The sequence below is a fragment of the Oreochromis niloticus genome, linkage group LG6, assembly GCF_001858045.2.
Source record: "Oreochromis niloticus isolate F11D_XX linkage group LG6, O_niloticus_UMD_NMBU, whole genome shotgun sequence".
NCBI lineage: Eukaryota > Metazoa > Chordata > Actinopteri > Cichliformes > Cichlidae > Oreochromis > Oreochromis niloticus.
Genome location: NC_031971.2, coordinates 30,002,675 through 30,069,630, shown reverse-complemented (window position 1 = coordinate 30,069,630; position 66,956 = coordinate 30,002,675). Strand labels below are relative to the sequence as shown.

General features: G+C 38.5%; 4 protein-coding genes and 1 long non-coding RNA gene across 7 annotated transcripts in view; 3 read left to right on the top strand and 2 right to left on the bottom strand.

Annotated features, from left to right (window-relative positions):
- pdcd4b (programmed cell death 4b) overlaps positions 1-3,584 on the top strand; it is a 9,213-nt gene extending 5,629 nt beyond the window's left edge. For both annotated transcript variants that reach the window (XM_005454786.4, XM_019359743.2), the window contains exons 8-12: positions 1,516-1,630; positions 2,124-2,231; positions 2,447-2,557; positions 2,650-2,789; positions 2,884-3,584. In XM_005454786.4, coding sequence (XP_005454843.1) covers positions 1,516-1,630; positions 2,124-2,231; positions 2,447-2,557; positions 2,650-2,789; positions 2,884-2,944 — 535 coding nt within the window. In that variant the 3' untranslated portion in view covers positions 2,945-3,584. The remainder of the gene's footprint in view (positions 1-1,515; positions 1,631-2,123; positions 2,232-2,446; positions 2,558-2,649; positions 2,790-2,883) is intronic.
- Positions 3,585-3,700: 116 nt separating this feature from the next.
- bbip1 (BBSome interacting protein 1) lies at positions 3,701-5,417 on the bottom strand. Its single transcript, XM_013274283.3, has 3 exons — positions 5,323-5,417; positions 4,692-4,756; positions 3,701-4,122 (listed from the first exon to the last, which is right to left on the bottom strand). The coding sequence occupies exons 2-3, from the start codon at positions 4,735-4,737 to the stop codon at positions 3,965-3,967; spliced, it is 204 nt and encodes a 67-aa protein (XP_013129737.1). The 5' UTR covers positions 4,738-4,756; positions 5,323-5,417; the 3' UTR covers positions 3,701-3,964.
- Positions 5,418-9,228: 3,811 nt separating this feature from the next.
- On the top strand, positions 9,229-27,468 carry shoc2 (SHOC2 leucine rich repeat scaffold protein). 2 transcript variants are annotated; one of them, XM_003449957.5, is made up of 9 exons: positions 9,229-9,339; positions 17,678-18,721; positions 19,238-19,375; positions 19,527-19,657; positions 19,810-19,998; positions 20,786-20,908; positions 21,188-21,325; positions 21,571-21,688; positions 22,756-27,468. In XM_003449957.5, exons 2-9 carry the CDS (start codon positions 18,055-18,057, stop codon positions 22,962-22,964), a joined length of 1,713 nt encoding a protein of 570 aa, XP_003450005.1. In that variant the 5' UTR covers positions 9,229-9,339; positions 17,678-18,054; the 3' UTR covers positions 22,965-27,468. The 2 variants fall into 2 exon arrangements, with proteins under 2 accessions (XP_003450005.1, XP_025763678.1); XM_025907893.1 differs by lacking the exon at positions 9,229-9,339 and adding an exon at positions 9,512-9,671.
- Positions 27,469-27,706: 238 nt separating this feature from the next.
- Positions 27,707-29,718, bottom strand: LOC112847203 (uncharacterized). The gene is made up of 2 exons (XR_003220618.1): positions 29,002-29,718; positions 27,707-28,898 (listed from the first exon to the last, which is right to left on the bottom strand). It is a non-coding gene; the product is annotated as an uncharacterized LOC112847203 (long non-coding RNA).
- A 4,312-nt stretch (positions 29,719-34,030) lies between these two features.
- Positions 34,031-37,294, top strand: adra2a (adrenoceptor alpha 2A). Its single transcript, XM_005454783.4, has 2 exons — positions 34,031-34,303; positions 34,480-37,294. Exon 2 carries the CDS (start codon positions 34,689-34,691, stop codon positions 35,973-35,975), a length of 1,287 nt encoding a protein of 428 aa, XP_005454840.1. The 5' UTR covers positions 34,031-34,303; positions 34,480-34,688; the 3' UTR covers positions 35,976-37,294.
- The last annotated feature ends 29,662 nt before the right edge of the window (positions 37,295-66,956 follow it).

Here is a 66,956-nt window from a genome sequence, read left to right as displayed (position 1 = left end):
CTCCCTTTAAATTATCTCTTCCAATTTGCTAGCGATAGCAAACAGGTTTGTGGCAGTAGGTGGGGAGCTGTTGGCCTGGTATTACCACATTAGGACCACATTCTCTGCCATCAGAAACAGAGTGATTAATCTGGCGAGCCTGAAGCTTTTGGCTCACAGGGATTACTTGTACATACACTGACCTCATTATTTTAAACGTTGAGCATGTTAAATATGAGCACCCAACTATAAATAATAATGAGAAGCATAATAATTTCTGTGGAAAGGATCAGGGTAGAAGTTAAGTTTGTATTTTAGCTATAGTCATATGTACTTAAATAATGAAAACTGTATACAAAATCTGTATTTCAGATTTTGGTTGTCTCAAAGTAAATATTTTACAAATAATTTCTTTGGGTTTTGCCCTTGAGCTCGAATAAAATGATAGCAAAAAGGATTCAATTTTTTCTGTCTCAGAAAATTTGTATAAATTTCTTGAAACTCATAATATTTGCATGTTGTAGCCTATGTAGGATAATAGTTAGGATGGCCCATTGGATTTTTTTTTTTTTTTTTTTTTTTTTTTTCCTTAAATAGAACAAAGATGTCCAAATCATTAACTTTGTTTTTAAAAAGTTCATGGAGTCAAAAAGGAATAAAATTTTCTTTTGTGTTTATCACAGAAATTAAAGATGTCCTCATATAGTCAAATCCTTTAGCAATAAAATGATTTCAATCCCAGAATACGCTGCTTTTATTATATTGCTTTAATGGTTAGTTACATGTTTCTCTGCACCATTTGCATTTTGAGAGATCAGGGTAATTATAGCTGTTGGAATAATGCAATAAGTCAATGTGATTCATGAGAAAAGAGGATTTAGTTCAGCCTTGTGATCAGCTGTTCTTGTTGTCCTCTAATTGGAGAGCAGCAGGTTAATACCAACAGTATTGTTTGAAATGTTTTTGCCAGTGATCTGAGGATGCTTTCAAAAACATTGCCATTTATATTGCTTATCTAGAAACTGAATAAAAATGTGCATTTATAAAAAAGGAAAACAAAAAAATATCTAATCAAAAATAAAATGTTGGGATCATAGTTTGCTTTTGAAAGTGCACCAGTTCTCACAGTGTACAAGGTGTTTGGGGCAGGTTGGTTGAATGAAGCCTGTCTCAGTGCCCGTGTTTGTATGTAATCCCAGACTGACTCCTGGTTTTTGTGATCAGGGCTCTGTTGGGATCAGAGCATCTGTTGCATGACTCCTTTCCCTTAAAAGTTTGTGCTGCATATTGCCTGTCCAAGTTATATCTAAGAATGCAAATGTCCAATTTTCCTTGCTAGCTTGCTGTTTGGATAAAAATAGATGGAGAGTAGAGCATTTAAAGTTCCCAGTGAGGAAGTGTGCATCATGTGCGTTGCCTCCAGCATGCTCTACTCAGGCACCACCTCTCTTAAACATTACAAGCAACTCTCCACAACAAGGAGAGAGAGTTTAGGTTAAAGTTTTATAAACCTTGTGTGTATCGCTTTCTTCTCAGGGCGGCTCTAGACCGAGCAGCCGTGCTGCTGAAGATGAGTATGGGTGGGCTTCGCATAGATAGCCAGTGGGGGACAGGTGGAGGCCAGCAACCAGTCATACAGCTCATCAAAGAGGTAGGTTATGTAAAGCAGAATCCAGTACACTCTGAAATGAAAGCAGTTTTTCTGAATTGTAATTGGTTCTTATTATAAAGCTTTAATGAAACTGAAGCAGCACTGTACAGTCTTCAGCATCTATTGGAAGGGGGAGTTTGCAGAACTTCTTCCTCAAACGCAAACCGTGCTATGTTGATGAACCGGTCCTGCCTGGTCTCATTGTTTTCAAAATAGCAGTCATGTGTTCGAGAAACGTTAAGAGGTCTAAAAGGAAAGAACTGTTGAAGTAAAAGTATCAAAAACAAAACCCTTTTTAGAACTTTTGAGCAGTTGTGTGTAAAATATTTCGGTTTTCATCACTTTCAAGTGAAATTGGATAATGCTTCAAAATAACAGATCATACTTTCATGATGGTAGTAGACCTGCTTTTTTTTTTTTCTTTGTGCAGCTCTTTTTTTGCAGTATGGATATTGCCATAACAAAAATTCTCATTTGTATTCTGTCATGCCAGATGAACCTTCTTCTGAAGGAGTACATCCTATCTGGTGACAGCAAGGAGGCTGAGCGATGCCTCAGGGATCTTGAGGTTCCCCATTTCCATCACGAGTTTGTCTATGAGGTAAATTCATGGCTACGCTTGATGTAGTAGCAGACACGTTAAATGCAGTCTAAATGTAAAATGTTATAAAACTACTAAAACATTTTATCTGTTTGGAGGGGATTTCTTCAGCTTTACACCCTTACTGTTGTATTGTGTGGTCTTCAGTCAAACTGCTCCTGGTACTCCGAGTATTAACACAAGATTGCAAATTTTTCTATCTCTGTGTATCACAGGCGATAGTGATGGTGTTGGAGTCTAATGGAGAGAAAACTTTCAAAATGGTTCTGCAGCTACTCAAGTCACTCTCTGTGTCCTCCATCATTACTGTGGACCAAATGAGAAGGGTATGGTGCCACCTGGTGTCTGAATTATGCACTACTCTTTGTTTTTTTGGGGGGGGTTTTTTTGTAGTCAAAGGGTTTTCTTTTTCTTGTAGGGCTATCAAAGAGTTTACATGGACATCGCTGAAATTAACATCGATGTCCCTCGTGCATACTTTATCCTGGAGCAGTTTGTTGACAAGAGCTTCGGCATGGGAATCATTGATGTAAAGTTGAGGGATCTCTGTCCCTGTCGGTAAGCTCGCTGGTTTTCACACACATCTGACACTTGCCTCCAGAGATTCGCTTCTGTTTTTCTTAATCATGTTGTTGCTCTGATCTTCTCTCAGGGGCCGTAAGAGGTATGTCAGCGAGGGAGACGGTGGTGTTGTCAAACTTGAAAGCTACTGAGAAGACTTTCTGTGTGCCAGATTACCCCAAAAAACATAAAGCTACTTTTTTACTTGCATATTTTTCAAAGTACCTGAAAATGGTTTTTCTCCTTTCTAATGGTCAAAAGAAGGTACATTTCCAAAACTGAGGTGAGGGTAATTTAAAAAAAAAAATGCACTTGTGATTGAAACTAAAGTAGATCACTCTCTCCAAGGTGTTTCAATATAAACATTTACATAAGCTAGCTCTTAAAGTGCCACACCTCTCCGTGTCAGTCATTCCATATTGTTTTGTACAGTATTTTCTTGGTTTCACTGCCACTCCTTTTGTGTTTTCTAGAAAGCAGTGTTTGTATCGACATGACTGGTTTGTGTCAAGAGCTTTATAAAAATGTATTAAAAATAAAATAAAATAAAAGGGAGTTTGTTGGTTCAATGCAATACTGGCTTCCTAACTAGCTGCTGTTTCTATGCTGTGCTAGGTTTTCAGTCTTTAATCACACACATCCGTGGCATGAGTTCTGTGCAAAAATGAATACCGATCAGGTAACTTCACAAAGTGGTGTGTTAAAAGTGTTTATTTTTATATTTGGGGAATAAGGAGTGTGAGAGACACACCCTGATGCTCCTTGATTGTTGATTAAATCACTATGAAATCATTTCATCTGTTTTTGTCTGTTTAACACACAGTACTAACTGCATACTGCAACTTAAATAAGCAGTTATCGGAAAGATATAATCATAATAATATAACACTTTATAGTACATAAGTAGCTCACTACCCCTACTGGCAAGTAACAGATGTAATCTTTGCTAATTACATGTCGTAGATCATTCAATAATAACTACAGAACAGCAAGACTTTCAAAAGGGAGAAAGAGGGATTAAACACACTGTTTTTAAAACTCTGTAAAGCCAGATTCCCTCCAAGTCCATACAAATACATTCCAGTGCTTGGAATCAGTGCGTTTGCTTGATCCATCTGAAGGATTTTTTCCAGTTTAGGCATTTCTGTTTTTTCCAATCCTCCACTGGGTATCTACTGTAGTTGCTCCTTCATTGCCAGTTCCTGTTGTTTAACAGCCTCTTGAGCCTCCATTTGCATTTTCTCCAGTTTCTCAAGGGTGACTGATTTGAGTGGGAGCAGCTTTGGCTTACACAAAACCATAGTAGGGACATCTTCCATGGAGAGCTGTCCTGTGAGGTGGGGGGGATTAAAACAATCCACAAATGATTAAATCTTAATTAATTTAAGCATAAATGAAAATATAATGTAAAAACCTAGCATGTGTGGTATTTCTCACAAAAGTCTGCAGCACATTAGCTGTGAGAAATGTTCTCTTTACACTTTAACCTTTATAGTACTGCAAACAGAGCTACTGTTCTATTTAAAGGCGTTTCAAATATACGATGCTACATCTATAAACTTCTTACATCTTTTCAACCACTCCGGATGAATTCAACAATATTTTTGATATCTGGTCAACTAGTTACCAATCTGGCATCTTACACATCTGATTGTGAGCCACTGAACAGCTTGTTCTTACTAACAAGCAGTACACCTTTAACTAAAGAAATGCAATATTGTCCCAAATGTTGACCCCAATTATATTTTTAAGCCAGAAAAGACTTTCAGGAGAGACCACAGAGCGTATCTTGATTAAATCTCCAAGGTATTGTGAAATTTCAGTTCAGTTCACGTGTTGTCTTGAGAGCCACAAACAAACTTTTGTAACTACTGCTGTCCACATAGCTTTGGTACAAACCTTGTTTAGGAAGAACTTCTCTGAATATTGATTTGACCTCTGGCATGGTGTCCTCTGAGTGCTCGCTGAAAGGTAAGCATATTTGGACATTTCACTTTCTCAACTCAACTTTTTGACACATATTCATAAATTCCGAGTAGTTTTAGCATCATTAAATGCTCTCCGCTCGAGAGGGAATGCAAAATTCAAGGAGCCTGTTAGTTTTATAGTGGGCATTACATAGTTTATAATAAACTGATCAGCGGTTAGCCACAGGTCAGTACACAGTCGCAATAGCAGCAGCTACTCTGTGATGCATTTATAAAATCTGGCTATTGCAATATGCTACATTTTCACCTTTATTCAGTGTTGTGCTTCAGGGTACTTTGCACCTAATGAACAACGTCGGCCACTTTTATATAGAAACTTTTGTTCCTTGGCTTCAAAGGCATAAAGGTCTGAAAATGTACAAAAACAACACAATGCGTATGCTAGCTACACAAGCTCAGCTCCAGCTAAACTAACGATACCTTTGCTTTTAGCGAACGCACTCTAATCCAAAGACACTATGTCTCAACAATGCACAACAGTAGAAACAAATCAATACTATTCACCCACACGGGCATATGTAAAATGGAAATCTTTTTCTCACCTTCAGCACCAGGTAAAGATTACAGTTGTCAAGCCAACGCGTCCGCAAGAATCACGTGATTTTCTTCTGTTGTCTATTTAATTTGAACAGTGTTTTACTGGCACCTACAGGCAGCTAGCAGAATAGCAAAACTCAATAACTTTAATAATGTTTGACCCTATGAAGCAGGCATTATAGGGTCATTGAGCGTCTCACGCTTCACTTTTTTTGTACTTTTATTTTTGGACAGAACATGTGTGACAGTGTAGCTGCAAGGAGCAGAGGTAGTTGAGTTTAAGCATATTGGAGACAAAGTTAGAGAGACAAGACTGCTGCCAGACAGGAGGAAAGAAAAGAAGACCAAAAGGGGAAGACCAGAAGATTTGTTGATGTAGTGAGGGAGGACTTAATTGGTGTGACAGAAGATGATGCTAGGCATGATGATCCACTAGTGAACCATAAAGAGACCAGCCAGAAGAAGGAAAATAATTATTTGCACTTATTGCACTGATATAGGTTGGTAATGTCTCTGTATATGTAGAGAGATGGCTTCTGGTTGGCTTGCAAATAACTGAAAGTGTGTGTTGCGTACTCACATTTTTAAACAAAAAATATTAGATCTGTCGGGGGAAATTACTGCAGATGAAAAGCATTATTTCACCTTCAGAGTAATTTATATATGTTTCAGTGGGATATAAAAAATGAGTACCTTAAAATACAATTTTGAATGAATACTTGACAGCATTATTAGTTTGTAGTATAACCACTCTCAAGTACGGATGTCATGGTTGCAACAAATATATAGTCTGTGTCCGTGCATAATCGCTTTCTTCTTATTTCCACTGATATAATCTAATATTGTTATAGGGGTTTTTTTTATTGCCACAATGATCATGAAGTGAAAATATGATCTAGAATGATCTACTCTCACTTAGGATCTATGCGAAACTAAAAATATTTCTAGAGCTTAACAAGTTGTTTGTTATATAAAACACAAAAACTCAACACAAAAAATGTTTGGGATCTTTTATACACTGCTCAAAAAATATGAGGGGAACACTAAAACAACACAATGTAACTCCAACTCAGTCACACTTCAATGAAATCAAACTGTCCACTTAGGAAGCAACACTGATTGACAATCAATTTCTCATGCTGCTGTGCAAATGGAATAGACAACAGGTTGAAATTATAGGCAATTAGCAAGACATCCCCAATAAAGGAGTGGTTCTGCAGGTGGTGACCACAGACCACTTCCCAGTAGCTATGCTTTCTGGCTGATGTTTTGGTCACTTTTGAATGCTGATGCTGATGGTGATTTCACTCTAGTGGTAGCATGAGATGGAGTCTACAACCCACACAAGTTGCTCAGGTAGTGCAGCTCATCCAGGATGGCACATCAATGTGAGCTGTGGCAAGAAGGTTTGCTGTGTCTGTCAGCGTAGTGTCCAGAGCATGGAGGCTCTACCAGGAGACAGGCTAGTACATCAGGAGACGAGGAGAAAGCCATAGGAGGGTAAAAACCCAGCAGCAGGACCTCTGCCTTTGTGCAAGGAGGAAAAGGAGGAGCACCCTGCAAAATAACCTCCAGCAGGCCACAAATGTGCATGTGTCTGCTCAAACGGTCAGAAACAGACTCTATGAGGGTGGTACGAGGGTCTGACATCCACAGGTGGGGGTTGTGCTTACAGCCCAACACTGTGCAGGACGTTTGGCATTTGCCAGAGAAAACCAAGATTGGCATCTTCACCACTGGCGCCCTGTGCTCTTCACAGATGAAAGCAGGTTCACACTGAGCACATGTGACAGACGTGACAGAGTTTGGAGATGCCGTGGAGAACGCTCTGCTGCCTGCAACATCCTCTAGGATGACCATTTTGGCAGTGAGTCAGTAATGGTGTGGGTTGGCATTTCTTTTGGGGGTGGCGCACAGCCCTTCATGTGCTCGCCAGAGGTAGCCTGACTGCCATTTGGTACCGAGATGAGATCCTCAGACCCCTTATGAGACTATATGCTGGGGCAGTTGGCCCTGGGTTCCTCCTAATGCAAGACCATGCTAGACCTCATGTGGCTGGAGTGTGTCAGCAGTTCCTGCAAGATGAAGGCATTTACGCTATCGACTGGCATGCCCATCCCCCAGACCTGAATCCAATTGAGCACATTTGGGACATGATGTCTCATTCCATCCACCAATACCACGTTGCACCACAGACTGTCCAGCAGTTGGCAAATGCTTTAGTCCAGGTCTGGGAGGAGATCCCTTAGGAGACCATCCCCCATCTAATCAGGCGCATGCCCAGGCATTGTAGGGAGGTCATACAGGCAGGTGGAGTCCACACACACTGAGGCTCATTTTGACTTGTCATAAGGACATTACATCAAAGTTGGATCAGCCTGTAGTGTGTTTTTCCTCTTTAATTTTTGGTGTGACTCCAAGTCCAGACCTCCATGGGTTGCTCAACTTGATTTCCATTGATAATTTTTGTGTGATAATGTTGTCAGCACATTCAACTTTGTAAAGAAAAAAAGTATTTAATAGAAATATTCATTCATTCAGATCTGGGATGTCTTATTTTTGTGTTCCCTTTATTGTTTTTATTTTTTATTTTTTGAGCAGTATATTTCCACTGTCATCTGTAAATTGTATTCACTGTAAATTGAATGTGTAAAAATAACACACTGTATATAAAACATAGACATGACCACTGGTTTTTGTACTCCCCATTATGAAAGCTAGCATAAGTATTTTGTCTGCTGCCATGTTATTTTGTGGAGCCAGAAGTTATCATATAGAATGAAAGGGTGGCATTAACAGTCCCATCCATAACTGTGTGGCCTCTGCCCCCTCGCATCACCAGTAAGTTATTGCAGTAACAATCACACTCATGTTAATTATTTGGTTAATAGTAGCTCCGTAGTGGATCTACAGCAATTGCATTAGAAATGGTTTTGTAGGGCATGGGCTTATGCAATTCACAGTGTTTGGAGTAACCCCCATATGTCTAAATGAGACTAAAAAAAGAGGCCATTTTTTTTTAGCTTGCGCAACAAGGTTTAAAAGCATGATCTCAGTCAAAGGTTGCAAAACAAACTGAAATGCGCTGATATATTCTGGACTCACAAGTATCCTACTGTTTGGTGAGTTCATTAATCCTTTTCTGCATCTAGAGAGAGTCTCTCCTATATTGTGCACTATGCCATAAATGCAGATATTTTTGCACCTTTATAGCTTTATGACTATATTTCTCTGTGATCGTACCATGCTTGTATTGTTGATTATGCAGATGGGTTCATGATGTGGTTTAAATTAGGTTGCTGATGCTTGAATCTGTCTTGTATTTGTAAAGGTGGCCCAGTGTATAGGTTACAATTATAGAACTGCCTCTTGTAGTACTGTTTTAAATGTACATTGAACTCTTTTATTTATTCGTTTGATTTTATTTTGCATCTGTTTTGCAAGTCTAAACATTTTGCTGTGTGTATTTTAACATGGGATTGAATAACTTTTGGACCCAGCCCCAAGTGGCCACAAACCCCAAGTGGCTGCAGGGTTTTTTTTTTTTACACTTATGAGGGGGCGTTTTCGGCTCCAGGAGAGGGCGTTTTCAGGAGCTGAAAACTCAGAAAACTTTCATAAGTGTAAAAAAAAAGAGACGTAACATAAATTTAAAACAAAAATCCGCTCAGTTTTTTTAAGAACAGTCATCTGTGTTTAGTTGTTTTGAGAATGTATTTGCACACTTTTACAATTAATAAAAGTCAGAGACTTGTATGAGTTGGTTTTCTTTTTTAATTTTCTTTTCAATACATTATTTTAATGCTCCGGTTTGTAATCAATCATTATTATTATCTCAGATTGATTTTCACAGATAAATGTTTGTAAAATAATGGACGTTTGATTGCATTTCAAAGTCTCGTGATAACATTGGTTAGGCGTGTGAATGACGCAGTTTGGTGACCGGGGGAGGGAGGGGAGCAGAGCAGCAGTGTAGGAAAAGAGGAGGAAGCAGCAAGGATGGCGGAGTCACACCTCTGAAGGTAAAGCAGTTATTTTATTACATTAACAGTGGACGTTTTTATCCCCACAGCACGGTAACGCATTGCTCTAGAGCTAACGTACTTATCAACCTCTCGTTAAGGCGTGTGTAACGCCGATGTGTCATTTTGCGGTGGCGAGTACGAACGCACTCTTTTGTTCAGCTTCGGAATGGCCGCTGTTTTTCACTGTTTTCTTTTTTCTCGGCTCATATTCACAACGGGAACGGCGCTTAGATTCAGCGTTACAGGTTGTCGGCTCTTCGGTGTCCTTGCGTGGCTGCTCGGGTCGGGATATCAGCTGCCTTCACGCCTTCACAGGATGTTCTCTTTGGGTATCTGCTACCCGTATGCACTCAGCTGGCTACAGCAGAGATTTCCCCCCCTTCGGTCGGGTCGGTCTGCGTCCGACAGCCGCTCGGCTCGGGCCTGCGTTACACACACACACACACACACACACACACACATACACATACACACACATCTCTGCTAATGATTAAGCTAAGCGCTGGGTGTGAGTATTAGGGCAAATCTCGACACTCTCTCTGCACGGTCTAGCAAACACACACCAATGGTCCTTTATTGCATTATGTGCTAATGACAGCTGTTTTGATTTTCCTTGTTTGGAAAAAAAAGTACCGTTAGCTTGTAAGCTAAGTTGCTCGCTAGCTGACGGTAGCAATTTAGCAGTCTGGCATAACTGACGTTTGCCGTGCCGTTGACGCTCAGCTTAGCTGTTTTTATTTCCTGCCTTGTTGTCAGTCGTCTTAGCAGGCTGATGTTTCTCACAGTTTAAGAAAAGACTTTGCGACCTGTATTGTGTATTTTAGTTTCATGAGTGGCTTAGCTAACATAAGACATTTTAGCCTACTCGAGTTGGTTTACGACAAATAGTTGTCTTGCTTGTGGTGTTAGGTTAACAGTCACAACGTAGCATTATTAACGTCAAGGTGTTACATTCACATTACTGATAATACCCTGTCATACCCATATTAGGTGTTCATATCATGGAAATTGGATTATATTGAAATGCGACTTGACTTCTCGACCTGGTAGCTACCGTTTGTGTCGGTAGTCTGTTTCCAGGGGTTTGCCATTTGCACACGTAGCCACCAACCTAGTGGGGTCATGTGGAGTTCTGTTTAGTGGCAACAGCGATAGCTGCCACCTCACTCCTGTTGTGCAATTTTGCGTCCATCTATCATACGGAGATTCTATATTGACAGGCCTCAACTTACTGTGAAGTACCAGCAAGCAAATGACTGAGTATTTCTTGAATCTGACTATGAAGCATTTCTTTGCTTCGGACGTGCTTTATTGCATTCTCTAATTAGCTGATATATCGGCACATGTATCATCTGATCCTAAAGGGATTATAATGGACAAACAAGGGAGAACAGTTCCACTCATGCCCAAATGTACTGACATTAGCAGATGGGCCCAAGATATCCTTAATGGATAACTTCATTAGTCCATGTGGGAAGTTCAAATAGCACTTTATGGTGGTGTTGTGGTTGTGTTGATGGACAAATGCATTAGCTTTTTCTGCAAAACCGTGCTTGAGTTCAGCCTCATATTTACATTGGCTAAACAAGTAGTTTCAGCTTACACACATTCACACATGAGCATATCAGTCAGTTGTGAAGGGTGATATAAAGGCTCATCCATAATTTACCATCCTGATCAGACAGGTTTGGCTGAGTAGTTGCATAATTTCACATAAAGTTATGACTGTCCTTTGTTGACTAATTAGGTTTTCCAGTCATATGTATCCAGTTAAAATTGTCTTTCTTTTGTGGATTTTGTAGGGTTTAGCTAAGTAGTTGAATGATTGCTTAGGTGGGGTTGTAGGCTTACTGCAATGTTAACACCCACTGGGCCATGTTTGCGTAGCAGGAGCAAGTTGGTTTGCGTTTATCCTTAGTACACTAGACTTTCTTGGTCTGACTAAGCACACCCAGTACCACAGCATTAACAGTATCCTAGTTCTGACAACTGACCAAACCTTTTCCGTATGTGTGTGCTGTCTTTAGGTTGAACAGTCCCCCAAAAATTATGTTGTCATTGTACATGTTTTATGGCTTTTTCTTAGACCTCAGTATGTGTAGCGCATGTTTAGACTGAGGTGTAAAATAATAACGATAATCTTGGTGTGTACTATAGCCTCGGGGTTTACAGATGAGCCAAGTAAGGTTTCACTATGAGGATTAAGCCTGGGATATAGAACCTTTTGGTTACACGTAACTCAGACCACATAACATATTAATTGCTGACCTGGTTATGATTTGTCTGTTTTCAGTGTCTGCTAACTGAATATGAATGCACTTTTTTCCTGTTTTTTAAGAACAAATGAACCCTCATCCAAGTCTTTTTAGAAAGAGATTGGCTGCTGTAATGTGTTTTATATTAACACAAAGGTACCATAGCGAGCCATGGGGTAGCAGATGCCAAAAAAGCTAGCTAGCTTATTGCTAACTGCTGACCGGGAAATTATGCCTCAGCAGGAAATCTACTCTGTAGCTACATCATAACCACAAACCCTTCTGAAACTCTACACCATAACCTGACGTGTAGCTTCCTAGAAATGTAACTACACTTTGTGTCGACGCAGCAATATCTCTTGTGCATTTCTGGCTACTTTTTCACTGCAGATTTTATATTTAGCATTGAGAGAATAACAATCATTGTTTCAGTAATAACAAATAATAACCATAACATCAATATAAGGAGTCACAGATGTCAGCAAATTGCTGGATGTAGACTACTGAAACTATAAGAACTGATGTGAGGGAATGTTCAAAGTGCAAAACTAGAGTGATGCACATAGAGAAGAAAAGGTACACTGATCATTCTACATGGTGTCTGAGTTTCTTTACTTTTAGGAGCACTTTGGGGAAACTGTTGTTGTGACTTGGGGAGAGGCACTATATAAATAAAATTGTGTTGACTTGGATTAGATAGGACATTAAATTACATGCTAAACCAGCTGAAAACCTACTCTAATATTAGTTTCCAGTGGTGTATTTTAATGTATGTAATATTTATTGTAATAAGCCTTAATAATATCTATATAAGTTCTTCTGAGAGATGAGTTTAAAATGTTATTTGTTGAGAAAGTTTATGTTGAGAAAAAGTTTTCAAGTAGTAGCAGTTTTCTGTAGATATCAATGCTCTTTTTTCATTCAATAAGATGACCTTATTTTATAAGTTATTTTTCTTTTTGGTGCGAAATGATTTTTTTCAGGCATATCAACGCTGCCATAAATGTTATCTTAAGGTGGAGTCAGTTTGCCATCAGTTTGATTCAAATGGTTCAAGTTGGCAATTGCATGCAATCTGTTTATGATAACACAATAATTATCTGTGATAAATGGTCAAAAATCAAATATCTATTGCTATCATATATTTGTATAATTTATCAGAAATTCATATTAAACTACATTTGCACCCAGCAACTTTCCTAATAAAAAGGAGTATAACCAGAATACATCCAGCTGGAAACCAGCTGAGTCAAGTCTCCTGGAATTGTGCTCATTCACAATAACACATTCAGACTGATGGCAACATATTGGCAATTTGTCTGCATTTATAGCTTAGATAAAAATTATTTGCAAACCTTTAGCAGTCTCGCTTGAGTGATTGCAGTGAGTTTAACTAAGACTGTGACTATTTGCAGGAAGGTTGCCTCCTATCTGGCCACCTGTACAGTCACCTTGCGATCAAAAGTGGTTGTGATTGTGAAACACTCAAAATCTGAGCAATCATTCAGACACCACAGCATGCGAAAAAATTTGATGCCATCACCAATTTTTGTAGATGCAACGAGGTTGCTGTCCTATTTTTATTTGTGTGAGTGAGCTGTTAGCTTGTTCTGAATTAGGAGGTATCTTTGTCAAGCTGAGTGTGTTCAGATTTTTTTTCCCTTGTAATTTCCTTGCAACAAAATGTTTGTTGGGCTAACATTATCTCAGGATTGGTGGTGCACAAGAGTATTTTAATTTCCGTAATACATTATTGATATTTGGTGTCCCTGTATCGATAGGGTACTGGCAGTCGAAGTATCAAAATCTCTAATATTTGTGTCAGTTTTTCTCTCACCCGTATTGGCTATAGCATATCCCCACTCGAAAGGTTGGTGTCACATGTTGTCAGTCTTTAGCATTTGAATATATGTATTGCTGTTAGATTCTATTTATTATCATTTGTCATTGTGCAGCAACCTAGCAAAGTGAGGGGCTTTTGGATGCTGCCTGCTGGAGCAAATGTTAAAATGATCCAAATTGAGCAGGACTCCAGTATTTATAGCCAATCATTACATTCATGCAAGTGGGGACTTGTCTTAACCTAGTTAGAGATGGAAAAGTGGCTGAATATCTTGAATCTGTAGTTGTTCAACAGCCCTCTTACCTGTTGGTGCTTCTTCTTAATGTTTTCTGCTATTATCCTTCTGAAATGAGAATTTATTTGCTCATTTAAATATTAAAGCACTTACTGATTTTATAGAAACCACTGCATTTATTTGAGAGATACAAGTCACAATACCCTTGTTTTGCTTAGGGAAATGTTTTACTGTCATTGCTATTGACAATGATGATATGATAATCACAAATTCAGGGTTTATCCTGCATACAAAGAATTTTGGTCCCACCAGAGAGGTTTTGGTCACTCCCAAAGGAAATGTTCCAGGATTTTAATAAAAGTATTTTTGACCATTTCATTCATTGAAGCATAAAATGCATTCTAGTTTATCAGATTGCCATAAATGACACACAGAGTCTTTGCCTTATCTATGAGGCAACTGTTCTTTGGTGCTTAGTCCCAAGGACAAATTAAGCAGGATACCCATGAAATAACAGTATATTTCTCATTAGTTGACTGTATTCGGGTAAAATCAAGTGGAGCAAAGCTCAAAGGGAGGGGACAATATTGCTTTTCTCTCTTGGCTTCATTTTTAAATGTATGTATGTAAATGTATGTAGCCTAAATGTTGGTCTTATGGAGCCAGGAGTTGCCTTAATCTGTTTTCTTGTGCTTCAACTATATCAGCAAGAGAACAGCCAGTGCCTCAGACACGACTAACTCCACTATCAGTAGAAGAGCTTGTAGCATTCTGACCTTTGTCATCATATTCAGGATTGTTTTGGCAGCTGTCTTACTTCCAAAAATTTGGCGTTGATATTGGTTCATTTTTGGATTAAGGAGCATCCACAGTTGTTTAAGAACTTGAATTTCATTTCCAGTAATGTGACAAGTTGCCTTAAACTCTTTCTTTACCAGCACACATATGGTGAACTAAAAAAAGCAAAGGAGTGGAGAAAAATCAGAGAAAGTTGATTCCATTCATTTGGATGTAGCATGACTTATTCAGTCTCAGTTCACATTAGGTTTCTCTAACCTTATAAACAGTACTTTTGCATAATGACCAAAACTAGCACCACTGACTAACAGTGAGCCATGAGCTCAGTTTCACGATCATTACTATGCAAATAGTCGTGACCATTGATCAATGATCATGTCTACCATTCACAGAGAGGAGAGAAACTTGCAGATTTAAAAGACAGCAGAATGCATTGGACTCTTAACTGCACTGAATTGAAATCAATGTGCATATTGGGTGCATAACATACAATGACTCTTATAAGTCTATAACTGCATTCAAATCTATACAGATGTTTGTTTTTTTTTTTTTTTACTTGCAGTTTGTTATAGCCAGAATGAAGTAAAAGGACAGGGACGGAGAGTACAGCCATAAAAGGAAGTTGCTTACAGTTTGGTTTACATTGCTCCAGTAGTTGGACTGGCCTGGGTATTCTCATTTTCTTTAAATAATTATTTAGTACACACTAGCCTGTTAGAAACAGCGTTAGCTGTTTAACTTATTTATGACAGACAAAAAGAGCAGTGAATACTTCATTTTATTATTTACAGAAACACACTACAAGGCTTTCTGTCATGTAAGGGGTGCTACTATTGACCAAACATTTCTTTTACCCAAAAGGTCATATGACCTGTTGTTGTGGGAACTTCATGCTTTGAAAGCCACTTCTAAAGATTACTCTCAGCAGTCCTAACCTTTTCACTTAGCTCTGATCCTGAGCCAAACCTGCCTCTCTTTTTGCCACAGCTTAGCCTGTACTAGTCCTGGAGAGCTTTACACAGTCATCAAGGTGCACCAGCAAGAGGCTAAACAGAGACGGCTGCCAGAGAGAGGCTGCCTTGGTTTGCCACATAAAGATCCAAAGGACCGTGTTTTGTCTGGGAGTATTTGAGACAAGTACCACGCATGTATATTCTTTAAGATCCCTTCTTGTCTGCTCTGGACATCTAGGGCATAAGTATTGGCTCAGAAGTCAATATGATCATTTTGTTGTAAATTTTGTATGGGGTGGTTAAGTGGAGTGTTAGACTTATAGCAATGCAGTGTTTGTTTTGTAGTTGGTGTGAGGTTATGCTTGAGTGTATTAAACAGATTTCTTGATGTGGCAGAGCACACTCAATACCTAATATCCTAATTATAATGACAGCACATGAAACCTGTTAAATTAGGAGTTTTTTTTTTTTTTTTTTTTTTTTTTTTTAAAGAAAGAATAAGGAAGAATATTGTCAGGGTATCTTGTTTAAATGCCAGTGAAACACAATAAGCAAAACATGTTCCAGCAGTTTTCCAGCAATGTCGCATGTTCAGTACAACAATGACTGTACTGTAAGTAGTTAACTTAAGTGGGTGGATATCAGCTGAACAGCTAAAACAGTATAAAGTCAACATTTGCTGACTCTTGACTTGTTAACCGTAGACCTGTAGTAGCATCCATCATCCTTTTTCCCCCCCTTGTATGAAACGGTTTACCTATCTTACCCATCTCGCCTGATCTCTATACCATGCCCTTTTCACACAGCTGAGTTTTTCACTGACAGAAAAACCAGATGAAGAAAAAAGTCACAGCCCTAGTCACATAACTTGAGAGACTGGTCCGCAATCTGCTAGTAACCAATTATGTCTGGTAAAAGATACGGAGGAGGCAGGTGGGGGGTTGCTCAACCGGTTTTGACTGGTTGCCTGAGGTTGCTGGGAAATTGACTTAAAAATTCCTTACCAACTGGCAAGTGGTTTCAGGAGGCTGCTTGCTGCTGTCGCAAAGAGATATACGCTGCTGCACTGAAACCCTCCTTCCAATTTCTTTGGTCAGTAGGTTGCTGTGGTCACTTGTTGGTATTGAATACGCAAATATGTCTGAAAACATTTGCTGGCCTTCGAGCGGTTGTGAAAGTGTGATACAAACTCGAAATAGACAGTTTTCTTTTCATTTAAAATAAAAGTTAGTCCTTAACACTCAAACCACCACGTTTCAAAAAAGTGCAACTATTTACTATGAAGGTTAGTGGTCTGAATTTCCTATTTGTATCACACTCGTTAACAGCGGCAACCTGCTAGTGATCAAATCAATCACCCTCTTTTCAGTTCTTGCAAATTCACACACTGGCAGCCAGCAGCCTGCTGTCAAACGGTCCGGGAATACACGCTTCTCCCTAGCAGCCAGATGTTTTCAGGGAATCACTGCCTGGTTTCTAGACCAAGGTGACTAAGGCCTAATGAGATAATATAGAAGAGTATCTCAGTCGTCACATTAAGCTCTAATTCAAAAATCAGTACAGTCAGAAATAGCCTCCTGTTTTCTGTCAGTTGTTGATGATGATGATGGTTCACTACAGCTACTCCACTCACATTAATTTCATGCCTTTGCAAACCCAGACATCTCTGTGTTGCAAGTGTTGATTCTATGTGGAGAAACGATAGTGAAGGCAGATCCAATTTATTAAACTCTCATAATGATGATGATGATAATAATGATTTTATGCATTAAAGAGGAAATGAGATAAAAAATTACCTTTATTGGCGAGCTATTGCTGCTCATTTTGACAATCTTTGATCTCGGCATTGTCATATATCAGCACAACTCTAAGAAGCATGTTTACATTTTATTCTTATCGTTTTTGTCAGTTTTCCTATACACATTTTCTGATCTTTGCCCACTACAAGAGGACTAAAGATTTATTGTAAATGGTAATGAGAACTGCATTCTTTTAGTAGGAAACACTTTTAGGATTCATCATCAGAGTAGAAAATATTTCTAAACATTTTGTTCTTAGAAGTCCTTTCAGAATAGGGTTGTTCTTTTTTGTCAGAACTGCCAGGAAAGAGTTAAAAGAAGAAAAAAAAAAAATGTAGCAGAAAGTGACAGACAGCAAGTTGAAATTTACTGTCAAAATCCAAAGTGTTATATTTGTAAAGTGTGAAAATAAAATTGCAAATTTAAACAAAATTTCTGTTTTTCTCCCACAGCAAATGTCGGAGGAATTTAAAAGAAAAAAAAAATAACCCTCATTGACCTTTGCAACGGGAAAGAACTTCCATCCGAAGGTCCTGGGATTGTGTGCTGTTCAAACACTTAAGCATGTGGCCTATGGATGCCACAGTCCAGCTACTTCAAAGGATTTTTTCTCACATGGCATTTTAACAAAGGGACAAAGTATCATAAGTATCCAAAAAGTCTTTGGATCCAAAGGCCTTTAGTCCAAGGGTAATTATAAATGTGTGGGCCTGCACAGGAATGTGTTTTTTAAAAGCCTCTTTGGCTGTCTGTCCTGTTTTTTTGGAATAAGTAACCTGACAAGAGAGACTCCCATGAGCAATCTTGTAGGTTCCCCGATAACGTCGACATGAGTAGTACTTTAGGTAAAGATAAAGAAACGAAAGAAAAGGACCCCAAAGGTGGTCCGGCCGGCTTAGTGAAGGATGGGGGCAAAGACCCGAAGACCAAAGGGAAAGATGCCAAAGAAGGAAAGAAGGACACCAGCAGCTCAACACCAGGTGTTGCCTTCTCCGTTGACAATACGATAAAGCGGCCAAACCCGGCAACAGGTACACGCAAGAAGTCCAGTAATGCAGAGGTGATCAAAGAGCTTAACAAATGTCGGGAGGAGAATTCGACGAGACTGGATCTGTCCAAGCGGTCCATTCACACTCTGCCCACTTCCATTAAGGAGTTGACACAGTTGACTGAACTCTACCTATACAGCAATAAGCTGCAGAGCCTGCCAGCTGAGGTGGGTTGCCTATCAGGCCTGGTCACTTTGGCCCTCAGTGAGAACTCACTGACCAGTTTGCCTGACTCCCTGGACTCCCTGAAGAAGCTTCGAATGCTTGACCTCCGACATAACAAGCTAAGAGAGATACCACCAGTCGTCTATCGCTTGACATCTTTGACAACGCTGTACTTGCGCTTCAATCGCATTACAACAGTGGAGAAGGACATCCGAAACCTATCCAAGCTCACCATGCTCAGCATTCGTGAGAACAAGATCAAACAGCTACCCGCTGAGATAGGTGAGTAAAATGGAAATGAACTCTTCAGATGAAGGAAGGACAAAAGACAGCCTTTTTCTCATTGGCTGTAAGAAGATTCCAGTGTAAGGGAGTGATTGACCATGGGTTTGAAATATTTAGCTGTATTAATTTTCAATCGGGGTGTATGCTGTGATAGCCATTTTTTTTTTTTAATGTATACAATTCTACAACATCCCTATACACAGTCTCCTTCAGCTCCAGCAGTACTACATAGACCATTACTATAGTCCAAAATCACAAACTAATAACAGCATTGTAATTGTCGATGTTCTCTCCAACGTACTGTCATCCCGTGCATTTAAAAGTTATTGCTGTTAACTTGGCTGTTCCAATTTGGGGGAAAAAAATCAGTTCTGCACACTTAAATCTGTATTTTAATCTCTTTATGTGGAATGAGACATAAGGCTTAGAAGTTGTCAGTGAGGCCAGTGTATAATATTGAAAACAGTCTTGTTGAATTAGTAGTTTTTGTATTTTGTGTGCATCTTCCTGCAGGGGAGCTATGCAGCCTCATTACTCTGGACGTTGCCCATAACCAGTTGGAACACCTACCGAAGGAGATTGGACATTGCACACAGATAACCAACCTCGACTTGCAGCACAATGAGCTCTTGGACCTCCCAGAGACTATAGGTAATATAACAACATCATTTGTATTCATCAGTTTGTATTTTTGTTAAAGCTTTTTTTATTTGTTTTGTTTTCCCCCAAACCTTGTGAATGCAGCTACATTTATTAATGATACAAGAAAAACCTGTAAAAATGTTTTTGGTTACTGTTTCAGGAAACTTGGCAAGCATAAATCGCTTAGGTCTGAGGTACAATAGATTGTCAGCTATTCCCAGATCTTTAGCGCAATGTCGAGAACTGGAGGAGCTAAATCTTGAAAACAACAACATTTCAGTGTTGCCAGAGGTAGGTAGACCATGGATTTTTATCACAAATGTAATATGATGTGTTTGTGGTCTGCTCGTGAATATATCCAGTGTAAAAACCAACTGCATACACCAACAGCCGTGTCCTGCTCATATGATTCCTGCCATGCTACTGTTTCTGTATTTGGTCAGGGTCTGCTGTCAAGTTTGGTCAATCTGACGAGTTTAACACTGGCAAGAAACTGCTTCCAGTCGTACCCTGTGGGTGGGCCATCCCAGTTCTCAACCATTTACTCTCTCAACATGGAGCACAACCGTATCAACAAGATCCCCTTTGGCATCTTCTCCAGGGCAAAAGTGTTAAGCAAGCTTAACATGAAGGTATAGTTACACATTTGTAATACAGTATACAAATAATATCTTTTGGATAAATTATCTCCATTTTGTCTGCTGTTTTATTTTTGCCAAAGTCTGGTGGTAGTAAGGTATCACAAGATGATAAAACGGGTGAATATTAAGCCTGGTTTTTACCGCAGACATATTTGACTTGTTGTAAAAAGAAAGGTCCAGGTGGACAATGGCTCTGTTATAGTCAAGTGTTCCAGTAAGCTGTGACTGTGAGCCAGCATGAGCAATACTAGGAGGCTGAAACTGAGGGAACTAAATTTAATTCAAACATCTGTGCTGTGACATGTTAAAATATCTTCAGAGAAGAAAAACCACAGGAACATCAGGTATTGAACTGAAGCTTTGTTATACCTCAGCAATACTGAGTCACATACAAAAAGTTATGCACTCATGTGAATTCATAGAAAATTTAGACATTTAAAAAAGCAACAAATCTGACATGAGAATTTCTCTCGTCTTGGTCATCAACATTCTGCACTTTTGGAAAGTTTGTTTTTACAGTAGTTCTAATAAAACTAAGGTAGAATGACAAAAGTTCATAGAATCATTAAATATACCAAAGTCAAATATCTGTTACTTGGAAAAAACTGTTGTACATACTGGTGTACACGGTGGGTATTCTTAAAGTGTCATTTCAAAATATATGTTTTATTTTAAGAAGCATATCTAATGTAATCCATCAGTTTGCTCACCCCATGTAGTTGACTGACTGAATTGTCAGTTATATTGCTAATAACGCTATTCCTTTGTCTTCGCTCAGGACAACCAGTTAACAGCACTGCCTTTGGATTTTGGTACATGGACTAGCATGGTTGAACTTAACCTGGCCACCAATCAGCTGACTAAGATCCCAGAGGACATCTGTGGTCTTGCTTCTCTGGAGGTGAGTCTTTCATGTAGTGTGATTGTTTTGTTTTGTTTTCCTCAGCACAATATCCAAGAGATGATATTTGGTACAGATTCATAATAAATTGGGAACTTATCTTTGAGGCTAGTGATTTATTAAATAAACGCATATCAGCTGCTGTTGGTTTTTTGGGGTTTATTTTTTGGTTTATTTGTGATGTTTAATTGCTTAATTCTGTGAATCATTATATTTAATAGTGCCAAGCTGTCTGGTTTTATTCCTTATTTTTAAAAAAAGATCTCATTGTCTTCACAGGTGTTAATATTGTCCAATAATCTTCTCAAGAAGTTACCACATGGTATTGGGAATTTGAGAAAGTTAAGGGAGCTTGACTTGGAGGAAAACAAGTTGGAATGTCTACCTAATGAAATCGCTTATCTTAAAGATTTACAGGTAAGCCTTCCATTGCTAAAATTGTCTGGTTGCTCTGATTTTTGTTGTTTCAACAATTTTAAAAACTAAGATCCTAATCCTTTATCATAGAAATCACTTTAGTTTTAAGGAGCAGATTATAGGACAGCCTGTCTACACATTAGATAACCATCCACAGTTGGTCTCCAGCTGGTAAATGCTGTGGCATACAGTGGAATCAGAAGCCTTTGTACAGTTTCATTGTGCTGTCTCTACCTTCGTTTCAGAAACTGGTGTTGACAAATAATCAGCTGACTATGTTACCCAGAGGAATCGGCCACCTCCTCAACCTGACTCATCTGGGTTTGGGGGAGAACCAGCTGCAACACCTTCCTGAGGAGATTGGTCAGTACTCCTCTTATACCCGTTCTGAAAATCTCCTTTGTGACAAAGCAAATACATTTAACCATTATTTTTTCCATAAAAGCTAAGTGTAACCATTAGGGTTTAAGAGCTTAACAGTCCACAGTATGTCCCACCTCTGACCCTTCCTCCCAGTGACTGGACCAACCTGGATAGCTTTGTTACTGTTGCGTTAAGCCAGAGATTAAAATGAGTGGGGAAAGAAGCTAAAGGTTAGTGTATTTATAGAGTGTTTAGGCAGAGAGAAGAAGTAGGTTATAGATGTGGTATAGAGGTATTTGGATTTTCTTTTGAAGCAGTAACAGTGCAACATTTATGGTTTGTAAGACTTAAAATTTGTATAGCTAATGAAAATTGGAGATTTGCCCATAGTGTAGCAGTCTTTCCTTCCCCTCTTAATAGCCATTAATGATTTTTTTCTGAGCTTGGTTTAATTTGGTCTTTCTAATATGAATGAATTGCGTTGTTGCCCTTCAATTTCACTAACATATGAAGCCTTTCAAAAGGACACTAACTGGCAGTTTGTATTATTACTAGTTGCAGCCTTAGGTATCATGATCAGTAAAGTTTATTGCAAAACATTAAAAGGAAACCTCTTGCAATATAAATAAAATACTTTTATTCTTGAAGTGGTAGTTAGTACAGCAGCTTTGCACAGTTTAATTCTTAATAATCCTTAAATATCTTTAACTTCACTTTGGTGCGCCCCATCCACTAACTAGACAGACCTGTTTTAGGTCCCCTGCTTTTAGCCCAAGTTTATTCTCATTGGCTGTCTCTTTGAACAATAGGTTGGTGAGGCCGTTTTGCTCAGAGCCAGAGGTGTCTAACAGAGATGACCGGAACCTAGTCTGACCTGAGCTTTTGGCTCGCTGGAATTATTTGCTCTTATGCTTACCTCATTTGCTATTTCATGTGTGCTTAAAGTGCATCAAAATTAATATCACACTAGATAAAGGAGCTATCATTGAAAAATTGTATTTTATTGACACAGTTTCCCTGGATGACAGTATACGCTTCAACTAACACTGCATAATGTCTGTCCTCAGGCACACTGGAGAATTTGGAGGAACTGTACCTCAACGACAACCCCAACCTGCACAGCCTTCCATTTGAGCTGGCCCTCTGCAGTAAACTGTCCATCATGAGCATAGAGAACTGTCCCCTCACCCACCTGCCACCCCAGATTGTCGCAGGAGGCCCTTCCTTCATCATTCAGTTCCTCAAGATGCAGGGACCATACCGTGCCATGGTCTGAGCCAAGAGCAGCTCAATGCCAGTCCTGATTAACTGCAAACCCTCCACTTGCTCTGCAGCCTTTTGCCTGCCCACCCTCATTATGTGTATCATACACTGTAAAGAAAACACACTCGTCACAACAGGTGTCGGTGGGGCAAATAAAAAGAGGATACTGAGGAGGAAAATGTTTCTTTTTATCATCCTTGGGCAGAAGCAAAGCAAACCTTTGGAGACTTGACTTCTGTGTTTCTCCAGTTTATCACGGTCATTTTAGGACGCCAGTCCATCACCCGTAACTCGTCTTTCATTCCGAATCATACAAGAGGAATTATTTCCATCTATTTGCCAAAACTGAAGATATATAAAGTTATATATATTGAGTAACTGTGAGCTAAGTGGCAAGTCTTTCAACCATATAAACCATGCTCCCATTGCCAATGTATTTACGGTAATTACAAGCATCTATTATGTGAGCAAGGATACAATTGTATGCAAAAACAAACAAAAAAAGTCTTTGGAACTTTTAATTTACTGCTGCTGCCGTGATTTTTAACGTTGTCATCTTGTTATATATTCTTTTGACTCTCCCATTTTTAAAACATCTTTTTAAACATCATCTTCCCGTGACATAAATTGTGTTAATTGCTTCTTGACTATAGAGAACAAAGGTCTAATGATGGTGTTCTTTTTTTTGGTATTTTGTTTTCTTTTTCTTTCTTTTTTTAACCTTTTTATTTTTTTTAAATGTGCCTATGTTTAGAGTGAACCAGTGGTTTATTTCTAAACACAGTTGACCACAAGAGTACAAAGACATAAATTATTTCGATAACTTTTTTTTTTAATTACTGCTGTTACTTTTTGTTTTTACTTTTTTAGGGTCTTTTTTTAAATAAATAGCAGCAGGAGATAGTAAATGCATACATAGAGAAATGCCAATCACACATGCTTGAAAAACAGAAGCAACTTGGACTTTTCTCCAAAACAGGCGGTGCTGTGGGCCCTGTCTATATTGATTTTGTGTTACAAAAAGGTATTGAGAAACATCAGAACATACATAGGTGATGGGATAAATGATGTTTTTATATATTAATACAAATACTGGTTGTTGCCTTGAGTGCAATTTTTAGTTATGTTTACTTGTTTGATATTATCTTCAGTGTTGGGTTGCATAGCTGTCATCCAGTTGATCATTGACCAACATATCAAGCGTTTTTAAAAGACGTTTTGAGCTTCTGGAGCAAGTGGTGAGTGTATGAGAGTTTAAAAAAAGAAGAAGAAGAAAAACATTTATAATAAAACATTGGCCGGTAACTTCTTTAAAGTTCTTTCTTTTTTCTTTTTTTAAAAATATCTTTAATTTTCTGTAGTTTGTTTTCACAGGGTCGAGTTAAGAATCTTAATAGCATCATGCAAACTATTCCCTTGATTTGTATTGATTTGTAACTTAATTTTTTTTAAAGATATCTTTGTTGTCCCACACTGTCCCAGCAATGCTGCTGCTTGTATGCACTTTTTATTTGCATTCTCTATATTAAGACAAAAAAAAAAAAAATCAGTAGTCTCTCATTGATTATTTTGAATGGGGGCATTTTGTTTCAGAAGTATTTTATTTGTTAAACGGTTGTAAATTTGTATCAATTAAATATAAATGCTGAGTTTCACTGGCTCAAAATAAATGGTAAATTTCTTTGGGGAAGGTTTTCCTTTCAGTCGCAAAGGAACCTGCTCTCTTGAACTGTAAAAAAAAAAAAAAGGGTCTCTCTGGGTGTGAGACAGTTTTAATATTCACATATCCTGCTTTCTCCGTTGCAAGCATAATGGCTAACTGCAGTTCAAATGAGCCCAGTTTATTTTAAATCAATTTGTTTTGGGGGTTTTTTGTTTCAAAATGATAAAATGTGCTTTCAGTTAGTATTATTTCCTGTGACTGCATTTTAAAAAACCCAACAAAAGGTAATCAAACCAAACTTTTTTTTTTTTTCTTTAAGATGTTTTGCATCCCAATTCTATATTCAATCATGGATCTGTTTTTGTATTGACATGTGTGGGCCTACTTTCTCTGCAGCAGCTTGGTGTGTTTTAGTGGGTTGTGTTGGCCACTCTTCTCAACAGGAAGCCCAAGTGACGTAAGCACCACAGCTCACGTTGGGGTTGGGTCGGGGTCGGGGGAACAATGAAACGCTGCTTCTAATTTACCAGCAGAACCTGTTGCTGCTTTTCATGGACTTAAACATATGCTGTTCCGAGACAGAGGGAGCCGAGTAGGGCAGGAGAAGGGAAAACGATCCACTCCCAAGAACGATAGAGACTTCACTCGAAAACCTGACAAGGGACAAATCCACTGACCTTTTCGGTTAAGCATCAGGCCCGGTGGTTTTCACACAGATCAAATCGTTTGGACACAACGATGAGACAACACAAGGTGCATATTTGAGCTTAACGCAGTTACAGTACAAGACTGTCGGAAAAAGACAAAAAAAATTGTAAAAAGGGCTTTCTGTGTTCACGCTCAACAACACACCGGAGGCATTGCATTCCTGGGTTTTATATAAAAGCTTTGGAAGTTTCTTTTGTTTTGTGTGTGTATTTACTTTTAGCTGTAAACAATTGTGTGAAAAATGCCTTCAACGAGTACTCAAAAGTGAGATGTGCATTAGGTATGCAGCGTGAGCGCTGTGACCCATTTTTACATTCAGTCTCTCTGTTTTACTTTATTCATGTGCCATTTTGCAAGGCTGAGAATGCCAGGGTTTGAAGAGACGACATGATGGGAGGTGAGGCACGAACTGAGTGGGGCTGATCGGCTGGAGAGCATTTATCAGATCGTGGAATGTAGTTTTAATGTTCTGAGGAGGAGATGGAGATCACCGACCGGTCCATTCAGTTCCAGGTGCTGACCTGTTGCTGCAGGTGGTGATGATGTATTGCGTACTGGTGCATCCAAAATAATTGGAGTATTTTGTTTATTTTTCTATCGTTTGTGATTTTAGGCCATCGCGAGCATCACAGAATCAGTCATTTTGCTCCTTTTGCTTTTTTGTTTCTGGATCATATGAATCGTCATTTTCTTGCCTTGTTATTTTGTACAGGAAACAAGCATGTTGAACACATATTTGACATGATTTGTCTGGGTCAGAATCGGGCGTTTTTGCATAGAAGATTTCGATTTAGTGGCTATTTGGTGTATCTGCAAATGCTCCCTTTTTGTATATTGCAAAGGGTGTCGAAGCATTGTGTGGCAATGCTTATCCTACTTAATCTACATTGACAAGCAGCCTTAATGGTCTTTTTTATGTGTTTGTTTGGCTATTCCTTGTGTCTATGGCCACTGACTGTACTTGATGACAAGCAACTGGTTGTTACAATGTAAATTTGGGTCTAGTTTCTTCTGTCTTATTTTTCCTTTTACTCTGTACAGTAATCTGACGTTATGGTAGGCTCAGTATTACAAAATCTGTAATGTGATGAGTTTTTCAAGAAAACAGAGCGCAATGGAAGATGATGCCATTATGCTACCAAGTGGATGTGCATTAGCTTACGTCTCCCTTGTCTTTGGCATTAAAGGGGAATTCCACCAACACTGACTTGCATTGTTATTTTGCGAAAGAACAACGTATTTATTTTTTTAATATCTTATTCTCTGCAGTTATATCAGGTTTAATTCAGGAGTTTTGCAGAGGGACTAAACTTCATTTCTTGAGAATAAATCTATATTGAGATTAGGTAGTTTTGGACATGTTTTCAGAAACAAGACAAACAATTTTCAGGTTTGTTTCCACACGAGGGCACATGGATTCATAATTACTCATCTTTTTTGTATATAAACCAAGTCAGCTTTGGTGGAATGGCCCTTTAATGTGAAGCTGTCCACTCTTTCCCAGTGCATACTTATTATTATCTAAATCGCACCCAGCCACTGACACATCCTCCTGTAGTATCTCCATACATTTACTTGACTGCCTTACGTGCACCAAGCAAAACCTTTATGACCGCTTGATTTAATCCACAAAGACAGTCATTTTTCTTTTATTTCCTTTTCACGCCAGTAAAGAGATGCGGGTCCTTGGACATAACAGATTTTGGATGAGTTGTTTCTTGACTGGACGAGCAGACGCAGACATGACTACCTCTATGTGAGTCTTCATTGCTAACCACGGTGACCAAGATCCAGTCTGAGGTGTTTCCACCTGTGTACAGCTGTGTGTTTGAAACAGGAAATCTGGACCAGCAATTAAACAAGTCTGTTTTACTAAGCCCCCCCCCCTCCAATGTTTTATTTGTTTGGATATATATGCCTTTATTAAGCATTATTTGGCAATTGGAAAAGAAGAGAAATACACTGACTCTTGTGCTTGGTTGTAAATGACAAACTTAATCAATGCCGCCCCATTGTAAGAAAATTATTCTGATACCAACTAGCTGCAGAGTGCTACTTTGCAAATGAGTGAAAATGACCATGTTTGGTGATGTTCTGTATGTACATACATCTTTTTAACTGTAATAAACTGATAAATATTTACAAATTCATGTGCTTGTATTTAAATTTCACATTTTTTTTTAAAGTCAGGATTTTTTCCCCCATTTTTCTATCGTTTTGTTTCCGTTTTGTATTCAAGACAGACATCACAGCATGGGAATATTAAATTAATATTAACGTTTCACTAATGTTCCACGGTAACAGTAATCAGAATTTAAAAGAGACTTGAAATTAATAAGCTGTTTTTTTCCCCACCATGATGAAAAAAATGAGAACAGATCCAAAACACCCGAATGATTTATTAAAAGAAAGTGCTAGTAAAAACTGCCAAAAACATCATTGCTCATCATGCTCAATCATCAATCATCATCAATCATCATGCTCTGAAAATCAAAACTTACAAAACAGCCACAACTATATTCACCTTTAAAACACAACATCAATAATTTCTAAAATAGCAGAAACCAACCAACCAAATAAACACACAAAACTTAAACTACTGAAGTTTACTTATGTGAAAGTTTTTGGTCACATTCAGCCTCATTTGCTATGCACACATAAGCGCCAGGTGGAAAGACACCATGAAGACTAATATAAATAATAATCTTTTTTTTAATGTAACCACAGTGGCAATTTTAAGTGGTGGTTGTGCTGTTAAGATGTGGCAACAGCAAGCAGCTGTACAGAGAAACTGTTCCAGTTAGTGGGACATGCACTGGGGCTTCATCACTGGTGGTGTGGGACTTTGCCTTGATAAGAAACTTTTGTAAGAGCTAGTAGTTTCTTCAATAACAAATCATTAAGATTTATTGTAGACCAAAATGCAATCAGTCTAAAAATACAAAGAAAGAAAAATCTATTTATCTATTTGTAATAAAAGTACACTCTTCTAATGTCCTAAATGGAAATAAATAAACAAACAAATGTTTTTCCACTGGTTCCACTTAAGCAGTGGAAGCAGTCTTTGTTTGTCACCCCCGGGGACAAGTTCAGCACTCACTACACAACACATTTCCTGTTTGTTTTGCATCGCTGCTGACCTGTGCCAGAGCTGAGCCTATTCTCGTTCACAGCTCATCTTGGAAGTGCTGATGTGATTCATTATTCACCTGTGCAGAGAATACAGCTGCAAACGCCACTGATGATGACGGAAAGAAATAGGTTGCTCTAATCTTAAGTATTGCCCGCGGTTTATATGTCTGCATCCAGCATTTCTCACTTGTCAGGTTGATGACATGCAGCATTGCCACAGATGTTCTCACCATCTATCTGTAATTCACTTTCAGATTGGCTATTTTCACCTTGCCTTTGGGGTTAATACAGTTTCATTTATGCTACATAATGTGTAACGAAAGATGGTAAAAGAGTAGCAGGTGCATTTTAAACAATGTTTGTTTGTTTTTTTCTTTTAAGTAATCACAGTCTCTCTAATGGCCTGAAGCTGTATCGGTCAGTCCAGTGCAACACCGCCCCCTGCTGGAGAGATGAAATTGTATTATAACTTAAGCTCGAAACGGGGTTTTCTTCTTTTTTCTTTTCTTCATTTCATCTTTTTAAATAAATCTATAATAATACTCACATGATGTCACCATGGAGCTACCACCACCATCTGAAAATCAGCCCGATCAACCGAGTTCATCATCTCGTCTAGTTACGCTCAAGTATGTACTGTGGGAGAGTGCTTTCTCCCACATGTGTGTCTTCAGCAAAGGAAATCATAAACTTGGGGGGAAAAAAACACTGAGCTCATTGACCTCCTCCACTTCCTCATCCTCTGTGTTGCCCATAAATATCTTTTTTCCCACGGAGCTGTCCTTCCGGAGCTGGGAGGCTCTTGCTGGAGACGACAGGTGTCACTGTATCCTTGCGCTTTGTGCGCGCCCTCATGCATCAACCGGCGCCACGAGACAATGTTTACCCAAAAACAGTCAGCCAGTTCCCTGTACGGCTGCTATCATTTCACCAGCCAGGACAGACAAGAGTTGGATTGTCAGGCTTTTCTGTGGGTCCTGCCTGTGAGCAGCGATTCGCAGGTGGGCACTTTGAATATTCACTGACTTCCCGTTAAAAGCATTCCGCACATTTATCGGATAGTTTGTGGTTTATGGCTTCAACAGAAGGCAATCACAGAGCAAACAGAATTTCTAATAATCCATTAAGCTATCGGGTTACATGTTTTCAATAAAATTCATGTCAATTATCTCTTCTGCATCCTTTTGCTCCAGTTTTGGAGTGAACAGGGTCAACGACACACTTCCGTTTCCGAGAGAACAGGTGTGAGTGACGTCACTCGGCTCAGGTTAGGCACTTGTCTTACACACAGAGAGAGACAAAGACAGGAGGAAAGGTTTATCTCACACTAAGGGTAAAGAATGACAGTATAAAACTAGAGGAAATGTGAAGCTTTTTGAAGACATGACTTTCCATACAAGTGATATAAATATAGATATTTTATTATTTATGGAAGCATTATCCTGTATTTATGACTGCTGACAGACTTTTGCATGCTAGAGTGACATGAGGTCATTTGAGCATGCAAAAGTCTGTTTTTGCTTGAGTTTTACCAGCCCCAAACAGGCCTTCTACGCCTTAGAAAAAGTGCTTTAAAAAAGGGTATTTTTAGGAAATGTGCCAAAGGGTTTTTAGTTATAGACCTGTTAATTCATGCATTCACGCTTTGCTAAACTGGAAGTGCAATTTAAGCGGGACCTTTTAAAAAAGTCAAATTTATACTATGCTCCATTAAAGTCAATTCAATTATGATTAGATAGAAAATTCCATTGAAAACTCTTCCACATTTTTATCAGACAGTTTGTGATTTATGGCTTCTACAGAAGTTCTTCGCAGAGTAAACAGAATTTCTAATAATCCATTAAGCTATTGGGTTACATGTTTCTGACTAAAATCATGTCAATTTTCTCTTTCACATCTTGTTGCTCCTGCTTTGGAGTGAACAGGGTCAACGCCACACTTCTGTTTCTGTGATCAAAATCATCAAATTAAGGGTGAATAGAAAACAAAAGATTCCTGGAAAAAACATCAGAAAATTAGACACTACATGTAAGCACGTGACTGTAAAAATCAATGTATTATTAGCTAAAATTGCAAACTAAAATATGGTTGGTTCATAATTAGAGCTGTAGTTTTATCCTCTCTACAGCATAGACACCAACAGGGCGTTAAACACAGTGAAGTCACCATTAACTGTTGCAGCTTTAGTTTGTTTGTGAGAGACGAGCACAACTGAAGTCAAGATTATCACGACACTTTTTTTTCAGTGTGTCTGCTGACTCCTGCATTCTGAGCGCGCCCGGCACACACTGATGATAAGCAGGGTACTCTGTGTCCTCCCGCAGCTCTTCAAGATTTCCCTCCTTCGAGTCACCCTGCTGGAGTGATTTTTTTTAGTGGAACACAAACAATGCATTCAGCACAGTTTCTGTGGTAAGAAAGAATTTCTGGGAAGACTGGGAGTTTGGACCATAATGAATCCCCCAGTGGATGAAATCTAAAGAAATGCTAAAAGTGTCCAAACCAAACAAAAGCGTAGGCTTCTCCAGCTATAAATTGTACACATAAAAAGAGGGGATTAGCATTTGTGGGTTTTGCGAAGTCTTGTGAGATTTTTTGATGTAATGTCAGAGGAATACTGCCCACACTGTATGTGTCAGAGTTAGAAAAACAGCTACTTTCTAGTAAACTTAAGTAATACTTAAAACTGACTCTTCATTACTCTCTTTTTTAACGTTCCCTTGCTGTCTTAGATTTATGAAAAACATTTTCCAGCTTTGGCCCACTGTTGGTTTAATTTATCGTTCAGTAAAGATCCAGTGTTTATCCTTTTTTCATACTGATAAATGTGTTTTTTAGTGTTAAATTGTTGCAGCTGTTGTGTGATTACCTGGGACATCCTTAATCTATGGACACAATGCATGTATCATATGACAGGTAAATATAGTCTAAGTAAACTGGACTGGGCAGAGTAATGCAAGCATCAGGTGAAGTTAAATATTTGAATTCAAACATCAGGTGAACTGCTGAACACAGTTCATGACATGTAAAGAGACAAAGGGTTTCTATTCATAGTTATAGTCAAATTTCTGAGTGTTTGGGTGGGATTCGGAGTGACTGTTAATTAGGAGATTGAGAGATAAGGTTTGTCACGATGAGGATCCAGTCAGGGTGCTGAAAAGGAATATTTGGGCAGGTTTATTTCAGGTCACTGGGTAACTTTTTATCATTTTGTTTTTATCATTTTGTTGTAAGGCACTTTGCAGGATTTATCTTCAAGGATGGGAAAAATTTATTGATTGCTCCAAGTAGTTGGCAGCCTTCTAAATTTGTCTGTTAGCCATTTAGCTTCAAATCATTTTAAATATCAATAAGTCATTGATTAAGCTAACAAACACATGATAAAAAGTTATTAGTAACATAACCAGCCCTGTAATAGACTGGTGACTTGTTCAGGGTGTGTCCCACCTCTTTTTCAGGGACAGGAGGAATAGACTAGTTTAAAACAAATAGTGAAAGGGAGTCTGTGTTATTTCACTCACGAGACAAAAAGAATCTACAGTACAGTGACTCCGAATAGGCTAGATTGTGATACATTTCCAACTATACAACTTTGTCAACAAGAAACTGTTTTTGATTGGCAAGACAGTCACATAGGACAGATTACAAACCAAAAAAAAATAGAAAGGCAAAAATATGTTTGATATTTATTTAATTTGAACCATGTTTTAATTTAATTTTTAGCTTCTTTCATCATTATCCACTTTTAATGCCCTGTAAGTCAGCAGCCACCATGAGATTGCACTGAAGAAGAAAACCACCTGCATGTTTGAAGAAAAATGTTACTTGGCAGCAGTCTGTTTATATCACAAGATACTGATAAGATAGTCTGTGCCAACAGAAAAAAAAATGTTCTGCTAATCACTGAATTTGCTTCAATTGATTGATTGATTTTATTGATTAGCATACAGAATACAAAATAAAGATTACCAAAAAGCAAAAAATCATGAGCCAAGGCTAATCAAAAGGTATTGGCTGAAGCATTTGCTTATTATGCCAACCCTTTTAACAAAAAATCTTTTGCATGCAGCTCCTGTACACAGGGCTCGAAGCAAAGAATAAAACAAAGCAAAGCAAAAACAAACAAACAAACAAACAAAAAAAAATTTCCACAGCAAAACAATCAAGAGTTTCAGAATTATTATTTTTGCTCTTTTCATTCTTGATTAATATATTTTTCTAATACTCTATTTTTAAACATGTTTTTAAACAAGAAAAATGAACGACACCTTTTTAAATCACTGTCATAACTATTCCACAGGTTAACTCCTCTAACAGAAACACATCTTTGCTTTATGTTTGTCCTTATCTTGTTTGTTTTAAAGACATCTGTTCCCCTTAAGTCATATTGACTCTCTCTGACTTTAAACAGCTTCTGAATACTGCGGCAAAGCAAGTTATTTTGTGCTTTATACATTATCTGTGCCATTTTATATTCGACTAAATCATAAAATTTTAGGGTATTCAGATTAATAAACAAAATGTTAGTTGGTTCTATATAGTTTGATTGATTTATAATTCTTATAGCTCTTTTTTGTAACTTGAAAATAGGAAGAGTATTTGTTTTATATGCATTACCCCATATCTCCAGACAATAAGTCATATATGGAAGCAACAGAGAACAATAAAGTGTGTATAATGATTTTTTGTTCAGGACATGGCCACAGAGAAACACACACAGAGAGAGAGGACTCCTTATAAAAGAGGGTGCTTTTTTTTCTTTTAGATTCTGTTGGGAATACATGGCTAATACTTTACATCTGCCTGAGCCTCTGCTACCAGTTCATATTTGTGGCCACTTTGTCATATGTATCCTTCAGGCAAACAGGCCTGTGAGTCAGTCAGAGGTCTGCTCCCGACAAAGTTTGGGGACTCCCTTGTGTGTTCTACATGAAAGGTGTGAAAGGTGGCCAAATAAATTAGGTTTGGTGGGTAATAAAATGCTTCTCTGATATCCACGTGGTGTGTCCATGGCAGCTGCTTAGCAACAGAGTCTAGCAGATGTACTGCAAAAAATGTCTGTCCCAACACGGCCTGTACTTTACGCTTTCAATAGTCTCTTTTTGAAGCAAAAAGAACTGCAAAAATGTGGTTTAGCTCATGGTTTTCTCGGGGAATTTTCTTACTCAGTGAACTGAATTAAAACCTCCACAACTTTGTTTTTTGTTTTTTTTAAAATCAGGATCACGAGGCATCATGTCAAACACCTGGAGCATTAATTCTTGGAGGGGAACAAATTAAATTAAACAAAAATTTAACAACATCGCATGATCCAAATATACCTGTTTTTTGTTCAGAAGTTGCACCGCAGTTGTGTGTTTCTTTTCTTTTCTTTTCCATCTCCGCCTCATTTAATACTTTTCCGATGCACTAAACTTGCAGACCGTATTTTGTGTTAAGTGCGATATGTTGCCAGATAAACATGGCATGGCAAAACGCCAGCGTTGACACTCCGCGGAAGCACAGTGGCCCGGTGATGGGGACACTTTTTGCAGCGTGCGGAATATAAAGAGAGGGAGTGGCGCACTGGTTAACACTGAGGAGAGAAACTCCACACGCAGACAGAAGCACGGCAGCGCCCGGGATAACGTGATTAGCGCTCTATTAGGTCCGCTACTGAGCACAGCTAGATGCAGCACAGAGATCATTGTGTGAGGAGAGAGAGAGGAGACGCAGAGGAAACGCTTCATCTGCCACATGGAGCCTCTTTTCTTTCAAACGGTCTGCCTAAAGAAGTTACCCACTGACAGTTTTTTAATGCCTGTGCCTCTCATGCACTGGACACGTTGTGCCACTGCCCCTCATCTCAGGTAAGGCTGCTCCGCTCTTTTTTACGCTCTTTTCTTAGTGTTACTCAGGTTCAACTGCTCACCTAATGTCTCAGACAGGTAATATGAGTGCATAAGTCATGTCATAGTTAAGTGAGAACAGAAATATTAGCACTGAAGGATCTGATTTTTTTCTTTATGTTGCCTCATATTTTCAGATGAACTGGCAGCCTTATAAATAATAAGGGCTAATTCTTGGAGGAGGCAGTGCACAATGAAAGAGAAAAAACTGAGGAAAGCCCTTGAGGAGTGATTCATTTGCTTCTTTTCCTCATCCCTGCTCTGAGCTACAAGCTCTGTCCTTCCTGGTGGATGATATTCGTTAACCTCAGGTGAACTCAGATAGGCAGTGGGTCAACCTGCTCCAATGGAGTGTGCCATGGAGACCAACCAGACAGACATGAAAGTTTACACCCTCCAGATTGCCCTGCCACTCACAGTGCTGGTGGCGATCATGATCCTGTTGATAGTGTTTGGTAATGTCCTGGTGGTCATAGCTGTGTTTACAAGCCGGGCCCTGCGGGCTCCCCAGAACTTATTCTTGGTGTCTCTGGCATCAGCAGACATTTTGGTGGCTACCCTTGTGATGCCTTTCTCCTTGGCCAATGAGCTCATGGGATACTGGTACTTCGGTGGAGTGTGGTGTGAGATCTATCTTGCGCTTGATGTTCTCTTCTGCACTGCCTCCATTGCCCACCTTTGTGCTATCAGCTTAGACCGCTACTGGTCCATCACCCAGGCCATCGAGTACAACCTGAAAAGGACACCGCGTCGCATCAAATGCATCATCTTCATTGTGTGGGTTATTGCAGCAGTTATATCCTTCCCACCTCTAATCACCATGAAGAAAGACAAGAATACTGAAAATGATTATAACAACAATAACAATTTTACTAATGTTACTAAACCTTCGTGTAGGATCAATGATGAGAAATGGTATGTCATCTCCTCCTGCATCGGGTCTTTCTTCCTCCCTTGCATCATCATGGTTCTGGTCTATATTCGGATCTACCAGATTGCCAAAAAGAGGACGCGAGCACCACCCGGAGACAGAAAGCGAAAGGATCTGCCAAAGGCTGCCACCGTCGCTGCTTCCAACCAGAAGCAGAACGGCCTGGGGGATGCTGAGGATCATGACAAGCTGAATGGCGAACAGGCCATCAAACTGAAGGAGGAAGTGAAACGAGATGGTGGTGCAGAGGATGAGAAAGGGGAGGCCAACGGGGTGGACATTGAGGACTCATCCTCCTCTGATCATCATATGAACAATCCATGCTCAATTAAAAAAAAATCGACCAAGGGGAAACCCAGACTGAGTCAAATCAAACCAGGGGAAGATGATGTCAGAAAGCGCGAGCCGAGCACCAAAGGCAGCCGCTGGAAAGGCCGTCAGAACCGAGAGAAACGCTTCACTTTCGTCCTGGCAGTGGTCATTGGAGCATTTGTGATCTGCTGGTTTCCCTTTTTCTTTACATACATGCTGAAGACACTGTGTCTGTCCTGCTGTGTCCCTGAAAAACTGTTTAAGTTTTTCTTCTGGTTCGGCTATTGCAACAGTGCACTGAACCCCATCATTTACACCATCTTCAACAATGACTTCCGGAGGTCATTCAAAAAGATTCTGTGCAGGAGGGACACTAGGAGATATGTATGATGGATTTGATCGTGTACATACGTTCTGTTTTGCCATCTTGTACATAAATTGTAAAAGACATTGATCTTTGTGCATGGATCACCAGTTTGCGATCGCTCTAGGTGTTACTGCTTGGAAAAGCTTTGCCAGGATGAGCTTCCTGTGCACTATTGGGAAAAGTTTGCCTTTCGAACTTTCTGGCAGAAAATCTTGTTTTCTTTTATGCATGTCTAGGTTTGAGCAACACAAATATTTGGAAAAATTTCAGAAAGATTGTTGTTTGGGTTAAGAAACATTCTCTGAAATACAGCAGGAAGAACTGAAGGCTAACTTCTCTCATGTCTTGCAGCATCTATTCGAAACGTCTGCCACCCACAGCCTCAACATTGACCAAGTTCACACAAAAAAGAGGCTTAAAGTACCGAACACCACAGTGAGAACATGTTTTATTGTAACTGCTCTTTGTATTTTTATAAAAGAAACAAACACAGTGAAGTCCATGATATGTATTGTATTTTATGAAAGTGTATTGTACAAAATGATCTGTCTGAATATTTGTCTCTATTTTTGTTGTTATGGATACAGTATTGTGCAATTTTTTTTATGATATGATGTTGATGACGATGATGGTTAAGATGATGATGATGATGGCGGTGTGGGAAAAAATGCAGACCCTTTTAAAGAGTAAATAAAGGCCATTTCCTGAAAGCAGTCTCAAGGAGCCATATAAAACTTCAGACTGGTGATGACATGTTATAATTTACAGTATGTTACTGTGTGTTTACTTATTCACACAAAACACACTTAGAGGCGTGTAATAAAATGGCACAAAGGCAGCACGAACAAAAGAAAACGTCTGAATTTGTTCTCAGAAAATGATCACGGGTTAAAGAAGAGTTCCCAAAGGAGAAAATAAAGCACGTGTCACCCGTGTAAGGGTGTGAAAACCTTCTTGTACAGTGAATTGGATACTCCAACAGAAAAGTGCAAATACGCAGGTCTGTTGAATCTGACCTTTGCAAGAGATTAACAAAGAGCTTAGCTCTTAATGAGCCTGAACAGAACATGTGCAAATGTTCTTTTGCTCTTTGAATTAACAAAGATTGTGATAAGATGCTTGACTTTTTTTCTTTTTTGTAAGATGTCAAATTAAATTACCCTTCTAATCTTTTTTTCCCATCCCAAGTCTGTCTAGTGGAGCTTTAGATATCAGAGTTCGTCTTAGATGATAAATACAGTTGTAATGCAAGGCACGGGAAGCACAGAAGTAGCGGTTCATTTGCTGTCTTGTGCTACCACAGTATGCGTCATTAAATAAAGACATGCAGCCTGTCAAACCAGATCCTGATTGACTGGTTCATCTCTCTCTCGCTCTCTTTTCACTGTCTTCCCTCCATCAGACTTCGAAGAACGGGTGAAAAAAACAATTGAGTAACTATAATCTCTGCATTGAATACAGAGAGCATAGCTTTTCCCCGCAGAGGAGGAGTATGTAAATGGATTCCTTTTGACTGTCAGCAAGGCAGTTTAGCAGCACAGTCCTCAGAAAGCTAAATGGTCTTTTGGGAGTTTTTCTAACTGTGTATCCACCTTATCCAACACAGCCTGATGTACACTTATATTTAGCCCAGGGAGTGTTTCTCTGCACGTTTACAACATGTATAAGTGTGGTGAGTCTGTGAGAAAAAGGCAGTGCATGTGTGTGAGAATGTGCAAGTGTATTTGCAGCACATATAAACACAGGGGGTGAGCTCCCACTGGACAGACAAGTTTGCAGTCGTGCTGATACTCCATGCTCATTTTGAATGTGAGGAGAAATTTTCTGGGAGATTTTGTTATGTTGTAGAAAAGAAAAGAGAAAAGAAAAGTTAGGTGATTTTTCAATAAAGGTTACAGAACTAATACATCAAAGTCAAGTCTTCTCAAATTCTGGTCACTTGTTTCGAAATGGACAGGAAAGCCAAGCTTTTGCTGTCAGTCTATTTGTCATAAAATCTCTTGGGGTGCTGTGTCCTAATTAATGCCAGTCACAAACTATGACCTAAATCAACATGTTTGTTGTTACTTTTTTACAACACCCAGAGCAGAGAGTTTTCATTGATTCCCCAGAGCCTGATTTAAGTCCTTCTACTTCCTGTGAGGTTGCAGGTTGAGAACATAAGCTCTTCATATGTTTTTTGCTGGAGAATTCTCATAATAGAAAGATACACATTGATATTTGTTGTGAAATATCCATCGTCAAGAAAGAGTAGCCATAAGATTAAACATCAAGTTAAAACTAAACTGAACTTATTTAGGAAGTTTAGATGTTTTGTATCCTTACAAAAGTGAAGTATCACTACTTACTTTTTGAAGTATTTCATAATAAAATACGCATATTCACAGAACTTGACAGTACATTAACAGAGTTCCTGGTTAGATTTAAAAAATTTACCATCTCATTCCTCCTCTCGGCCCCAACTGTTAAAGTGAGTTTCTGTTAAAAGGGAGTTTTTCCTTCCCACTATCACCAAGTGCTTGCTCATAGGGGGTTTCTTGATTGTTGGGGTTTTCTCTGTATTGTATTGATGAGTCTCTACCTTACAGTATAAAGCACCTTGCGGTGACTATTATTGTGATTTGGCCCTATATAAATAAAATTGAACTAAACTGAACTGAACCATGCTTTTTTTTGCTTCTTCTTATAATTAACATAATATTGATTCTTATAAATACTGCATACTATTGCTGGTGTATATGGCCAGTGTGCATACTGCTATATAAACATATATACAGTATATACACTGATGTGGTGTGACCAGCATGCTGGTATGAGCTAATATTAATAGATAAACAATCCTGTGTATCTAGAGTCATTTTGCTTAACATAAACATTAATTAAATTTCTAAACTGGCAATTACTGACATTAATAAGGGGGAAGGTCAAAACAAAACCAACATATTGCCCTGTAAATTGATATGGCAACCCCTTTAGTTGCTTATTTATGCAAACGGCAGCTGTGTGACAAGAACATTATGATTCAATTGAAGCTGGGTTGCTGAACAGCTGATGAACGTAATCCAATATTTACTGTCATTTTTGCTCTGTTTGTGGATTCTAGCTAACTCCTGAGAGAAATATGACTAGTTACAGTATCCATCTGCTTTTTGGCGCTGAGCAGATTGCAGTGCTTTTGTATTGTCACTTTATAGTATTATATTAATTATAGCTGATTTAAATGTACGTGTCGTCGTGATATCCTCTTCCTTTGAGACAGATCTGAAATATTGCACAACAGGTCACAGGGGTTTGTGAATGGATACTAACTGATATATATGTGTTGTGTGTTTACCTCGTCTCATCCTCCTGTTCCTTTCTGTCTCTCCCTCTGTACCTTTCACATCAACGAGCAGTAGTGATATCATTAGGCGGATGTACTCGCTGACTGCCTATTGGAGGAAGCCAGCTGTTGAAGTCAGCAGACCCTCTACACACATACACACACACAGACATAGACACACACAAACATTTAGCCTCTGGGAATCAGGGCATGGATCATCAGGTTAGAGTGCACATCCGTCTCTAAAGGCAAAGCGTGGTTCAGTGCAGCTACCACTCAAAATGACAGGAACAAAATGTCAGTATGCTTCGAAAATCATACAGGACAAATAATCAGTGATAGATGGAGGATGCATGTGGGGATGAAGTTGCATTTTACTTGGCTGCTTTGTTTTGAGATGAGTGCTTATAAGTGGCCGTGGGAGGATGGGTGTGTCTGTGTTGTGCACATATGCTGTAGGTGGCCGGGGTGAAGAGGTCATGATGACGATGAATGTTGGCTGAGGCACCCACGTACTACAACCTGTACAGCTTTTTTTCAGAGTGACATCCGCCTATTTGAGGTGGCTTTAATATACATGGTTATTCACAGTGTTACTGATGACTCACTGTGTTTTTTTCCTCCTACTTTGATTTGCCTGCTTTCCTTTTTGTGATTTCACAGGAGGCCTGTACTTGTCATCTAAACTACGATTTACACCAAGAACATACGACTAGAGACGGATCATATTTCCTAGCAGTCTTAGCTGGCTATCAGCTCCTCTTTGAGGAAAGGGAGAATTTCACAGGTGTCATTTAAAATGAAATTCCAGTCTCATTAACGGCAAGCTGATTATCTGTCAGACCTCTGGTCTGACTGGAGAAACAAAACAACGCAGGACAATGTATATTTCCCTTGAAGAATAATTTGTTGCGACAAATCTATTTTCCAGGAGTTCATTATGATTGAGTGCAATCAGCTCTCATCGTCCCAGAGACCACACAGCATTACGCAACGTGGTTATTAAACTTGTGAGGTACTTTGGTCTGTCTGGAGAAAGGATAGCATGGAGGATTTAGTGTTCTAGTCATGTTCATAAAAATGTTGGCACAGTGGACTGTTGGACTGGGAATATGCAATCAAGGAAAGAAAAGCACAAAAACAGTTTTTAAACATTTATACGCTTAAGCTTCTACCATTTAAGAATCATACTGATCCAGAGTGCACAAGTGTACACATGCATCATCTCACTTTTAACAGCTGTGTGCAATTTTTAGCAACAGCATCAAAACATGCGTTTCTATTTTTTGCCAGTCAAACCCAGTTTTAGTAACAGTGAAATACAGCATGTAGAAAACCCCTCCTCACAAAACAAAACAAAACAAAACAAAACAAAACAAAACAAAACAAAACAAAACAAAACAAAATCCTCAAAAAAAATAAAACCCAGAAAAATCATCCAATCATCCATTTATTATATAATAATCTTGACTACACAACATCCCATGCTCTCTGATACAAACTAATATCATCTTATCTTACACTTTGTTTTTAATTTAATTTAATTTAATCTTTTTTTTTTTTTTTTTACACTTTTGTATGAAATTTGATATTTTGTTATGATGTGCACCCTGTATATTCATTTCATCTCACCTGACTGGAGCCTAAACATAGATGAAGATGTTGTATTGTGATGCACACAGATAGTACAGGAGTTTTATTAACATAAATCAAGTTCCTTTACTTTGGTTTTTAAGTAAATAGAATAAGAAATAATTAATGTATTAAAAATTATAATTGAGACAGAATAAATTGCCACAAGTTACAGAATATATGTCAGAGATGCATCATTACATCAGGGATGAAACTAGTTTTAAAAAATCCATACATATTCTTATTCATATAAATGCAATACAAAAGTAGATATTAGGCATTTTTATGTTTATATACATTTATATTATATTCTAAAGAAAAACCTCTTCCTTTTAGCAAAGTTTTTAATGTTGTGCAGTTCAACTTCCTCAACCCCGGAAAGGACATTTCATTCTGTAAGTATCCAGTTATGCTGTTATGTCACATACACTATTACAATGGTGTATGCTCAAGGTAAACATAACCAACATTTTAAATAATTAGGTTCAGGCTTCAGAATGCTCTAAATACTTGATTTCTGGAATTTCTTTCTACTCATGGACCTGTGTGACCTGTCTAGGTTGTAGCCCCCTTTTTGCCCCATGACAGCTGAAATAGTCTTTGTTCTTATATGAACAAAAAATAAAACAAAATCTAATGTTCCTCGTGATATTCATAAGACATCACCATGCACCCTATACTATGCTGAAAACCATCAAGCACAGAAGTGCTTACATTTGTGAACAGCAGAAGATAAAAACAGAAACTTCTGAACTACTGAGAGCATGTGATCATGTGACATTATCTGATGTGATCTTTGCGCAAACTCAAAAGGGTAAATTAAGTTCAAACACTACAAAAACTACACCCCATGGACACCAGTGCATTACCTTAAAAACATCCTTAACATCCTAACAGCCAAATGTGTCATGATTGTGTGGAGCGAAGAGTGGTGAGGACCAAAAGCAGACGCAGGGAGACAAGGGAGTCGTTTTATTGTGGCTGAGTAAAGATACAAATACAAGGGAAAAGGAGACCAAGACACTGCTAACAAACAAGGTGAAACTAAACACTGAAGTGGAATAGAATAGAATAGAATAGAACAGAATAGAATAGAACAGAATAGAATAATCCTTTAATTGTCCCACAAGGGGGAAATTGGGTTGTAACAGCAGCCAGAAAGACACATATACAAACAAACAGTACACAGGACACAGAACAGAAACATACACAATTTTTTTCTTACATATTTACATCAAGGACAATGGTTACTATAAACAGAGTACTGTACAGTTATTAAATAAAATAAAATTAACTACAGATAAGAGGCAAACCCAGGTTGTGGTGCGAATCGGTTGATTAAATTATACAACTGATACATAAGAAACATGAAAAACCTGAGACTCAGAACATAGAGGACGACAAACCAACAAAAGTGGAAACACATGGGTACACAGCTGCAACAAATAGACATAACGGGGGAAGCAAAACTGAACACACTGAACACAGGACTGTTAAAATAAAACAGGAAACACATCGAGGCGGAGACTAAGACACACAAGCTTGGCACTGGGACTGAGGGAGAAACAGACAAGACACAAGATAGAAAAGGAACACGAAACATGGAGACAAGAGATAAAACATGAAGTCAAGAGTCACTAAACATGAAGTGTGGAACGCAGGGGATGCATGGTAACAGAAACCAAATACAAACTAGAGTAATAAATAAAATAATAGAATAAACCAGAATCCAAAGAGTCAAAACCCCCAAAACACAAAGAGACTGTGTTAAGCACCCAAGGCCATGACAAAATGAAACAAGTAGCTGTTTAAATTTGTTTTTTCTAGCTGGGTATTTCTGTATTTGTAATTGATTTCCTGTGTAATCCATTCAACACTCTCCGCCCCGTCTCTGTCCATGTGCATGTGTATACTGTCTGTCCAAGCAGAGCTTCCTGTTGAAGAGCTATTTAACCTGATGGATACTCCACACGCACCTGTCACACATCAATCACAAGAGAACCAGCTGATAAGTGAGAGTAACGTTTTGAAGGAATGATGGCTGAAAAAGCTTCATGAAAGAGTGTTTAACAGAGGTGGAAGATTAAAAAAACAACCAATACTTTTCCAGCCCCGCGCGAACTGTGTGGCTCGCTAATTATCACAGACAAAAGCAACAAATAGCTGATCTCTCCCTCACCATTATTTAAGGTCTTTGTGCTGGAAATTCCCATCTCTCCATGAGTGATTGACAGCCGAGAAGAATATCTGTATGGTGACACGGGAACAGTAGAGTGAATGGGAGGCAGAGAGGGCATTTGAAGTAGGTTGCTGTAGTGTCTATAATGACTGTCTAGTGTGTACTGATGGACAGGCCAGTGGGCGTTTGAAGGAGATTATACCTGAGCACTCTGCTGTTTCATTGCTGCAGGCCTTAATAACGATGACTTAATGAAAGCAGTCGGTTCATGAATAGCAGCTTTTTATGTGCGGTATAAATTTGGACATGTTTGATCTTTTTTTTTCATGGTACTATGAATGTAAGTTAATAGCATGTGTTTTAGGCAGCTTTTATAATCACAATAATTGGAAAGGAAACATGGATGAACATTTTCTTATTTTGAAGTTACAGCACAATTACTTTATAGTGTTGATGAAAGAAGTTCAGGTTGTCTTTTTAGCTTGTTCTCACTCTGAGGGTATCAAATGTTGTCACTTAACTGTTTTAATAGAAAGCATCTGAACCTTTGTATGTTAAAGTAAAAACTAGCTACAAAAGTGCTTTAGAGAAGTATCAACAATAAAAAACAAATTTTCCAAGGACAAAATGAACGCACATGAACCACACACACACACACACACACACACACACCTCTGAACAAATGACTTTTAAGCTGTTTTTTTTTTTTAAGGTGTGAGAGGAGAGGAGAGGGTGGTAAGCTGTTCTTTAGTTTTGGAGCCAAGTCACATGATTATTTTACTATTTCCTTAGAAAGATACAGTTTAAACATAGATTGGATATAAATGTAGGTGCTGAGAAGTCACACATTGGCAGATTGTGCAACACACAGACGCGAAGAGCTGCCAGTTCGTACAGGTTAGTAAAATAACAGAATTTCGCTGATCAGAACCAAACATAGACTTCCTGGATGGGCTTCTTCTGATTGCAAGTTGTAATATTTGTGAGTTTATGATACCTTCAAGCTTGCTTCATTTTTGCAACAGGGCTGTAAACTGTACCCATGGGTTTCTTTGAACCCAGTATCTATGCTGTGGTTCAATTGAAATTTCAATTATTGAAGTTTAACATTTGGTAGATTTATGCAGCAAAGAGTATTTTTACTAAAAAGAAAAAATTAAAGTAGTAGCCCCTACTGGTGCATCATCTTTTCTCTTTATCAATGAATGCTAGGGCTTCTAACTCCAATTAGAGTTAAATCTGAATCCACAACTTGTCTCATAAAGCAGTGTGAGAATAATGACACAAGGAATAACGCAATGAACCTAAATCCACAGCTTCCCTAAATCTCATTAGTTTTCAGATCCAGAAGGCAGCTATTTTCTCTGGACCTGCTTTAAAACCCTTCTGTCCAGTAACTTCTTATTGCCACAAGGCTGAGAGACACATTTGGCAACAAGACGTTGAGAAAAACTGGAAGGGTTATCAGTATAAAATCCAGATATTTCCCTTAGAAGTTGGTAGAGACCGAAAACTGAGCGTAAATTTGACATTCAGTCAGAAACATGTCTTTAAGTCAGTGACACATGCTTCACATCCAACATGTACTGGATGTTAGTTATCATTGTTTCATTGAACAGATTGTGTTAGTTAATGTGGTTTTATCATAACTGACTGACATAAAGAGACAGTCCTTCCACTATAATAAAGTTTTTATGCAAAAGTGGCAAAATCCATCCATCCATCCAGCCATCCATCCAGCCATCCATCCATCCATCCATCCAGCCATCCATCCAGCCAGCCAGCCAGCCATCCATCCATCTTCTTCCGCTTATCCGCTCTTTCACAGCATGTCTCTGTCCTGTCTCAATCCACTCACCCCCAACCCGTCGTGGCAAATACCCGTCCATCCCTGAGAATGGCTCTGCTGGAAGTTTCTTCCTGTTAAAGGGAAGTTTTTTTCTTTCCACTGTCACCAAAGCACTTGCTCATAGGGGCTCATCTGATTGCTGGGGTTTTCTTTCTTTTCTCTGTATTATTGTAAGTTCTTTACCTCACAATACAAAGTGTGATGAAGCAACTGTTGTGTGCTATATAAATAAAATTGAATTGAACTCATTCTTTGACTCACCCATTCTTACCCACCTATATCCATGCCTGTAAAACTCAAGCTGTGTTTCTCCATAGGTGCTCTCAGGAAATACAGTCCAGAGAATAGGAGCCATGCTAGTGCGTGGTAATTATGAGTAATTCAGAAGCATGGCATTTTATGTGCGGTTTAAGCAGGAAGCTTGCAAATCCCAGAAAAAGAACCACATTATAGGCAATTATCAGAAAAAAGGGCTGTGCCAGTGAGCATGTATCCAAATGGTGTAGATGATCTGATATGTGGGTGTTACGACCTAGATCTCATTTGCTTCGTGTGAGACAGGTGGAAGAAAATATAATGAGGATAAGAAAAAAGACAAAAGAGCAATAAAAGCGAGCAAGTAAACTCCCAAGATTATTAGAAATTATGAAAATAAACAGGTAACAGAGATCAGAGCCAAAGGTTTACACACAGAAGGTATATGTTATGTTTTTAGGGAACTGGCAAAAGGAGACTTCATAGAGAGAAAAGGAGAGAGGTGAGTACACAGGGTACCTTGATGGGAGCACAAAGTCCATCTCATCTACATGCCAAAACCTCCTGCTCTGCTTTGTACAAGACGATCTTCAGATCTCTACAATAAAAGCTCTGCGCTTCTTGCATTCTGCCCAAACTGTATTCAGGCTGCCATCTTCTCATACGACTGCCTTTTTTTTTGTCTAAGCAGATGTGATTCTGCCTCTTCCCATCAATGAGAATAATCCTATTTCCCTGAGACAAAAGGCTCATCTTTCATATCAATGCCAGTGGTAAATTAGTCTGAGGCTCAGGCATGGAAAATGGACATGATAGCCCATATTTATAGGTGAATTGGGTTATGTAGCTGGCAAACACAAATGGAAGAAAACCACCGGTATTCTCTCTGGAACATTCCCAGCAAATGAGAAGGCCGCAGACAGGCAGTGTATACATTAAACAGTGGATTAGTCAGGGAATATGGGTCTGGAACCCCTGGGACACAGTACAAAATTGAAAAAGTCATGACATAAACAGCTGTATATTGAAACATCCCATAATAGAGCAGCAGCAAATCACACCGACTGATTGCCTTCATCTTTTCCCTTCAACCCAAACATAGTGAATCTCAGGCTGTGTCCCTGCAAACTTTTAGAAAAAAAATCCCTCTCTCATTCCCACAGCATGTCTTCTTTCTTGCTTGGCCTACTCACAAGCCAAGCTTTAAAGTCCCCCAGTAAATATTTGTTATGTGAAATATGAAACATAATTAGTCAAGAAAAATCATGTAAGAGATACATATTCCTTTGTTGTATTAAGGTAAATGTGGTGGCAACGGCTGGACTTTGCTACCATGTAGACATTGTTCCTTTAAATGAAGTGATAAGACAGGCTTGTTGCAGCACTTTAGATTGCACTGTACACTTGAAATAACAGGCTATTATTTATCAAAGAGAGCACAAGGGATTGCTCAGAAAACCTGATATATTCACTGTAAGTAGTGCTGCTGTAAAAGGAGACAGCTTTCTATTACACAACAGTCTTTTAACCTGACAGAGAAAAACAACACTGACAAAACAAAACAAAACAAAACCACTGACGCAACTAAATTTCAGTAATTTTCCTCTATGATCGCTGCTACGGTTGACTTACACCTGAAAGGCTTTTTAAACCGTGTCACTGAATTCATAGCCTCCTTTCCCAACAAAGGTCAGTCTTAAAATTGCTCCCTGAACAAATCAGCAGGGAGCCACATAATAACCATTTGCATCTTGTAAGTCTGTCTGTTTGTTTGGCAAAAGCTGGTGCTGGAGACATCTACTTTGCAGGATCTATTATTCATAAGTACCAGATTAACATTTTGGGAAGAGATCAGTGTGACTGCAAGACAAATTTCAGTGGACCCAAAGCTATTTCTAGCTGGAAACAGCTGTAATAAAAAATAATTATAATGAATTCGCCTCAGTTTTTAAATGCCAAAAAGATAATCAAAATATTAGAGAAAATTGCATAGCCCAAATGTAGTTCTCCAGATGGCGTCAAATCTTGAAATCCTGAGGCAAGAACCTGCTAACAATTCCAACTTCAAACCTAAGGCAACCAAGAATTACATTTTGTTTATATAGCACTAGTTTTTGTCAATAGTGTCCTCAAGGACCTTTCTGCTGTAAGTTAAATTTCCTACAGTATAATGGAGAAAATGGCAACAGTTAGACAGCCTCCTGTGCGATAGCAATTGGCAAAAGTAGGGAGAAAGAACTCCCTTTTGACAGGAAGAGGAGAGCTCTGGCAGCACTAAGCCCATCTGTCGTGGCTGGTTGGGTTCTGAGCAGAAGAGAAGACAAAAAAGGAGATTGAGAGACATCTCATCATTGAGAGACAAGGAAAAAACTCAAACTGCTGGAGTAAGTAGACAGAAGAGGCATCTAAACACATCAGGAGTGAAAGGAAGTAAGTGTAGAAGAAACGCTCAGTGCACCCCCCAGCAGCCACAGTCAATGACAGCATAACTCAGGAAAGGTTTAGTTTCAATTCATCGAGCCCTAAGTATAATCTTTACCTAAAAGGAAAGCGTAACATCTAATCTAAACAGTGGAAATATCTCCCAGACCTAAACTGGGAGATAGTTCCACAGATGAAGGGCCTGAAAGTTAAAGGCTCTGCCTCCCATTCGACTTTTAGAAACACCAGGAACCACAAGTAAGCCTGCAGTATGACAGTGAAGTGCTCAATTAGGATATCTATAAGTGTCCTAATTGAGTACTATGAGTTTTTAAAGATATGATAGGGCTTGATTATTCAACACTTTGTGAGTGAGGAGAAGAATTTTAAATTCAATTGTAGCTTTAACAAGGAGCCAATGAAGAGAAGCCAGTAAGGGAGAAATATGATTTTTCTGTCTGGTACTGAGTGCTCTGTTAGTACTCTCGCCACAGCATTTTGGAGGCTTTTCAGAGAGCTTTCAGAGCAGCCCGATGATAATAATGAATTACAATTGTCCAGCCTAAAAGTAACAAGTGCATGCAATAGTTTTTCAGCATCTCTCAAAATTTAGCAATATTGCAGAGATGAAAGCAAGCAGTCCCAGAAATCTGTTTAATAGCCATGCAAGTTTCCCTACAGTGTTTCTGAAAGCCTGTATAATGCCAGCAGGAATATGTATTTGGTTAGACACCATGTTTCCAATTTTAACACCAAATAAAATAAGTTTCACAAATAAAAGAAAAATATGTATATATGAACCTAAAATATTGCACAGAAAATAAGGTACATAACTCTTCCTACCAGGCTGACGATGACTCGGCTTTAATGCTACAGCTTTTGAGATAAGTTGTTTCAGTCTATTTGTGCATGAACTGGTAGTTCTAATCTGCCTGCCTGATGGTGGGAGCTTGAACAAATGGTGTCATGGTCTATAGTGTCTTTAAAGATTTTCTTAGCACTCCTCACACAGCAAGTGCTGTAGAGATCTTCTGCCGTACTAGAGATCTGCTTTCCAGATCTGTTTTGAATCCTACTCATTGTATTTCCCCTTTAACCTCTCATCCATCTGCCTCTTCCCTTCCCATCCCATGTGGATATGCTTTGAAGGAAACTGCAAAATGCCCAACAAAAACACATACAGATTTCACGACAGACTTTCTGCTACTTTCTGCTAATTTATTCCATTATTTAATTATTTAATTCATCAAACCTTTTAGGTGGGAGTTGGCGTAGAGCTCAAAAAGAGACGCAGAACATGAAAGATGAGACAAAAAAAAAAAAAAATGGCTTCACGTGGCCAGCAGACAGGTAGACAGCAGTAGGGATAGGGCCTGGCTGTGAATACTGATGGGATGATCAGTTGTTTCGATTGCACTAGTCAGCTAGTCAGCATTGGCTTGGAAAAGAAAAAAGAAAAAAGAAGTGAGAGCTACGCTTTGGGGAGGATTACATCTGGCACAGTCTTGCACTCTTTCCTCATCACGTTTTTTTGGTTTTTGTTTGTTTCTGGGGGAATTGCTCAAGCCGTGGGGGAGTTGTCTGAGGGAAATACAGACATCAATCTCCCATAACATGTAGGAGAAATAATAACACATCAAAGTAGTGCTCTCAGCATGCTGTTGGGAATTAGTCAAGAACAGCGAGTTTCGATGGTCAAAATGCATGTCTTCATATTTCGAATGCATGGGAAACAGTTCAGCACCTTTTGTCTCTGTTTCATAAAACATGTCAGGATCTCTCCATGCTTCTCCTGAGAAGTCGATTGAGCTCAGCGAGCGGATGTTTACATTGTGGCTATCATTCACATCTTGACATCTTGATAGGAAGATCTATGTCTTATGACTTAATACCTTAATAAAACCGCCACTAAACATGTTCATTTCAATCAATATTTCAGCTGTCAAAATGGACTTTGAATTAGCAGGTGGCGAGCTGCTGCGCAACAGTTCTCAGTCCTCATCACTTAGCACCCTGCTGAGTTATGATTGGAGCTGAACTTCTAGAATCTGTGTGTGTGTGTCTGTATGTGTGTGTGGTGCCTCTTGCCCTCTCCACATGGAGTCTGTCCAGGGTTCCACAGTAGTCAGTTCTCACAAGATTTCAACCTTCCTGAGGGGATTAACGATAAACATCCAAGCTTATTCTGGAACTGCACACCCCCACTCTACTGCCTCTTCTCTCATTTTCCTTTTAATTTTTTGTTTTTTTCCATTTCATTTCATTTCTTCCTTCTTCTGTCCCAGTTTTGGATTTTTTTTTTTGCCCCATCTTCCCTCTTTACATTCCCATGTTTTCTCTGCCCCCCCCCATTTTTTTAAAAACTCATCCTTCTTTTCTCCTTTCCTTTCCTTTTGTTCTTTTCTTTTCAATTCTCTTTTCTTCATTTTCCTTATCTATTTTCCCCTTCCTGCAATCCTTTTTCCTTTTCCTGTCATTACTCATCCTCTCCATCTTCTCTCCTCCTCCTTCTTCTCCCCCCATTGTATCTGATGACCTCTCCTCCCCTGTGACGATTTGACTAAGTGGGAACTTGTAGCACAAGAATGAAAACAACAACTCAGACGATAGGCGGGGGGGTTGGCGGGGTAAGAGACAAAGCGCAAGAAACATTTTGGACTCACTTCTCATCGTACATAGAAATATACACGCACAAACAGCAGGCAGGTAGTTGGTGCTGTTTTTGGTGGACAGGAAGGGGAATTCAATGTGAGGGACATTGTGAGTAATTTCAGAGACCTCCCAAAGGCTTTCCATCCATTCTCCCATCATAAGGGGATGATGAACATTCTGATGCAACACTGGGGAGATGCAAACAGGAACATCCATGAGCTGCATTTTAGCATTTTAGCGCACTAAATCTGATGAAGTGAAAAAATAACAACAGGCATTAGTGGGTTACACAGGACAGCTCGAAAAAGACAAACAGATAATTAAGCTTTTTTATTGATATTTGGAGAAGCTGTGACGAGAAAAAAAGTGGGTATCCAAAAAGAAAATTGGGCATAAGAGGATGTGGAGGAATCTTTTTCAGGGATGGCGTGCGGTGATATTTGATTGAAAAAAAGATTGCAGTGTTTACTCGGAGGAAAGTCTGTCTGTCATAAAATAAACGGAACGAAGGACAGCAGCCAGGTCTCACTATTGTCAGCAACGGTACAATAGTGTGTTTTTGTGAAGTCTTGATTGAGTTCATTGTGTTATTATGATGTGTGGGGAATGTTTTTGTTAGCGTGACTGAATGTGTTCCTATCTGTGTGGGTGCTAGTGTGCTTCATGACTGTGTCTCTGGTTCTGCTGTTCTTTAGATGCTCAACTAAATCATTTCATTTAGCTTGACTGCCTAAAAAAAAAATACATTTTTAAGATAAACCTCTTTATATTATTGCCACATTTCACTCACTATTAATGGATGCCAGTGCTACCCTGGCTTTAACCGGCGTACTTCAAATATTTTTTGGTTACTAACTTCAGTCTACAGTGTGCTTTTGGAATAATTTTATTAGACCCTCTACAAAAAATAAAATAAATAATAAAAAAATAAATAAAAGCACTAAACTGACCAAAATTTGCAAATTCCAAGCTGAATGGTGACGTCTGCTCTGCTACCACTTAAGACCTGTTTGGGAACAATATAGAGCGGCTGGTTGCACTTGTTTTGTAATGTGCAAAAACAACAGAAAGATCATCTGAATTTGCACTGAAAGCACTTGTGCTCATTACACATGTCAAACAGCGCATTCCTAGTCTTTAGAAGCTTCACCCTCCCCATCCACGTCTTTCAGAGTTTGGGTCCTTTGCTGGGCATCCCTAAACCACCACAACTGTTGTACATTAAATCTAATTTATTATGACAATAAAATGGTACATTTTCTAAGCCATGTTGAAATATTACTATAACATAGAAACCTTAGAAACTGCTCCAAAAACATCCATTATGAAGTGGTGCATCACGTAATTTCATTTAAATGGGCATGATCTGCTGATAAAATGTCTAAAATTCTAGGTTTGTGACAACACTACATTCACCCCATGATATGTGTCTATAATATGATTACAGCAAGAGAGAAGGCAGAGCTATGTGTTCTGATTTATTCACAGTTGGATCCGGCGTGAACATGCTGTGCCAATGGTTAGCAGTCCAAACACGAAGAAAATGGAGTGTTTATTTTTATTAATGGCAGTAATTTGTTGGTTATGGCTACAGTGTTTTAGGCTACAAAAACACACAGTTTAGTGCGACCTAGACCCTGAGGTCTGGTCTGTATTTAGACATTATTACTGCCTGCACTGTGCTGTGAATCCACATTACATTCGCCCCTACCTATCTGCTGTCTCCTGATTTTCTCCCAAAGATGAGTAAATATCTAATTTACAGAAATGGTTTCATCATATGATGCTTTGGCCTTTGCAATTTCCGCTTGCCACTTGATGCACTGTGTTCCATTCATCCCTCTGAATCGGTGATTATTCCTGGTTAGTGTTTGCTCTTGGCATTGCAGCCCACCCTTTTCACTCAATCTCCTCAAAGTGTACAGAGGTGATACTAATAAAAATACTTGTTATGTAAAAAAGCTACAGCCACACAAATCACTCAGAAGCTTTGCGCCTAAAAGGAAAAGTTGTTATGACGCACAAAGGCTGAGAGAGAAAAAAAGAGGGGACCAGTCCTCCCACAGCTTTTCACAGCTTGGTGCATCTTTAAATGAGATAAGCCATCTTTTTATCAATTTGTGGCACTTTTAGCTGTCACTGAGAAATGAAAAATGAAACAGAGAGCAAAAGAAGCAATAACAAGACTTTTCACAAGTTGAATTCCTGAAGGAGCAACAAAGCATTATTTCCTTTGAATACAGGTTTTGCTGAATAGCTTAAAGAATGCACACGGTTTGAAAGGCTATATATTGTAGGCAGATGTTAGGTTTGTGAAAGTGGAATGTATTCCTTTCTATCCTCTGTATTTCAAAGCAGATGACTAAACATTACTTGCGCATTCAAAGGCGTTTTTCTTCTATGACTCACAAACACATGTCAGACGTTGTTGCTGTTTGTGTACATACTGCCTGAGAGCACTTTGTTTAAACAGCCACATTAGCAAAGAACACGTAGTTATAGGAGCTGTAGCCCTGCGGTGGTAAATTCATACCCAACAGGTGTCCAGTACAAACAGTTTCACAAGGTTTACCGTGCCGCCACAGTTACTGACAGCAACACTCCTTTAATATGCCTCAGCGTGAAATTTGAAAGATGATATCCCAGGTTTGGTATCATGACATTGCACGTGTGGTTTCTTTGCATATTATTGCACACAGCATATTTTTTTGTTCTCGTGTGCTCTTTCACACCTTATATGAACCTTGACCAATTTGTGTGTCAATTATGGTGGAAAATAACATAAAATAAGATGAAAATGCACAGACGCGATCACAAAATGCGCTTGGTTGGTATTTATATGAAGTCCATCTATCCACTTTCTTAACAGCTTGGACTGGAACCTGTCCCAGCTGTCATAGGGAACAAGGGGCGGTTTAACTGGAATAGTTTACCAGTCTATTGTAGGGGTTTATTTGATAGCATATGCTTGAATTAAGGCTCTCACGATATCAGATTATCACTGCACAATTGCTATGCCTGCAAGAGTTCACTGTAAAAATATCACAGGATATCACTATAAAAAGAGAAAATACTACTACTACTACTAATAATAATAATTAGGTCTTCTGATTTAATTGTTTGGGATCAGGGTTAACCCTGGAGACTCGTGATCTGCGGTAACTTTGAGTGTGAGCCAGAGGGTGTTACGCTAGTCTGTCACACACATTGGTTAATGAAGTCTTGCTGTAAAGCCTCATTGTTTTGACCACTGATGTCTTGGTGTTTTGAACCAGATGAGCATGGGCTCGAACTGACCAAGAAACCGAGGGACAATTCATGTCCGCACCTACTTTCTAAGTGCCGTTGTCAAAACTGCTGGTGTTTCTGCTTGTTGTGTAACTGTCTCTGTTTGCAACCTGCAGATCGCAGCCAAGTGTTGAGCCCATAAAGTCCTCAAGAAAATGTTTACTGAAGATGTGCATCAAGGGAAGAGAAGGGGGATTTCCTATAGACTTACACACAGCTACATTTTGTTTGCAACCAGGTATTTTCTCCATGTTGGCCATTAAAAAAAAGCAGGTCTAATGCACTTTTTTGTTAGCTTCACTTTTCAGACTCGGAAGTTACATTTGCTATTTATGTATATTCTCTAAGCATCAGTAGTCACACATTGTGCTAGCAATTATCTACAAAGTTACAGCAAAATCTTTATTTTCCATTTTGATGGCAATCGGTGTTACAATGTGATGCAATCAATTATTAATCTTCATCATATTATCATGTTTGAGTTATTCACATTACATTATTCTTTCTTTTTTTTTACCTTACATGTTTACTTTGCAACATCTCTTGTTAAAAATTAATTCCAGACACACAGTAGTTTAATATCTTATCGTCAAAACAAAACCATGCGGATCCTGTAGACCACCAACACAGAAGGCATGGCCACTAGAGTGGAGAACATTGTGATCCGTACTTGAAGCCAGCCCAGATTATTTGAAATCCTTTTTCCTCTGAGAATATTAAATGTCCCATTGTAAGCCATTGTGCCAAGAAAATCAATACCCCTGTAATTGGCCTTTTGATGCTGAAAAGTGGTTTGTTCATTTAGATTGGTCTTTTTTGCCTTATTGCCTTTTTCTTCTTTTTTCTCTGTGTAGTAACGTTGGTACAAATTTGATTTGAACTGTACCGATACTCTCACTCATGAGTAAAACAAATGACAGTATTTTTTGTCTTACAGTACAAGCCAGGATCCCTTCTCACCACTTTTTCCTCTCAGTGATGATTAAACCCTGTGCAATAGTTAAAATTACACATCTTGTTATAGATGGTTGAACAGAAAAATCATTTCAGTCTCATTTCTCGGTTTGTGCATCTTTGACTTCTTTTCTTCCCTTCCCTCCTCTCTTCCTCCTTACTGCTTCCCACCATAGATGTGAGAGGAGGAGGTGAGGAAGAGCATGGGGAGAGAAACTTTTATGCAACAAGGGTTTAACAAAATTTGATGTATTTTTTTTAGATTAATCACGCAGACAAATAGTAAAGCACAGAAAGTTTAATCCTGCATTGGATTGGAATTATTTCTTTATTTTTTTCAGTATTTTTTGTGTTATAATTGTGTGCCATGCTAAGTTGTACTTCCATGTTACAGGCAGAAGGGCTGAGAAAAGAGTACACAAAATAGAGAAATAACGTAGCTACATCTACATCTGGAGGATAAACAGATGCTGAATAGAATTAATAAAAACTAAAAATTAAAACTTGATTAGAAAAAGCTTCTGAAATAGATCAATTTCAGCTACTGGAATACAAATCTTTTGGTTTTTTGAATGTGACTGAATCTTTTTTTTTTAGTTACTCTCTTTCTTGTTTTAAAGATCCAGTGATGGCAGGAGAACAATGGAAATAGTGATTGTTTGCTGATGCTTGGCTGAGACACTCCAGATTTGCTTTTATGACTTACTGCTAACCGCACATCCATATTAGACTTTGGTCCGAAATGTACTCTTTGTACAAACCAAGGCCATACAGGTGGTGGTGAGTAAATATACCACAAAGACAATAAACCCAGCTGATATATTTGACTTGCACTAAATTGTATCAAAACATTTTTAAGGTTGTTCAGTTCTGTTGAAATTTTTGTGTTAAAAACAGAGGACAGCCTTTTGAAAAAAGAAAAAAAAGCATGTGTTTGATGTAAAGTTTCAAAAATACAATTTGCAAACAGGTTGATGTAAATTCTACAGTAACTTCCTGGCAGCCAGTTACTATAAAAATGCTCACATTAAATTAACAGTAAATACTTTTTACAGCAAAAAAATATTGTGCTGCTAACTGGAATTTACGACAATTGGTAATCTTTTATTTACAGTGAAGTTACTGTAAATGTAATTACAGTAATTTATTGTACTTATTTAATGTATTTTACTTATTTATTTTATTTTATTGTACTGCATTTTTATTTACACTTTTATGCTACTCACTGCTTGTATCCATCCATCCATTCTCTTCCACTTATTGAATTCAGAGATGTCGGGTCAGCTACCATAGGGCGAGAGGCGGGGTACACCGACAGGTCATCAGCCTGTCACAGGGCCAACACAGATAGGCTAATAACCATTCACCCTCACCCACACCTGGGAGGTGGGAGGAAGCCAGAGTACCTGGAGAGAACTCATGCAAACATGGAGAGAACATGCAACTCCACACAGAAAGGCGCCGGTCAGATGGTGGATTTGACCCCAGGACCTTCTTTGGTGGGAAGCAACAGAGGATATCCAGAGGATAATAAACAGTAAATGTAGGATCCATACATAATAACTGCCATTTATTCTATATTTTTGTGACTCTGCTTTGTTTGTCGACACTGAAATGTTTTTGGACACAATGGAAAATGTTGGGTAAAGGTTTTGTGGTTTCAGTGAAGAACGGCTACTATTCCAAAGGGAAAGGAAAATACTTTTTTCCCATAATGTGACAAATATTTGGTTAAAAAAAAAGGAGAAAAAAAACACAAAAAGTTCAAATGTCAAAGCAAAAAATCGAATCAAATCCTCATAAGAATCTTTGACTGCTATGAAACCCTTTTGGCTTTTTCCCGTATTTCATGTCTCTGTATGACCTGAGGGCCAACAAACATATCATAGCTGACAAACACAATCTTTTCCATCATCATTTTTAACCCTCTATTCCATGGGACAGCTGACAGATTTTCATGTTAGCAGCTGCATGTCAAAACCACAGCCTGTGTGTAGAAGACTTTAAATGTCACAATAAAACCTCAGCTTTTTGTCAATATGAGAACATGCAGGAGATGATAGGGTTTCACCAAACAGACGCATGTGGCCTGTCATACTTTGAGAATGAAGTAAAGCTAATACTGAGACATTATGTGCGCTGTATGTGCCTCACAGCTGAAAGTGAAGCTGCCTCCATGCCACTGAGGAGACATTTAAAAAGGGCTAAATCTAATAAAAACCTGAGCTGTGAAGACTCCTATTTGTCAGAAGTGGAGTATTTCATTACCACAGGATGCTTTATCTGCCCTCGGCATCACTCATATGCATGTGAACCAAACCTGCCAGAGAGGGCACATGATCATGAAATGGAGATAAATGCTGAAAGAGAGCAAGAGGGAAAACCTTTTATTGGCACATCAAGTGGGTTTTTTGGAAAAGACTTATTTAAAGATATATGAAGTCTATAATATTCCGCTCTGCAAGGTTTTATTGTATTTCAATAATGATCTCTGAGACTGTCGGATAATTTGGAACAAATGAAAGCACTTTTTGAAATAAAGAGAAATATGAAAAAGAGTGATGTCTCTCGTAATTAAAGAAAGTATGCAAAATTTCTGATTTCACCTTTCACTTTAGTCATTCATCAGCAAGTTTAGATAAAACTGATTGACCTGTTTTGCATAAATATTAAAATGTTCTTCCGTTGTAAAACTTGCTAGGAAATTATGACACCTCAGGGTTCACCTGAATTTGTCTCTCTTCTGCTCAGACAAGCCTTTGTTGTAATCCTCTCTGCTCCACAGACCTGATAAATTCTGTGAGGCAGCCTCTTCCTTTGCCCATTGATTTTCTGCAGCAGCTTGTGGTCTAATTGCCCTTATCAAAATCATGACCTGCTAAATGATGGCCGCCTTTAATCGCCTGCACCCTTGCCAGCAGCTATCTGACATTTAGTACAATTAATTAATGCAAAGACAGCAGGGGTTGGTAACTGGTCCATTTGGCTATGATGGTAGCTTTCTTTGCATAAGAAGGTTAGGCAAGGCTTCAGAATGGGGTGAAATTATTAGCTGATATCTTACTTTCAGAAATACTGGTCTCACACAGAGAAGATGCTTAATCAATATCGGCTGGTTTGAGTGGAGGATAAAGCAAAGAGTTGTATAGGAGTAATGATAGAGGCTGAGAAATGATCTCCAACTGAGTGTTTCTCCAACCCCTCCAAATGTCATGTTTTAGAAGTAATTTATTTATAAAAATTGCCCAGTTGCTGACAGAAATGTGAGGCACACTGGCAAGCAATAAAAATAAAAGGCTTTAATCTTAAATTACAGATGCCCAAACCCATTAAATGAAGATGGTAGGAGGTAGAAGGAAATCCAACAAAATAATTAAGTTAAAAAATGATAAAAGTAGAAAATGGAAAAGGTAGAAATTTTGAAAACACAATAATAAGCTAGTAAAAACTGAGAGAAGATACAATTATGCCAGGAAGAAGTGATTAAGAAGTGAAAATACACAGGAAAACTAGTTTCAAAATAAATAACTGGTAGTAACCAGAGGATAAAGTGAGTCCAAATGATCTGGAACAGGATTCCACCATCTTCAGCTAATGAACAATTAAACAGATAGTATGATGCATTAACCTGCCTGTCGAATGCATTAACTTTTGGGTGCTGAGCCTAGCATTGCTTCCAGCTGACAGCATGGAGACACTTCTGAGTAATAAGAAAATAATGACATGACCTGTTAGACCCTCAGCAGGTCAGCAGATCTTGTGCAGCACTTTTCAAAGGCAAGGATTGCCTAGCAAGTTAGTCTAGAAATATTATTGTTCATTTTATTTGTCATTTAAAAAAATGGAAGTTTGAAGCTTTTAAATGTGAAAGTGAATTTATACATGATGTATTTTTGAAGTTTGTTTTTTTTCTTCATATTGTGTAAAGTGGAGTAAATTGGAGTGTAATAATTTTGTCTTGGAAAGTAAATTAAATTCCAATCTCTGGCAGATCAAAGGTAAGGCCACTGACTGTTGTGAACACCACACAAATCCCAAGTCTCTTGATGGATGGTTTTGTCATATTTTGGAGAGCTGCAGGTTAGGACCCAAAAGCAACACACACTTTCAGAATTCAAAACAAAGGACAAAGTTTTATTATGGCTGGTAATCCAAAACAGAGAAGAGCAGGAAACCCAGGGAAGCATACAGTGAAACAGGCAGGTAGGGGAACAGCACAATGTAGGAATTCAGGCAAACTGAGGCTACTTATACACACACAATGTAATGAGGGAAGTGGAGACAGCTGGGCCAGATTAGCACAAGTGTAGATAATCAATACAATGAGGCAGGAGTGGAAATAGAACTGAACAAAATGTAGATGCTTACCAAAAATAAAACAGGAAGTGAGAAGTAAAAACTAAACAGGAAAATGCACAAAACTAAAACAAAAATGACACAGAATTAAACTTAAACAATAAGCAAAATATGATTCACACAGCGGATATTAAACAATAAAGTGAGCTCGAAAGTCCAAGAACACAAAACACTTGGTCAACGAGCCAGGACCAGTCAGTCAGTCCACAAATAAAGTCGCTAAAAACTTGTTGAATTTTCAGCCAGTTTTATTGTTAGTAGTGACTGCTCCACACTTGTAGCAATCCAAGGTCATCAGAGGGTCTCATCTCACATCAGGCAGTGCAGCGAGTCTACACGTGTCTTGAAATTGTCATTGCTGTCACTTTGATCTGTGTTGCTTCATCGTTACTGGTGTAATGATCTGCACAGAGTTCTTCAGAGCTCCAACTGTCGTTCATGTTCCTGTGTTATTGTTCAATTAATCATCCACGAGAATTATTACATTGTGAGTGATATTGGTTACGCAGTTATTGACATTGTCATCACTGACATTTGTCTGATGACTCGATGCAAATGACAATATTTCTGTGAAAAACTACTCACATGTTACTCTTGCGGGCACTGGACATGTGGTGGTGCATTAATTACCAAATGTTATATTTGTCAGATAATAAATTATTCTGTTTCTTGCCACAAAGATTAATTAACCCCTTCATTCATTCATGCATTAATTATGACCACCAGAGGCAGTTTTTGTGCATGTATATATGCATATGTATCTATGAAAATGTAAATGTAAATTGTTTTTGAGAGATTTCAGTGAAAACCAACCCAAACTACAATTTGGAAACTTTGTACTTTTAAATTGGTATAGCTTGATGAAAGAAACAGACAGTGTCTCACTCTTAATGCACAACGCACAATAACAGTCTTCGTATTTCTTGCAGACATATTCTACATTTGAATGGAAAGGATGGTGGTAATGCAAACTCTACATAGGAACGTCTCAGCCCATCAGACAATTCAAACCTAAAACCTTCTTCCTGTGAGGTGACATTGCAAAGGACAGCACCACTTATAAATTGCGCCCAAATAAATAACAGAAATAAATAACAGAAATAAATAACAGAGAATGAAGAACTAAGAAAATATTGCTATAGACAAGTTTTAGGTTTAGCAGAAGTTAAAGTTACAGTATGCAAAATACCAAAGAGACTTCAGAATTATTCAATAAAAAAAATAAAAATAAATAATGAAGCTCTTTTAAAAATGTTAAGTATCTAAAGATCTTTATTTTGTCCATGTTTTCCTTTAGAAGTGCTTTTCCAGCTTGTTCTCGTTCTCATGCTGTAAAATAGTGCAGTATGGGATCTCAGACCCGTATACCAATATTAAAATAGGTCTGACTCCTAACTGCCCACTTATAGATGCTTGTTAACAATTCTGACCATCATATTTAAACAACTTTGTTTTAATGTAGTTGGCTGATGTTGTAAAGATTATATAATTTACAACCAATCCCAGGTTATTTCCTAAATCTAACCAAATAATTTTCATGCCTGAGATTAACCAAAAAAACTGACGTTTTGTGATGTTTTTATTACAACATACTGATGTCAACTTGCTTTTATTCCATTATGCTGATGTCTAACCTTTGACCTACGACCGTGAAGTATTACATACCAAAAATTATGCTAAAATGATTATCTTTATCCATGATTGGAGCAGAATTGGCTGAAATCTTTGGCTTAAAAAAGCTAAAGATATATAAGATATATTAATTCATAACTGTGAAGCTGCAGAGTGTTGTACTGACAAAATAAAAAGTGTCTTGTACAGCTTTATCTATGGCCTTTCATATGATATATCATAGTCACTTTTTTTTCTTTTTTTTCTGGTTAACTTTGACCTTAGGGGCTAACAATGAAAGTCAAGGTCAAAAGCTTAGTCAACCTAGTTACTCATGTCCCTCAAGGCCTAGTTGTGATTTTTCCATAAAGAATTTTGAGTAATAGAGTTTTTACTGATTTTGACATTTGGTGTGACCTTGACCTTGATCCACTTTTCACCCAAATTAAATCAGCTCGAGCTGTTATTGGTATCTACAATCACAAAAAATTAAAAATGGTACCTTGAAATTTGTGGACACTGAGCTGCTAACAAACAAAAAACCCCACAAAACTCAACACACCAACCTCCAAAACGTGAATTTTAATCCCCTGTAAAAGAAGAGCATTAAAAGAGATTCACAGGTGAAGTTTAAATCAGAGGACATGGAAATAGCTTTGACTCAAACAAATATACCCTTAAATCTGTACTAAATTAAACAGCTCAGCTGAGCCAGGATATTTTTGAATAATGAATAACAGAGAAAACATAACTTGGTTGCCTATCACAAGGAAACTCCACTGGGCCTCATTTGCATCTTATATTTAATTCTAATTAATTATTAATTATATTCACTCCAATGATCTTTACTGTACTGCTTCTCCTTTGCCTCATGTCTAAGTATTATCACAGCTCTCAGCAACTATACATTTTTGAAGCATTTTCATTTAAACAGAGCTGAAAAATAAAATACATCACAAAAAAAAGAAGAAATCTGCTTCTTTTATCAAACAGATCTCCTCTGATATGAAATTTATGAGTAGAATGAAAGGCAAAACAATTTTAAAAAGCCACAGAGCAAAATCAGTGACAGTATGTTTTTTTTAAAACCAAGATTAGATTGGTTCATATTGGTTACATGAGAACTGATATGAGCTAATAGAAATGACTCACTGGGGAAATTAATATGACTGTTCCATCCTAATATTACAGCCACAGGCTTGACACTGATGCGGTTCACACGTTTGTTCAGAAAACCAGGCATTTGAAAACTCTGCAAAATCCCATCGAATTTTTGTAGATTGTTGCAAACGTTGAACAGGTGTAAGTAGCAATTAATGCTTCATTAGTTGTGTGTTTGTTTCATTGTGTTCTGGCTCTGTCTGCTTCTGCTGCTCTCCATCTGTCATAAACAAACACATTTCCCCTCAGGTGTAAGTGGCCTCTTGAGTTATCTCTGTTTGTGGTATCTTCAGGTGCTTCATTTATTCTGCTTAAATTTGTTCTTTTGATCTCTTTTTACCGTTTTTTCCACTGTTTGCTAGTTGCATGGCTTCATTATGCAGCTTGTCTGTCCCACTCTCCCTCTGCTGAGTGTTTAATTGGTCTTTTATATGAATCCCAACATGTTTCTCCAAAATGAAGAGAACATTTTACTCCTCAGGGCATGGCAGTTTGTTTTTTAATCTAGTAGCCTGTGTGCTTACAAGTTTTTAAGCATTAGCATTTGTTTTACAATGAAAACAAATGCTAAATTCACATCTGATACTTGTCTGAAGACAGGTGCTGTGGCCAACACAAATGCATTGTCACAGCAGCTCGCGGCTACAAATTCAACACAGATGCTGGCATGGCTTGCCAAATTCAACACAGATGCTGTTAAAGTTTGATTGCCTGCTGAAAGATGTAATCATTCGCCACGTTGCATCTCGCTCCTCTCTGAGCAATTTTAGTCTTGCTCTGCTAACCAAGGATGAAGCCAGTCCAACTCCCAATCTTCGTTTGAATGTTTCATAAAACTTCGATTTCTAAAATCACTCATTGCACAAAAGAAATGGAAAAATAGTCCCCATTGTGCACAGTAATATTAGGGCAGGCATGAAGTTAAAAGTTGGAAAGAGATGGATAGTTACAGTGCACAGTTAAAATTCACCCAGGAAAAACCCTAAAAACAAACCACATCAATGCATATGACTGTAAGTAAAGTTGTGCCTTTTTTAAAAATACATAAAGACAAAAACAACAAGCAAAAAAAGACCAAACTGAAAGCCAAGCTACTGCTCTGGAAGCTGAAGTGACTACATTCGAGGACCATCTGCCAAACAAACAAAGGCATAAATCAGTGTTTTGACTAAAATGAAAATCTCTGGTCTCTTTAAGTCACCACTAAGTTAGTGGTGAAAAACAACATTAATGGAGGATGGTGCTTGGTGAGTCTTTTAGCCTCTTTTACTATTTTTAACTGTTTTCATGACCTAATTGTTTTAGTCACTGATCATTGTTTTCATGTTTTCTGTGTCATTAAAGGAGTGGCAGATGCTCTCTGTGATAAACCACCCACCTTTTAAAGAAAATGATCCACATCTGTTGTCTAAAATGAGACAGACAAATGCTGCTCAGTCTAAATGGCATTTTCGCTTAGCAATGTTGGCTTCAAACCTTTTTCTGTTGCTTTCAAGCTTGTTAACCAAATTAAGTAGAAACACATCAGAAAGTTTGGACTTTTCTGCTGAGAGTATATAATGTTGCCATTTGGCTGCAAGGGATGGAAGTGGGAGATTTATTAATGCCACAGGAGCAACCAAAACCAATTGTTTATTGCTTGCATTGGGACCCAGCCTACATGAGTATACTAACAATGAGGAGACATGCTTGTAATGCCACTGAAACAATAATTGTTTTCTCTTTTTAGCATGCAAAACTTCATGTTGTTCAGCAGCTATTACCTGGGGAAACAGCACCCTACTATTCAGAAATTTGTCTTGAATTTAAAATAATTTCAGTCCATAAAGTCAGTATTCAACTCCTTCAAAAGGATAACTGTTAATTTACACGCAAGCTGAACGCATGTTCATGTGTCCCCTGTGCGTGTGGCACAAATTTCCGTGCTCAGTTTGTTTTGAATCAGATTAATGGCTTTAGTGAAGCTCAATATGTCTAATATGGCCTTGCTGAGGATTGCTGGAAAAACAGAAGAGACATCCAAATGCCTTTTAATTATGTCAATATATTTGTCTTTGTGCTTTGGCAGGAACTTTGTCTCTTTTCCTTCATCAATTTTGTTGACTACCTTCTGCCTCTTTTTCTGCCTCCCTGTATCTTTCTCTGTTTTAAAATTCAAATACTTGTAGAACATGAAAATTGGTTATTAAATGTTCACGCTTTCAGCTCACTAATCCTTTTTCACTTCACCTGCACATTTAGTGCAGTTTTACACATTTAAATTTAAAATAATTAATACTGGATAAAATGAGAATTTCCCCCATCAAAAAATATTCACATACATAATGATGACAGAAAAGTTTTCAGTAAGGTGTGCAAATTTGTTAAAAATAGTGCTGTCAGCGTTAATCTCGTTAAAATAATGTTAACGCCATAACCACATTAATGCGGTTAACGCGTTAGCAAGTTATCGCGGATCGCCCCGTGCGTGGGGCTGGACGGCACCAACGCGTTAACGAGGGATGGCTGTAGCTCAGGAGGTAGAGCAGGTCATCCACTGATCAGAAGGTTAGTGGCTTCCTCCAGTCAAGTGCCAAGTATGGGCAAGATACTAACCCGATGCATTCATCGGAGTATGAATGTGTATGAATGGAAGGACTAAGAAACTTAGAAGACATGCGGCATGTTGAATAGAGCGCTTTGAGTACTCCAGGAGAGTAGAAAAGCGCTAGAATCAGTCTATTTACCATGTACGAGCTAACCACGCTGCGCTGACGCCGTGCAGCCCCATGCACGGGGCGATCCGCGATAACTCGCTAATGGAGATTTGCCGCGTTATGGCATTAACGTCATTTTAACGAGATTAACAGCACTGGTTAAAAATCAAAACTGAAACACCTTATTAACAAAACGTTTAGACTCTACTCTAGATTTCTAGATGCATGCTCTTTGATTTGCTAATCACTTAAATGGACTGAATAAACTGGGCAGAGTTTGTAAAGAGTCACACCTGTGTGCACGTTTCCACGTTCCCTTACATGTCAGGATAAATCTCAAGGCATAAATTTCAATTCTTTGCATTCTTTCCTCTGTGATGAAAATGCGGGGAGACACAAATCAGAGAGAAAACTATTTCTAGAGCTTTATTTTTTTTTTCTCAGGAGAACATCTGCATTAATAATTGTGATATGGAAATAGTTCAGAACCAGAAATCTTCCTAAAGTTGGTACTTTGTGACAGACGTGACTGATAACTGTCACTCTGTCCATGGCAGAAATTGAAGAAGCTGCCAGAAGGATAAGTGTCTCAACAAAATAAATCAAATCTTTTATAGCAGGAAGAAGAAACTATAACTGAAAGGTACATGACAGCCTACTGGAAGTTAGCCAGACTTAACTATTTGTGCAGAACTCAGAGCATTTGCATGGCAGTAGCAGAATCAACAGTAGGTGCTCCTCAATGAAAAGAACCAAGAGACTGCTCAGAATCCAGGGGGAGATGTTACAGATGCAGCCAAACACAGAAAGATCTCTGAAGAAAACTCCAGATGATAAAGCCTGGAGAGTAGGGCTAGCATTCAACTTTCTGCATACAACCACGTGAAAAAGTTTTCACAGGACTCTATGCAGTCCTGTGAAAAAGCAAAGACACATTACTGCTTCTATAAAAACAGGAGAAGAAAAAGGGTAATTATCATCAACTCGCTGATCCGGGGCATTCAGGTGTGCGTTAACACAATGCCAAAGTTGTCAAAGACATCAGCAGTGACCTTCGAGAAACAATTGTTGTCAGTCTGGGCAAAGTTAAAAGGCAGGCAAAAAAAAGAGAGATACATATCAGACTCTACAGGCCTCATCTAGTGTGGTAAATGTTAATCACAGTACATTTGTTCAAGACTGAAAAAGCATGGCTTATTTGCAAGGGTTGACAGGAGAAAGTCTCTTCTTTTTGTAAACAAGGTGACAGAACTGCTTAGGTTTTTGAAAGTTACATCTAAATACACCACAAGACATCTGGAACAATGTTATTTGGACAGATGAGACCAAAGCAGTGATGCGGAGAGGTTTTAGCCATAATAAGCAGTGGCATGTTTGGTGGAAACCAAACACAGTGTATCAGCACAAACACATCAGACCAATATATATTAATCCAATCTCATGAACTGACAGTATGAATGTAATAGATTGCCCACACCCAGCCAGTAAACTTACCCAGGGAGACTGGAAAATGGCTTCTTACAAAGTATTGATTAAAGGTCTGAATACTCAGGCAAATGAGAAACCTCATCTTTTTATTTTCAATTTATTTATAGAAATTTCAAGAAATATGCTTCAGTATGATTTTATGGGCTACTGAGTGTGGATTGATGGGGAAAATTGTCTTTTGTGTTCATTGTCTGGAGAATTCATGGCATTATAAGTTGTGCAAAAAATGAAGGTACCTGAATACTTCTTGAAGCACTACAGGGAGCAGTAGACACTGCATGGCACAGTAGACAAAAATACAACACTGAGTAAAAGTTTTTTGCTTTTAAATCAATACAAGTCTTTGGAAAATATATAATGTATATAATGACAAGGAGCATAAAGTGCAGTTGTACTACTTCTAATCAGAACCCTGCAGTGACCACCGACCAATGTGTACGTCAGCACCACAGGTCTAAAGAGAAAAGCTTTTTCCTAGAATGCCTCAAATCAATCTCAGAAGGGCGAGAGGGGAGGAGGAGGAGGAGGAGGAGGAGGAGAGCAGTGGAGTGGGGGAATCACAGAGAAAGCAGGTGGGGCGGGAAAAATATGTTCGCAATGGTTTCATAAACCCAGGTAGAAAGTAATCTTGAGAATGCTCCTCACATATCGAAAGGTGCCCTTGTTCTCACTCTGCCTGCTCTGTAAAACACCAAATGGGCGAATTGCTGTCTTATGAGGCTGTTGTGGTCAGACAAACTCTGTGCCTCACCGAGGTGAAGATCAGAAGAGAGGTACTTAAACAATACAGGGTTATTGTGAGCTGTGGGAACTTGTTACAGTGGAAGGTAAAAAGAACGTGTACGGACTAACGATAGTGCAGGTGAACTAATAGTTGTTTGGATCTCTGAAGAAAGAAAAGTGGCTCTCTCTAAGGACGAGGAAGGTTCAGAAAACAAAGCTACTACTAATTCTTTTCTGTATCTTTCGGCTTTTAGATTTAAAAGCCAAGAAGGGAGTTTTTATGTTTATTCGCTTTCTAAAATAGATTTCTAAAGTAGCTTATTAGCTTAGCTAAGCATAAAAACTAAGAGCTGTAACGTCTTCTATGGGTGCCTAAGAGGTACTACTTTTCACTTGGGAAGTGACACGTGTCCTATT

Bases quoted from the DNA above. Each gene is read 5' to 3' on its own strand.
- bbip1 (XM_013274283.3), bottom strand. From the start codon at position 4,737: ATGCCAGAGGTCAAATCAATATTCAGAGAAGTTCTTCCTAAACAAG. The intron at 4,123-4,691 runs GTTTGTACCAAA...CCCACCTCACAG, and splicing joins AGAAGTTCTTCCTAAACAAG to GACAGCTCTCCATGGAAGAT.
- shoc2 (XM_003449957.5), top strand. From the start codon at position 18,055: ATGAGTAGTACTTTAGGTAAAGATAAAGAAACGAAAGAAAAGGACCCC. The intron at 19,999-20,785 runs GTATAGTTACAC...GTCTTCGCTCAG, and splicing joins TAAGCAAGCTTAACATGAAG to GACAACCAGTTAACAGCACT. The intron at 21,689-22,755 runs GTCAGTACTCCT...GTCTGTCCTCAG, and splicing joins ACACCTTCCTGAGGAGATTG to GCACACTGGAGAATTTGGAG.
- adra2a (XM_005454783.4), top strand. From the start codon at position 34,689: ATGGAGTGTGCCATGGAGACCAACCAGACAGACATGAAAGTTTACACC.